Source organism: Cetorhinus maximus, chromosome 3 (genome assembly GCF_964194155.1).
Source record: "Cetorhinus maximus chromosome 3, sCetMax3.hap1.1, whole genome shotgun sequence".
Lineage (NCBI taxonomy): Eukaryota > Metazoa > Chordata > Chondrichthyes > Lamniformes > Cetorhinidae > Cetorhinus > Cetorhinus maximus.
Window position 1 is genome coordinate 176,408,530 of NC_135881.1, and position 71,915 is coordinate 176,480,444.

General features: G+C 42.3%; 2 protein-coding genes and 1 long non-coding RNA gene across 5 annotated transcripts; 1 reads left to right on the forward strand and 2 right to left on the reverse strand.

Moving 5' to 3' along the window:
• Positions 1-6,203: 6,203 nt before the first annotated feature.
• Positions 6,204-30,551, reverse strand: c3h6orf62 (chromosome 3 C6orf62 homolog). The gene is made up of 5 exons (XM_078539315.1): positions 29,147-30,551; positions 11,857-12,033; positions 10,376-10,501; positions 9,345-9,476; positions 6,204-7,591 (listed from the first exon to the last, which is right to left on the reverse strand). Exons 1-5 carry the CDS (start codon positions 29,273-29,275, stop codon positions 7,466-7,468), a joined length of 690 nt encoding a protein of 229 aa, XP_078395441.1. The 5' UTR covers positions 29,276-30,551; the 3' UTR covers positions 6,204-7,465.
• A 1,281-nt stretch (positions 30,552-31,832) lies between these two features.
• Positions 31,833-46,029, forward strand: gmnn (geminin DNA replication inhibitor). Of its 3 annotated transcripts, none has more exons than XM_078539319.1 (7): positions 31,833-32,006; positions 35,646-35,710; positions 38,774-38,878; positions 39,659-39,818; positions 39,932-40,014; positions 40,115-40,225; positions 45,505-46,029. In XM_078539319.1, the coding sequence occupies exons 2-7, from the start codon at positions 35,654-35,656 to the stop codon at positions 45,643-45,645; spliced, it is 657 nt and encodes a 218-aa protein (XP_078395445.1). In that variant the 5' UTR covers positions 31,833-32,006; positions 35,646-35,653; the 3' UTR covers positions 45,646-46,029. The 3 variants fall into 3 exon arrangements, with proteins under 3 accessions (XP_078395445.1, XP_078395444.1, XP_078395443.1); XM_078539318.1 differs by lacking the exon at positions 31,833-32,006 and adding an exon at positions 32,388-32,611; XM_078539317.1 differs by lacking the exon at positions 31,833-32,006 and adding an exon at positions 32,388-32,600.
• On the reverse strand, positions 39,126-42,664 carry LOC144679059 (uncharacterized). The gene is made up of 2 exons (XR_013576236.1): positions 42,103-42,664; positions 39,126-39,394 (listed from the first exon to the last, which is right to left on the reverse strand). It is a non-coding gene; the product is annotated as an uncharacterized LOC144679059 (long non-coding RNA).
• Positions 46,030-71,915: the final 25,886 nt, after the last annotated feature.

Sequence of the window (71,915 nt, forward strand, 5' to 3'; positions counted from 1 at the left end):
AGGGACAAGGGAGGGGGACAGGGAGAGGCCCCAAAAGGAACTCCCAGGTAAGGGACAAAGATAAGGGACAGAAACAGGTCCCAGTTAAATTCAGTTAAAAGAGATGAGCAGAGAAACAGGCTCCAAATTAGAGAAAAGGGCTGCAGGAAGCAGACTGTAAGTGAAGTGGGCTCAGGAGAAGCCCTAGCAATTCAAGAGGGCTCAGAAGACATCCTGAAGATCCAAGAAGGCAGCCGAAGGTTGGTGACTCCGTGCTGCAGGCTGTTGGGGCAAACGTACCCATGTGGAGCAGTAGTGTTCTGTTTGGCACGGTCGAAGAGCTGAAATTGTGTGTGTAAGTTGATGCTTGAGGAATGCTCAGGAATCCATGGGAATGGAATCTTAGGAGGCCAGGTTGAAAACCTGCGAGGTGGGCTGTCATTGAAGTTGTCTGAGTTAGAGCAACTTGTGGAGAGAATTCCAGGGCGAGACCTTCGAAGGTGAAGATGGGAAACCCACATGAGAGAAACAGAGTTTCAGTGAGATTGGTTGACTCGCAGTGTGACTAAAGTCTACATGGATTGTTAAGAAATCCATGGAATCTGTTTTGGTTGCATCTGTCATTTATTGTGTAGTGTGATGTGTCTGGCCATAGTTTGCCTGTTAATTCATATGTACTTTATACTTACCCTGAATTTTAAAAAAAATAATTCATGGGACATGGGCTTTGCTGGCTGGGCCAGCATTTATTGCCCATCCCTAGTTGCCCTTGAGAAGGTGGTAGTGAGCTGCCGCCTTGAATCGCTACAGTCCATGTGGTGTAGGTACACCCATCGTGCTGTTAGGGAGTTCCAGGATTTTGACCCATCGACAGTAAAGGAACGGTGATATATTTCCAAGTCAGGATGGTGAGTGACTTGGAGGGGAACTTCCAGGGGTGGTATTCCCATTTATCTGCTGCCCTTGTCCTTCAAAATGGTAGTGGTCATGGGTTTGAAAGGTGCTAAGGAGCCTTGGTGAATTCCTGCAATGCATCTTGTAGATGGTACACATTGCTGCTGCTGTGCGTTGGTGGTGGAGGGATTGAAAGTTTGTGGATGTGGTGCCAATCAAGCAGGCTGCTTTGTCCTGGATGGTGTCAAGCTTCTTGAGTGTTGTGGGAGCTGCACTCATCCAGGCAAGTGGGGAGTATTCCATCACACTCCTGACTTGTGCCTTGTAGACAGTGGACAGGCTTTGGGGAATCAGGAGGTGAGTTACTCGTTGCATGGTTCCTAGCCTCTGACCTGCTCTTGTAGCCACAGTATTTACATGGCTATGTTAAGAGTGTAAGACAGATATTGTAAATTGATTTATCCTTCTCACCTTGTAAAGTTTATTTTTGTTTGTTCAAAACTTGTGGCTTTCTTCACTGAGCAAGTGCTCTGAAACTTAAACATTGTCTACTTTAAACAAAACATTATTGGTCCATAATCGGAAATGTTACGACTTAGCGGTCTGGCCAAGGATCATAATATGGGGTAACATAATAGCATGGATAAAGGGTTGGTTAGCTAACAGGAAACAGAGTAGGCATACATGGATCATTTTCCGATTAGCAAGACGTGACGAGTGGAGTGCCGTAGGGATTAGTGCTTGGGCCTCAACTATTTGCAATTTATATCAATAACTTGGATGAAGGAACCAAATGTATGGCTGCTAAATTTGCTGATGACACAAAGATAGGTAGGAAAGCAAGTTTTGAAGAGGACCTAAGGAGCCTGCAAAGGGATATAGAAAGGTTAAATGAATGGGCAAAAATTTGGCAGATGGAGTATAATGTGGAAAAATGTGAACTTGTCCACTTTAATGGGAATAGAAAAGCAGCATATTAATTAAATGGAGAAGAGATTGCAGAACTCTGAGGTACAGAGGGATCTGGGTGTTCTGGTACATGAACCACAAAAGGTTAGTATGCAGGTACAGCAAATGATTAGGAAGGCAAATGGAATGCTGCAAGGTAAATGGAATATAAAAGTTGGGATGTTTTGCTACAGTTGTACAGGGCATTGGTGAGACCACATCTGGAGTACTGTGTACAATTTTGGTCTCCTTATTTAAAAAAGGATATAAATGCATTAGAAGCAGCTTAGAGAAGACTCACTTAACTGATACCTGGGATGGTGGGAAGAAGGTTACCTTATGAGAAAAGGTTGGTCAGGCTGCTTTATCCATTTTGAAGAATGAGAGGTGATCTTATTGAAACAAATAAGATCCTGAGGGGACTTGACAGCGTGGATGCTGAAAGTATATTTCCTCTTGTAGGAGAGACTAGAACTGGGGGACAATTTAAAAATAAGGGGTCTCCAATTTAAGTCAGAGATGAGAAATTCTTTCTCTCTTTGGGTTGAATGTGTTTGGAACTCTCTTTTCCAGAGACCGAGGGAGGCAGGGCATTGAATATTTTTATGGCAGAGGTAGACTCTTGACTAACAGGGGAGTCAAAAGTTATTGGGGCTGGGCGGAAATGTGGAGTTGTGGTCACAATCAGATCAGCCGTGATCTTATTGAATAATGGAGCAGGCTTGAAGGTCCGAATGGCCTACTCCTGCTCTTAATTTGTATGTTCGTATGAAACGAGTAGATGGAAATAGGACTAAACCCAACATGGAAGTCTTGGGCTATTGATTCATCATAAACCTGGTAGGGAAGCATTTTCTTTCTCTTTTGGTAACAGGCAGCTAGAAACAGGTACAAGAAAGGAAAGCCAGATTCATACAACAGAATGGTTATGTCATAAAAGGACACCATGCGGCCTGTGTCTGTGATGGCTCTCCGAAAGAACAATTCGCCTGTTGTCACTCCCCTGTCTTCTCCCTGTAGCCTGTACATTCTTTTTTAGATAATAATCAAATTCCCTCTTGAATTCCTCGATTGAACCTGCCTCCACTACACTCTCAGGCAGTGCATTCCAAATCCTAACCACTCGCTGCATGAAGACATTGCTTCTTTCGCCAATTACCTTAAATCTGTGCTCTCTGGTTTTTGATCCTTCCACCAATGGGAAGTTTCTCCCTATCTGCTCTGCCCAGACCCCTCATGATTTTGCATGCTTCTATCAAATCTCCCCTCAATCTTCTCTTCGCCAAGAACAGTCCCAACTTCTCCAATCTATCAATATAGCTGAAGTTCTTCATCCCTAGAACGATTCTCATGAATCTTTTCTGCACCCTCTCTAAGGCTTTCACATCCTTCCCAAAGTGTTGTACCCTGAACTGGATGCAATACTCCAGTTGAGGCCGAACCAGTGTTTCATACAGGTTTAACATAACTTCCTTGCTTTTGTATATGCCACTATTGATAAAGCCCAGGATGCCATATACTTTATTAGCCGCATTCTCAACCTGTCCTGCCACTTTCAGTGATTCATATATCCAACGCCTGCTCCTGCACCCCCTTAAAAATTGTACCTTCTACTTTATATTGTCTCTGCGTTCTTCCTACCAAGATGAATAAATTCATGCTTCTCTGCATTAAACTTAATTTGGCATTTGTCTGCCAATTCCACCAACATGTCTAGGTCATTTTGAAGTTCTACACTATCCTCCTCACAGTTCACAATACTTACAAGCTTTGTATTGTCTGCAAATTTTGAAATTCTGACCTATACACCAAGGTTTAGATCATTGATCTATATCAGGAGCAGGGGTCCTAACACCAACACCTGGGGACCTATACTATAAACCTTCCTCCGATCTGAAAAACCACTACTCTTTTTCCAGTCACTGTCAATTTTGTAACCATGTTGCTCCTCTCTTTTATTCCATGAGGTCTAACTTTGCTCACAAAACCCTGGATCTCCCTTCTGAACAGCACTGTAGGTGTACCGACACCAGATGGACTGCAGAAATTCAAGAAAGTAGCTCACCACCACCTTCTCAAAGGCAATTAGGAATGGGCAACAACTGCTGGCCTTTACAGCAATGCCAAAATCCCACCAAAGAATGGAGAAAATCGTCCCCTTCTAATCCCCTGTAAAAGTTTACAAAGACCATCACTGTCAGTTCAGGATAGAAATTTACAACATTCTCTCCTCCTCCCTCAAGATGTCTGTGCATATGCCCTGCTGCCCATTGTTCCCTATAAAGATAGTGGCCATTAATACAGGCCTGCCACCAGGAGAAGCCTTGAAGCTTTGGTAACCTGTCCCGATAACTCCTCCTCTGGCTTGGTGACAAAGGCTTGTATTACTAATTAAGCATCTTGGGATATTTTGATGTTACAGAGAGCAAGCTGTTAACATAGTTCTGAACATCTGGTGATATCTCAGAACACAAGTTGGAAAAGCAGTATACCAAAGGGCCCATTGTGCCTCCTGTGCCATTCAATACCATCATGGCTGATCTACAGCTTCAGCTCCACTTTCCTGCCCACTCCCTATATCTCTTGATTCTCCGAGACACCAAAAATCTGTCTGACCCAGTCTTAAACACATTCAATGATGAAGCATCCACAATCGTCCTGGGTAGAGAATTCCAAAGGTTCACAACCCTTTGAGTGAAGTAATTTCTCCTTAAATGATCAGCCCCTTATCCTGAACCTGTGTCCCTACATTTTAGATTCCTCAACCAGTGGAAATAATGTGTCAATCCTGTATAAAAGGGTATTTTTAATTTTAAATTATTTTAAATAAACTCAGTACTCTTCAGGATGGTGGTCCAAATTAACAGGGCATTTGCTAGTCATTTACATATCACTTAGCACTGATAAGACCTATTGGGGAACATTTTGTGGTGTTAAGATTATGAAGACTTAATTGAAGTCCACAAAACACAATCTTAAACAGATTTAGTGAGTGAAGGACTGCTGAAGGTATCTTCGTAGGGCGCAGACATCCAGTAGCTGAGGACAATGAATAAGAGATGTTTGAATTTCAGAAAAAGTTTATAGCTAGTCCATTTGCAATGGCATTTTAGCATTGGCAGGTTAAAAAAAGTCATCAATCTATTTTAAGTTAATTCAACCCACCTTAATTGTTATCCCTGGATAATGTACAATTTACAAAAAATAAAACTTGCCTGTTTCAACCATCTTTTAAAAAAGCATAATTATTTTAAAAGAATTTTAATGATCATGGGTGAAGATGCCACGTGCCAGGAATTGAAAAATGTTTGCACTTCTGACATTGTGTGCCAAAGTCAAGCATTCTCAGATCTTGAATACAATTTAGATTTAATCTAAGTCTGCTACCTAAAAATACATCAACACAAGTTTAGAAGAGCACTAACTACTGGACCAGCTACCATGCCAATACGTAAGTGTATTTCTTATCTCTTCATGTTGCATTCAGATGGTTGCTATACAGCCACTCTGACATTTGTCTACAGCCTGCTACACTGCTCCATTGAACCTCATGCAAGCTTGCAAACCTTATCTTTCGTCGTGGCATTCTACAGCCACCTGGACTTCAATGCTGAGTTCAATTTTAGATCATAACCTCAGCCTCCATCTTGTTGTACATGTTTTGTTTTTTCTTTATCCCTTCATGTTGCATATAGATGACTATATAGCCATCCACACCTCATCTGGACACAACCTTTACTATACAACCATTGCCACTTCCTGCCTTTTGCATCATTAAATCTTTTGTTCATTAATCTCTCCTGCTCTCCAACCTATCACAGACCTTTTTTTTCCTGCCCCTCTCACTTCTACTGGCTTTAAAACTCCTCTTCCTTGTTTTGATGAAAGGTTATCAACCTGAAACATTAACTCAGAGGCAGAGATAAGCAGAGTATTTCCAGCATTTTTTTGTTTTTATTTCAGATTTCCAGCATCTGCAGTATTTTGCTTTTGTACTTATGTATATTGATGGGCAGTTCTCTGCTGGGCTCCTGTATATTAAGAATCAGGTTATGAATGCCCACACTTTATTCATATCCTATGAGGCAGCAAATAGGGAAAACATTCATTCCATCAGTCTGAGACAGGCAACCTTGTAACCAGAGATCAAATCATCTTCAATTGCTGCCTACAACTTACCACCTTTAAATGTCATTTCTCGTGATGGGATGTTCCTGGATATCAGGTTCTTATTACATTTGTTAGTGTGAAATGACAGGATCATTTCTACTGAACCAACCAGTAACTGTAAAATATTAAAATGGTGTATATCTACCAACATTTGCCACAGTAGTTCAAAGGCTAATCAAAACCACTTTTCAAGAAACTCAGACAATTCTGAATATGGATTAAAGATTTATTTTCATTTTTCCAATTTCAACAGAAGGTGAGTACAAATTTGCTACTGGTTAGCGCTGTTCTTATCTGAAGTGGCAGGCATGCATAAATAACCTCAGAAAGCTCAGTCTTACAGCTCCACAGAAAAGCTTTTCCCCCTTCGATTCATCTCGACAGCCTGCCTCATGTTAATTGCACAAGCTCAAAATCAAGTCTTACAAACAATTCCCTTAATAACCAAATTGAAAGACTCTGGAAGATTTTTAAAGCAATTTTAGGTGCATTTTCTTGTATGCAAGCACTGGAAATTCTCCATTAGTTATTTTAACTTTTACACAGTGTGCTATCAGCAACCAGCATATTTTGCACCACTTTCTACCTTCATCTTATAGTCCCAACCTCACTTTCTAGGTAAATAAGCTGCTTCAGCTACAGGAAGGCTCTTATATTAAAAATTCCAGTAACATTGAACTTCAGTGACGATTTTGTAGCCGTTTTGCTACTTGAGACTCCAGTTCTGTTATCTGCAGAGTCTGTCCATTATTAACCCGCTAAAATCTCCCCAAAGAATAGAAGGAAAACTCCTTTGTACGTTTATATAGCAACTCAGGGAAAGAGATCCAAAAAGAACATGTTAGCAAACTCAAATGTAGGCCACACAAGGGCCTACATTACACAAGAGATCTTTAAAAGAGTACTTTAAGATTTCTTTCCCCACTTTCAGTTGCTTGTCATTATTAAATTATGACCAGTATGTGCCCAATATAAATGTATCTATCAGGACCGTAATGATAGTGCTATTCAGCTTTAAAGCCCTTCATCTGTACAACAAATCTAAGTTGTAACCTTTAGTTGCTGAAATCCTTGTCAAATGCACTTCCCACCCTAACATTACATCTTATAACATCTATAGTAATTGTTAGGGTACATAACCAGCACAAACGAGAAGACTAATATGTACATTTCTTGTATGTATGTGTCAATGTATAACAATCTCTTCAAATTTCACCTTTTTGTTTTCCATGTGGAGTTGACAATGCATTTTAACTGCAAAGCAGCCTATTACAGTGAGTGTGCAGATAATACATGAAAGAAAAAAAGTTCTGAGATATGCATGACTGGAAAAAAACTAAATTTCAAGATGAGTATGCTTTGTAACAGACTGTTCTTTTCATGAGTGGATCATCTTAAACTCAGAAATAAAGATGAAATGTGAGTTCACTGTTGTTGGCTCTTATGATCTTCCCTATTTTGCTGGCTGTTGCCCCTAATCTGGCATGTAGGGACGGAGGTGGTCCTCAATGGTTCCAACTCCCCAATGGGTAAGCTGATCCTGTGGCAGGTAAAGACAGACACTGCACAACTTGAAAATTATGGCCTTCGTTTTTGGAGTCTGCAAAACAAAACAAGTCAATCCAGTCACATAGAATAGACAATTTATTAACTTAAAATATAGCCACACCTTAAATGAAAACCAAAGCTAGATCATTGAAGTACTTGCATGCCCCTATTTCAAAAGTCAATATACAGAAATTGGAAGAAATACACTGACTTTCATTTTAAGAGCTTACAAATTATCTGGGTGTTCAAAGAACATGCAGGGGTCATTAGTTCCAATGTAATATATTCCACTCCTCTTCAATCTAATTAGTTTTTTTTAAAGCACAAAGTTTAACATTACTTTGCTCTACACAATCATTCTGATTTACAGGTTACCAAAATACATTTTTGTAGTTGTCAGCTTTGGGACTGATCATCAGAAGAGTCCACAAGAGACAAGTAAAAAATGGCTTGCTTTACTGTCTTGGGTGGCAAAGAAGACTTTGAGGGTGAAAAATGCATTGCCACCTCTGTATTGGAAAATGCTAAGCTTTTACTACATCAGGGAATCAGGGACCAGAAACTTAACTTCAGAATTCTGTTTGTGGAGGAATTTATTTTTTGACAGGTGAAGAAAAAATTCCAAGTAGTCTCTATCAAAATTAGATTATTTTTGTTTGAAAATACAGCCAGGACGATAGATTTCTAAATCGTATGATTTTGATGTGCCTATACCAATAAGCAAATAGGGCATCCTTACATACAAGGCACAAAGTCTAAGGTCTCTTTGCAGGAGGAAAAAAAAAATTGCAATTGGGCCACAAACCCCAAATTAAATTTTTCCTTTGCCTATCACATTTATGGTGGAATGCTAGAAACAATAAAAATCAATGCAATACTGTCCACTCAGTTCATGAGTCATTTATCAGTTATAAAATTGCTTCCAACTTGATTATTTCCTTCCCTCCAAAATTTCTCTCTACCCGAGGCCCCTTCACACAGAGATTTGATTCAACAGACTGATGTCATCCTGTGGTACTTTATCCAAGTTGCCATTCTTATTTAAGCTTTGACAGTCTGTGCCAGCAGGCTAACTGGGTATAGAGATTGCAACGCAGCCAATCGCATCTCGTCCAGTGTTCATACACTGCAAGCCCTTGCACAGTACAGTGATCACAGGAACCCTGGCTGATTTGCACACCCTCTCCCCCCACCCAGCCCAACCCAGACATTTTGGAGTCAACTGCAGCACTTAAGCGGAGAGTAGTTACTTCTGCACAGACTGAAGGTCTAATATGAGATGGAAACTTAACCAAAGTCATTAGGTAATCTCAAAATTAATTATATAAAATGTTGCATTTATCCTTCACTCTGAATGCGTGAAAATGGCATCCTGCTGAGTCAAAATAGCTGAACAGCTTCTTTTCACAGCAAGTATTTCTGCAAAGCAACAACAGCCCCATAAAATGTCAACAGGACAAGTCAACAAATGCACCCAAATTGGAATTGTTTCATACAGATTATGGAAAGTAAATTTAGCAGTAATTATATGTAATTGTGTAGAGAATGTCATACAGAATGGCAGCTAGAGTTAACAGCACAAGTCCACCAACAGGTCATTAAAATGCTGCTACATTAGTCCACAAATAAGTTAAAGAACGTGAAGCAGCATGAATGCAGAAGAATGAATCAGGTTATAAACACTGATGGCACTCAAAACAATTAAAACTAACGGCCATGCCACTATTTTCACATTCCTGTCGTGAAACAGTAGCTGGAACTGAATAGTTTTAGAAAAAGAACAAGGCAATCAGCATTATACTCACCTGCAAGTGCTGACGATCAATGAACATAAAGATGGACTGGTTTGGGTTGTTTATGATGAGTCCTGTCTTATCCTTCTGGCTAAAGTGCAGAAACTGTTTCTCATAATCACCATGATGAAACTCAAACTTGGCCTGTGTAAACAGAAAATATTTTAAAATAAAATGGCATTAAAAAATAAGACTTGTGGCTCAACAAGTAACCAGTGAATAGCTGAACAAAGAGATCAAGGCAGTCCCAGATACAATTCCAGCTCCATACAGAGTTAACTGATTTCAGCTAGAACTGATGTAGTGATGCTGCAATTGGATTCAGCGCCTCTACTCAGATTTGCCAGGACTCCTGCTCCCGATCTCTATCCAGTCACACTTGTTTAATGTGCATATATGTGGTACTCCAGATGAGGACAGGGTCAATAAAAGCAAAATATTGCAGATGCTGGAAATCTGAAGTAAAAACAGAAAATGCTGCAAGAACTCAGCAGGTCTGGCAGCATCTGTAGAGAGAAACAGAGTTAATATTGAGTCTATATGACTCTTCTTCAGAGAGGGTCAAGCCTGGCTGTGACGTCTCATTGTCAAATAACCTACATGCAGTCAGTCACGCTTCACAGATGAATAGTCTGTTTTAGCAAGGTGTCACATGGTGCCCATCACATAAAACTGTACATGGCAGGGAGACAACACTGCCAGAAGGAGAGGCAAAGCTGATGACAACAAAAATTAACTGCACAGTATCAGTCAAAACGACATTGCAAGTGAAAACAGGTAACAGAAAAACAAAACGCAGGTAACATTTGAGAGTAATGTTTGAAATGAATCCCATATACTCAGGCACAAAGAAACCATTTGCAACATCTATCCAATCTCGTACAAACATGCATTCTGTATAAAAGTTGTTAATCAATTAAACAAGAGCTAGCCACTATCAACAAGCTTGGAAAATTCATAGCCAGATCAATTTTGCCAAGAGAAAAAAAACATGAGCAGAATTCATTCATGTACTTATGTAACAATGAGTGGTGAAATTTTACCTGAACAGGCCTGAAAGGCTCACCATCTGTACCCTTCCACTTGGAGAACAGGAGACAGACCATCTTCTCTATATCATTCCGTGGCCAAAGGATAAAGTCCATCTCCTGTGTACAGCCAATTACGTCCTAACAGAGGGGGGAAATTCCCACAAGTATTAAATCGTGTTTGTGTCAGGAACAGCAACTACAAAGTTTCAGTAGTCTCAATCTGAGCCATTTTTTCTGGTCAAGTTTGATTACTTTGGTTGTAGCTCAGGTACAAAATAAGCTTGGGGTAAGAGGCATTATGTATTTCAAACTGCAATTTCCAGGATCTATAACTGTATCCCTTCTTTTGGTCCAAAAGGCTGGAAACATCTTGTACCTCAGTGCAGTCTACATGTACAACATAAGAATCCACAGGCATGTTTTTTGTGGAATAGTTAAGAATTTAACCTACATGAATAACAAAGTTAGATTCTTTGTCAGATTAAATTGCTCCCTGCAGATGATCATGTTGCCTTAGCCAAACTACATTCCAAGTTCCCATTGTGGTTATCCAGTACAAACTTTGCCAGTACAAACAAAATTTTCAGTGATTCCTCATAGGGTCAAAGGAATCCTGCCTCTCCAAATTAAGCAAGTTATTTGGATGGTTTAAATAGCCAATTTATAATGTAAAGCTTGCATCTATTTGAAATAAATTTTTTACAATTCACAACAATAATCCAAATCAAACAATCCAAGCATGAACTAATTTACTAGAAGTGATGTGATTTCTCCATCATACCAATATAGTATCTACTGTAACTCCAGTTTAAGGCAGCTCATCTTTCACATTAGATTTATTAGACCAAGATCAGCAGCATCCAGCAGATACTTAAATTTTCAGTTCTGATTTTTTTTCCAAAAGTTTCCTGGACTGCTTTAATTTTTTTATTAATCAAATCAATTTTGCCTGAGAAAAGTAGTATTGAGCCTGCAACATAACTTAGTACAGTTAGTTTGCACAACCGTCTGAGTATCAGTTTCAACAACCACAAGAATGTTGAATAACAGCCCAATTCAGAAGTAAATCTTTGGCCAAGTGGTAGAATTCCTCACTGAGTCAAAATGTGCTGTGCTCAAACCCTGCTGTGGCAGACTGGAACTCCAGCTCTGAATTCTGGGTTGACACCCAGCTGGATACTAGATTCCATATTGGTGCGATGCAGAAACATAAGGATAAAGTCTGCATTAGAACACATAAGTGGTCACACATATGCAAGAGTGTTAGCAGCTGTTTCGTCTGTTGATAAAGATCGTTACACAAAACATGAACCTATTTTTACTTTTAAGATAATGAAAGAGCTGCTGTGTTATTTCTCATTTCAAATTTTATTCCTTTTTAAGTGTCAACTGATGGCATGCTGCCAGATGTGAGACTATTATGTTCTAGTCTAAAACAAACAAACCACAAGCTTTTAATATTCTACTGAAACAAAAAGGTTCATCCTACTTACCCTGCGCATGGACTGGTAGCGAGGTGCATGAAGCTGCACTACATCCTTCTGCAGCAGCTCTATGGAACTGTCCAGGGAGTAGCTGGACTCCCGTACGCCTTTGAGGATATTTTCTTCATAGTTATTGGTCATAACTGGTACCACTTCAGCTACTTCAAATAGTGCCGGCTTTTTCTTCTTTAAAAAAACAGAAGCAGAATTTTTTAAATAAAAGAAACAATTTTTCTATCTACACCATTTAAAAATGTCTATTTTTAAAAACTATAAAGCTGAACATCTCAGACTGATATCGTAATAGTTGGATTCAGTGATAGTCTAATAGTTGGCCCTTCTTTAAAAAGGACACATCAAGAACAAAATCTCAATTCATAGGACCTTAGTTGTTTATTGAGCACAAGGATGATTTGCATGATTTGCACAAGAATTGCTCAAAAATGGTGGAACATAATCCTGAAGAAACAAAGCAAAACACTGTTTAAAGAAATTCTGGTATTATTTTCGTAAAATATTCTGAACAAAGCAAGGGGAAATTCACAAAAGCTAAATTATAATATTAATCCCTGTTAGTTTAGCAGACTTCATTTTCAAGCCTGAAGACCACAAAAGGTTCAAAATAAATCAACTGACAATTTAGTGCACATAATCATGAATTTTAAGGAATTATTTCCAATCAAACCAATTTAAAAGGAAATCAATAGCAATACATCATAGGGAGGAAAATGAAAGTCAGCATAGAAAGAAGAGCTGAAGAATTGACAGACTAATTTAATCCAGAAGCAAAAATTAATCAAATGGTGCTCACATGTGTGACAAGGGGGTGGGGAAAGAGGGAAAAACAGATTACACAGAATTAAATGGAAAGTGCAACATGGAAACAGGTCTCTCAACCCAACTGGGTCTGTGTTGTTTATCATCCTTACAAGCAGCAGTTCTACTTTCATGTGCCTGCTCTGATCCCATAACACTGTTCCCCTTTTCTTCAACCATCTGTTAATCCTGTTAAGCTAACATGGCCTCCATTCCAATCATTATCTTCAGTCATTCATTCCTCAGCTTCAAGACTGCATGGCCACCTGACACTTCAAACGTAGACAGTGCAAGTCCCATCTCCTCACCGCTAAATTCTGCACCCTCTTTTGAGGCAGATCACCATGTACGAGTGTCAACATTCGGTCCCAAACATTATTTTAAGATCAGTTCACTAAATAAAGAAATGTACATATGGGCAGAGTCACAGAACAGAAGCATCTCTAGCTGGCAGAAGCCTGCTTAACTGCAGTTGATCGTGACATGTATTGTGTGAACATGGTTTAACATTTTGGAATCTTATAAATTTTTAAAAATTAAAATACATATCACGATTGACCAATTGGGGCTCTTAACAGAATAAAGACTTTGAGAGGCCACATTTGAAATTAAAATTTGCACCATCATTGAGCTCAACAGTCAAATTTCAATAACCCTTGCAATATAGTCCTTGCTATATTCTTGTCCCAGCCAAACATTAAGAGGGGAAAAATGCACACTGTGATAATGCTCTTCCAACACTAACATTAATGACTTTGGAGTAAGTGCATTAATAAAAAAATATTCTCTCCTGTGATAATTTGAATAGACTGAAGGTCAAAAAGCAAACTTTCCCAATATGAATCATTGATAACTTAAATGATAATGTTGTCTTGTGTATGATGATTATGAATAACCTACTGGCAAACAAAAAAAAAATGAATTCCCTATATCCAATTCCCCCTAGTAGGCAAACACAATTTAAAGTGTTGATGCTGAAATCAACTGATAATAACAATCAAAAAACTGAAGTTTACAGCTTCCATAAGACTGCAAACCAAAGAACATCCTCAAGCTAATCATCAAACTTGGTCTTGAGGCCTGAGACTGATCAACGGCACAGCTCTTTCTGACCACTTTCTCATCTCGATTCGCCAACCCTACCTCAAAGTCCTCCATAGTAATTTTTTTTATACCTCCCACATAGAAGTAACCTCTCTATTACCCCCCCATCCTGAATGACATGGATACCTATAAAGCCTCTCTTACAGCAGCCTCACCTCCACTTCTGATACCCTCAATTTCCCTGAATTGCACCCACAGTACAGGAACCACTTCCTTGGGCTCAAACTCAAATGTATATAGTGAGTGACCAACCAGGCTGCCACTGCCAAATCTCGCTGAATCACCTGATGTTGCATTGTTGCTCCCTCTTCTAGCCCAAATAACTCCATGATGTATATGATAGGAAGAATGAGGGGAGACAATACAAACTACATGATCCAACATTGAGGAGGTGCAGGAACACAGGCAGGAGGTGTATCTACACAAGTTTTTGAATGTGGCAGGAAGTTCACTAATAGCTAGTGATACTTGTGAACCAAATTATTTTTTTTTGCATTATCTTGTCAGAGTTGAGAAGGCGGTTTAAAAAAAAGCATACATGTTCCTTGGCTTTATGAGGAGACAAAGAATACTAAAGCAAGGATATGAGAATGTAACCAGTCTCTACCCAGACAACTGAAAGCCCTCCATTGCTTATTTAGTGTTGTACCTATCAATCTTTGATTCCAATCCACCTGGGCCAGGTCCCTTCAGCTTACTGAAAGTAGACTTCCTACAGTTGACTATTTTCACATTTGATTGTTCTTTGCCCTTTTGCAAACTAACCATCCAAAATACCATACTCTCACATAGTGTTCCACAGAGTCATAAATGGCATAGATGGAAGCCGTTTGGCCTACTGAGTCTATGCCAGTTTTCCGTGAATCAATCCAGTCAGTCCAATTGCCCTGCTGTCCCTGTAGCCCTGCAAGTTTATTTCCATCAAATGTCCATCCAATTTCCTCTTGAAATCATTCACTGCCTCTGCTTCCACAACCCCTGTGTGCAGAGTATTCCAGGTCATTACCACTGGCTGCATAAAGAAGTTCTCTCACATTCCCCCAGCATCTTTTACACAAAACCTTAAATCTGTGTCCCTTAGTCCTTATACCATCAACTAATGGGAACAGTTTTTCCTTACCTACATTATCCAAACCTCTACCAAATCTCCCAATCTCCTTGCTCCAAGGAGAACAATCCCATCTTCTCCAACCTAACCTTATAGCTAAAATCCCCCATGCCTGAAACCATTCTGGAAAATCTCCTCTGCACACTCAAGCTTCCACACATCCTTCCTAATGTGTGGTGACCAAAACTGGATGCAATTCTCTAGTTGTGGCCTAATCAGAGCTTTATATAGGTTCAGAATAACTTCGTTGCTTTTGTACTCAATTGCTCTATTATGAAGCCCAAGATCCCACTTTCAAAGATCTATGTCCAAATTAAAACACAACATCAAAGGTAATCTCTGGATTGTTACCAGAGCCACATGTCAATCGGCATAGAGTTAAACAGATTAGAGAATTAAATGCGTGGTGTGGGAAGAAGGGATTTTGATTATGGGGCACTGGCATCAGTACTCAGGGAACAGTGAGCTATCCTGTTGGGATGTGCTCCATTTGAACTGGGCAGGGACCATTATCCTGGCCAATCTTATAACTAGGGCTGTGGACACGGCTTTAAACTAACGGTGGGTGATGAAAGGAGACTTAGAAATCCAAAGAGAAAGGAAAGACAAGCAGAGTGGAACAGCAAGGGACAGGGATTTGAATAAAAAATGTACATCAGTGAATAAGGTCAATGAAGGGAACAGAAGTAAAAAAAAATGAAGTTGTAGGTTTTTTAGCTGAATGCACAAAGCATCTGCAATAAGATAGAAAATTAGTGGCACAAATAGAGGTAAATGATTTAGATCTAATGAACATTACAGAAACATGGTTACAGGGTGATCAAAGTTGAGAAATAAATATTCCAGGGTGCATAATATTTCAGAAAGATAGACAAAACGACAAAGGAGGTGGGGTAGCCCTTACAGTAAAGGGTGACATAACAGCATTAGTAAGAAAGGATCTGGCCAGTGAAGGCCATTAAGTGGAATCAGTACGTGTGGAAATTAGGAATAGCAAGTGTCAGGAAACACTGGTGGGAGTAGTTTATAGGCCCCTAACGGTAGGTATACCATTGTGCAGAGAACTGAACAAGAAATTATTGGAGCCTATAACAAAGGCTAATTGTAGGGGACTTTAATCTTCATCTGGATTGGGAAATTGGCAAGAACGATTTAGAAGATCAGTTGGTAGAATGCTTTCATGACAGCTTCTTGGATCAGTATATTGTGGAACTGACTAGGGATAAAGCTATCTTAGATCTAGTATTGTATAATGAAGCAGGGTAATGTCATGGTAAAAGATCTACTGGGAAATAGTGAGCATAATACCAATCAATTCCATGTTAAGTTTGAAAGTGACACATTCCAACCGCAAACAAAAATCTTAAACAAAGCCAATTACATAGGTATGAGGGGCGAACTAGCTAAGACTAATAGTGCAAATAGGCTAAAAGGTATGGAGGCAAATGAACAGTGGGAAACATTTAAAGAAACAATTCAAAATATTCAACAAAAATACATTCCACTGAAGAACAAAAACTCAGCAAGAAGGACCCATCTATGGCTCACTCAGTAAGTTAAGGGTAGCATGAGATTAAAAGAAGAGGCTTATAACGTTGCAAAAACAGTAGCAAGTCTGAGGATTGGGAGTGTTTAAGGGACCAGCTAAAGGGCAGCTAAAAGTTGATAAAAAGGGAAAAAGTAAATATGAAAGTAAACTAGCTAGAAATATAAAAACAGATTGTAAGAGCTTTTATAAGTATATAAAAAGGAACAAAGTAGCTAAAGCGATCATCCCCGTTCCCTTCAAAGCAGAGACAGGAGAAATTATCATGGGAAACGAGGAAATGGCAGAGGCATTGAACAAATATTGTGTGTCCATTTTAACAGTAGAAGGCACACGTTCAATACCAGAAATAGTCAATAACCTAAGGGCTCAAAAGTGTGTGGAAATTAACATCAGCAGAGATAAATTATTAGAGAAACTCAAGGGACTAAAATCTGACAAATCCCTGGGACCTGATTACCTTTTTCCCGGGGTTCTAAAAGAGATAGCTACAGAGATAGTGGGTGTTCTATGATTTTCCAAAACTCCTTACATTCAGGAATGGTCCCACTGGATTAGAAGTTGGCAAATGTTACACCGCTTTTCAAGAAAGGAGGTAGAAAGAAAGCAGTGAACTACAGGCCAGTTAGCCCACCATCGGTTGCTGGGAAAAATGCTGGAATCTATTATTAAGGAAGTCTCAATAATGCACTTAGAAAAGCATAGCATGATTAGAACAAGTCAACATGGTTTACTGAAGGGAAATCCTGTTTGACAAATTTATTCGAGTTTTTTGGGGACGTAATTAGTAGGGCAGATAAAGAGGAACCAGTAGTTATAGAATACCCGGATTTCCAAAAGGCATGTGATAAGGTGCTGCACAAAAGGTTAATAGGCAAAATAAGGGCTAATGGAGTTTGGGGGGGTGGGGGGGGGGGTAATATATTAGTATGGATAGGGGATTGGTTAATGGATAGAAAACAGAGTGGGCATAAATGGGGGCTTTTTAAGTTGGCAGGCAGTGAATAGTGGAGTGCCGCAAGGGTCAGTGCTAGGGCCTCAGCTATTCACAATCTAAATTAATGACTTAGATGAAGAGACAGAGAGTAATGTATCTAGGTTTGCTGATGATACCAAACTAGGTGGAAAGGTAAGCTGTGAGGGCACAGAGGCTGCAAGAGACACAGGCAGGTTAGGTGAGTGGGTAGCAAGATGGCAGATGAAGTATAACGTAACATGTGAAGTTATTCACTTTGGTCGCAAGAATTAAAAAAGCAGAATTGCATTTTTAAAGGTGCGAAACTTTGTAAGTATTAATGTCCAGAGACTTAAGTGTGCTGGTACATGGAACAAAGTTAGCATGCAGGTGCAGTAAGCAATTAGGAAGGCAAATGGTATGTTGGCCATTACTGCAAGGGTGATTAGAGTACAAGAATAAAGTCTTGCTGCAGTTGCACAGGGTTTTGGTGAGACCTCATCTAGAGTAGTGTGCAGTTTTGTCTCCACACTTAAAAAAGGATTTTTTTCTTTTTTCTGGCAAATTCACAGCTCTTTGGTGTATTACTGCCACCTACTGTATTAGAGGAAAAAGTGCAATGCAATAAAAAACCCAAATTCTATGCGCTAATCCTGTGAAATAGAAAAAAAGACAACACAACTTGATAAATATCCCAATATCCAAATCTAACTGCTAAAATACTAGCCACTGTATCACACTGTATACCATTCTGATGAAAATTAAACTGCATAGTTCCTCTTTCAGCTGCAAAGTGTAATAAAATATACTCCACTGATTGCAGGAATCCTTCCCCACACTCCTGACACAAACCATCAACACGTTTCCCTATTAAATACAGAGACTTATATAAACTACAGTGCCCAATCCTAATCCTGCTCACAATCACCTCGTCCCTTCTACACTTCCCAGTAAATTTACTAGCTAACTTCACATTGTTTTGAATCCGACGTAAATGTCTTCTTTTCTCATCTATATCCCATTTTTGTTGCCATAATGCATTAGTTTATCCTTAACAATAGATTTAATTTCCGTCTTCCCTAATGAAATCTCTATATCTGGAATCAAGTGATTTATAGAACTTTTAGCCAATGAATCTGCTGCCTCATTTCCTACCACACCTTTATGTGCTGGCATCCATAAAAAATCCACAATACGCAACTGTTGTGTGTTATACAATAAATGAAAAATTTCAAAAATAAAATCCTGTCTGGATTCATAAATTAAGATTGGATAGAGAGCAAAGCCGATGATGAATCTGAACAAATGATGACTCTCAATGACTTTACCTCCACTACCCACTCAAAAGCCAACATAGTTGCCATCAACTCAACTGAAAATACTGATAAACTATCAGATAACCTTTTCACAATCCTAACATTAATTACAGGAATAAAAACTGCTGAACCTGTAATTCCCATCCCATGATCCTTAGAACCATCAGTGCAAAGCAAACTAATTTTCATTTATATAGTCTTTTAGAAAACTAGATAAAGGATATACTTGCATTGGAGGTGGTACAGCAGAGGTTCACTAAATTGGTCCCTGAGATGAGGCAGTTGTCCTATGATGGGGGGGCTAAGTAAATTGGGCTTATATTCTCTGGAGTTTAGAAGAATGAGGGGCGATCTCAATGAAACCTAAAAAATTCTTGAGGAGCTTGACAGGATGGACGCTGAGAGATTGTTTCCATTGGTCAGGGAATCTAAAACACAGCGGCACTGTGTCAGGATAAGGGGCTGATCATTTAGGACTGAGATGAAGAGAAATTTCTTCAAAGGGTTGTGAATCTTTAGAATTCTCTACCCCGGGGGTTGTGGATGCCTCATCGTGAATACATTTAAGGCTGGAATAGACAGATTTTTGATGTCTCAGGGAAATAAGGGAAATGGGGAGCGGGTGGGAAAATGGAGTTGAAGCCCAAGATCAGCCATGATCGTATTGAATGGCGAAGCAGGCTCAATGGGCCATGTGGCCTACTCCTGTTCCTATTTCTTATGTGATGTACATGCAACCTCAGGTCCTTCTGTCCCTGCACACTCTTTAGAACTGTGCCATTCAGTTTATATTGCCTCTCCTATCAGTTACACCAAATTTTCTCACATTTCTCTTAATTAAATTTCATCTGCCATTCTGCTAGCCTACCTATGTCCTATTGCAGTCAATTAGTATCACCTTATTGTTTGCCACTCCTCCAAGTTTAATTGGAAAACTTTGCAATTTTGCACTGGATTCCAATATCAAGTCATTTCAGCACTGACACTTGAGGAACACCACTGTCCACCATCGTCCAGTGAAAATAACCATTTAACGTGACCCGCTGTTTTCTGTCCTTAAGCCAATTTGTTTTTTTATCTAACGTGACACTGACCCTCCTAATCCATGAGCCACAATTTTGTTAACCAGCCTTTCATGTGGCACTTTGACGAATACTTTCTTAAAACCCCAAACCCATATAAGAGGTGGATTAATAGCTTGTGAACTAAATCTTTTTTTTTACATCTGTCAGAGTTCTGCTGATTTGGCTAGAAGATAAATTGAACAAAGAAACCACAGAATTCTCCACAGTTCTAATGATCCGTTGACAGAAGTCACAGTTGCGAAGAAATATTCGGCCATTAATGAACTAGAAAAAACTCAATTAGCAAGTTTTCTTAAAACTAGCTTACAATAAGAAAAGCAAATCATAGATGAGCACATTTAGATTGTATTGAATTAGCAAATGACAATCTTTGGCTTGATACACAAATGCAAAAAAGCACGCTACAAGAATAAAGAAAGCAACATCAGTGTTTTTTTTCCATTTATGCATGCTTTGTCATTTAGTTTTTAAGTTGTCTCTTCCCTCTTTAGTTGTCAATGGCTAACTTTTTTGGAACAGTAAACTCTTGCACCTTAGGGGTATAAACTGGTTCTGTATCACATTAAGTGCTCTTTTTAGCATCCCCCAACTGTTATTCTGTCATTTTATCCATTAACAGGTTTGCTCAGTTTACTCTGGACAGTCTTTGTCTCATCCCATTGTAGTCAGCCTTACCTAAACCTAGAAGAATATACGTATCTTTTTCACATTTCTCCCTTTCAAACACCATGCTGAACTTGTTGAAAAATAACAAAAACAGGACAGGTTGAATTCTTCTTTCTGGAATTGTAAACGAGCAGGCTGAAGAATACCACCAGTGGACGCATATACCCATGTTTGGTATGGTCAAGTACACAGATGCAATCCACTTAAAGTCACAATATGATTTGAGTTCAACGTAACATTTGAAACAGAGAAATGCAGAGCAGCTAAGTTTCTATATTTAGCCACTGAAGGCTGACTTCAGTGCGATGAGACAGACTGCTCACAGTAACCTCAGCAGGTGTTCAAAAATAAATATGATACAAAATCAGCTTGTACCCCTAAGTGGCAAGATCTCTGCTTGTCAAAAAAATCAACAAGCTACTAAAGAGGCAAGAGACAACATTAAACCAAAAGAAAAACCATACAAAAACACTACAGATCCTGGTGAATGGAAAATATACCGAGAATAGCCAAGTGTGACAAACCTGGTAAGAGTATGATAAGAAACTGGGAAGGGATATCAGAATCAGCCCAAAAAGCATATACAATTGTATTAGGAAAAAGAGGGTGGTCAGGTACAACGTGGGCCCCTTATTTTCATTGACAAATCACCAATATAAAGAAATGATGGATATGCTGAATAACTCCTTTGCATCAATACTAACAGAGGAAAAGATCAGCATGTAATATCTCTTACGGAAAGTAACATTGAATCAGAATTCACCAAAATTACCTTAAGCAAAAATAACAGTTATGATGACACTAGAGAGTAAATCTCCAGGACCATATGCGTTCCACCCCAGGATTTTAAAGGAAGTGGGTGAAAACGTTGCAGATGCCCCAACTATAATCTTCCAAAATTCTCTTTGTTTGAAACCATTCCTTTACATTGGAAAATTGTGCACGTCACTCTGCTTTTTAAGAAAGGTGAGAAGGGGAAACCAGGGAATTAAGGATCAGTTAACACAACATCTGTTTTTGAGAAATTACTAGAGTCTATAATTAAGGATAGGGTGACTGAACTCCTTGAAGATTTTCAGTTGAAACCCAGCATGGGCTTGTAAAGGATCATGTTGTATTCCTGATAGCCAGATGGTGAAGGAACACACCAAAGCCAGTCTTTACTTGGAATAGATTTATTCAGAGAGACATTAAAGGTATATATCTCCTGACCCCACTCAACTCGTGTCAATAAGTGTCTCTTTACATGCCCTTAAGTAACCATCCACGTGTATGCACGTAACCTCAACTGATACAATTAACAGGTCATACCTGACAAACATGACTGAATTTTTTGAAGAAATGACTAAAGTTGCAGTCAGGGGAATGTCTACAGATATTATTCAAGACGATGGTGTAGTGATACCGTCGCTGTTGAGTAATCCAGAGACCCAGGGTAATGCTCTGCCATGATGGAATTTGAATTCAATAAAAATCTGGAATTAAAAATCTAATGATGACCAGGAATAAAAGTTCTAAACTGGGGAAAGGCTGATTATACACGATTTGGCCCAAATGGACTGGGAGCAGCTACTTGCAGATAAAACTGTCAGTGAGAGGCATTCAAGGAGGAAATAGCAAGAGTACAGGGCAAATGTGTTCCTGTAAAGACAGGGAGGAGGGGGGGGGGGGCACCAAGTCCAGAGAACCTTGCATTCACCAGGATCAAGGGAGATAAAGGTTAGGATTAAGAAAAAAAAAGATGCTTATGGCAGATACAGAGGGCTCACTACAGCAGAGTCCTTAGAGGAATATAAAAAATGCAGAGGGAACTCTAGGAAAGCAAGAAAGTGCATGAGAAAGCATTGGTGGGTAGAATAAAGGAAAACCCAAGGCAGTTTAAATATATAAAGAGAAAGAGAATAACTAAGGAAAGAGGAGGAGTAATCTGTGTGTGAACCCAGAAGGCATGGGCACAATCCTCAATGAATATTTTGCGTAGGTCTTCACAATGGAAAAGAGTGATGCAGGGAAGGACTGTGAAATATTAGAGGAAATTGAGAGAGAGAGAGAGAGAGAGAGAAGGCACTAGTGGGTTTAGCGGCCTTAAAAGTGGATAAATCTGCAGGCTCGGAAGAGACATATCTCAGGCTGTTAAGCAAGGCGACGGAAGAGATATTGGGGCAAAAACAAAAATAGCTGGAAAAACTCAGCAGGTCTGACAGCATCTCTGGAGAGGAAGACAGAGTTAACATTTCGAGTCCAGATGACTCTTCATCAGAACTGAAGAAAAATAGAAATTAGGTAAAATATAAGCTGTTTAAAGGGGGGTGGGACAGGTCCCTGGCAGTAATTATCTCTGGCCACAGGTGAGGTGCCAGAGGACTGGAGGGCCACTAATGTTGTCCAATTATTAAAAAAGGGAGAAAGGGGTAGACCAGGAAATTACAGGCCAGTCAGTCTAACCTTGGTGGTGGGGAAGATACTATAAAGAATTCTGAGGAACCGAATATATCTGCACTTGGAGAGACACTGATTAATCAGCGATAGTCAGCATTGATTTGTTAAGGGAAGGTCGTGTTCGACAAATTTGATCAGATTTTTTTGAGGAGGTAACCAGGAGTGTTGATAAGGGTAATGCATTTGATGTGGTCTACATGGATTTTAGCAAGGCTTTTGATAATGGCCCTCATGGCAGACTGGTCAAGAAAATAAGAGCCCATGGGATCCAAGGCAAAGTGGCACATTGGACCTAAAATTGGCTGAGAGGCAGGAAGCAGAGGGTGATGGTAGAGGGGTGTTTCTGCGACTGGAAGTCTGTTTCCAGTGGGGTTCCGCAGGGCTCGGTGTTGGGGCCCTTGCTGTTTGTGGTGTGCATAAATGATTTGGACATAAAATGTAGAGGGTATGATCAAGAAGTTCGTGGATGACATGAAAATTGGTAGGGTGGTGAATAGTGAGGAGGATAGCCGTAAACTGCATGAGGATATCAATGGACTGGTCAGGTGGCAGAGCAGTGGAAAGTGGAATTCAACTCGGAAAAGTGTGAGGTAATGCACTTGGGAGGGCTAACAAGGCAAGGGATTACACTATGAATGGTAGGACCCTGGAAAGTGCTGAAGATCAGAAGGGCTTTGGCGTGCATATCCATAGATCCCTGAAGATAGCAGGGCAGGTGGATAAGGTGGTTAAGAAGGCGCAAATACAAGAGCAGGGAGGTTGTGCTGGAACTGTATAAAACGCTGGTTAGGCCACAACTGGAGTGCTGCATGCAGTTCTGGTCACCACATTATAGGAAGGATGTGATTGCACTGGAGAGGGTGCAGAGGAGATTTACTAGGATGCTGCCTGGGCTGGAGGGTATGAGCCATGAGGAAAGATTAGATAGGCTGGGGTTGTTTTCCTTGGGAGCAACGAAGGTTGAGAAGGGTGTATAGAGGTGTATAAGATTATGAGGGGCATAGATAGGAAGGCACTTTTTCCATTAGTAGAGGGGTCAATAAACAGGGGACATAGACTTAAGGTAAGAGTCAGAAGGCTAAGAAGGGAGTTGAGGAGAAATATTTTCACCCGGAGTCTGGAACTCACTGCCTGAAAGGGTGGTTGAGTCACAAACTCTCGTAACAATTAAGAAGTATTTAGATATTCACTTGCGTTGCCATAGCCTCCAATGCTATGGGCCAAGCACTGGAAAATGGGATTAGTGTAGTTAGATCTTCGTTGACCGGCACGGACATCATGGGCTGAATGGCCTCCTTCTGTGCTGTAGACGTCTATGAGTCTATTTATATGGACTTCCAGAAGTCATTTGATATGGTCCTTCATAGCTAAAGCTGAAACTCATGAAACTGAAGGCAAATTATTGACCTGGTTGGGAAACTGGTTGAGCAGCAGGAGACGAAGTAGGGGTAATAGGCAGGTACTCTAATTGTCAGTCAGTGTAACCACCGCACAGTCCCTGGCACATTGAGGAAATCCCCCCATTGTGGTGTGTAGCACTACTAACATGCTAAATGGGATAGATTTTGAACAAATCTAACAACTCGAAACTGGGCAGCTATGAGACGCTGTAGGGGAGCAGAATTGTGCTTAACCACAATTGTAACCTCATGGCTTGATGTATCTCCCACTCTTCCTTTACCATGAAGTCAGAGGAACAACCCTGGTTTAAAGAAGAATGCAGGAGGAAATGCCAAGAGCAGCACCAGGCACACCTAAAAATGATGTGTCAACTTGGTGAAGCTACAACACAGGACTACTTGCACACCAAACAGCAGAAGCAGCAAGTGAAAGACAAGGCTGAGCGATCCCACAGCCAATGTATTAGATCTAAGCTCTGCAGTCCTGTCACATCCAGTCATGAATGGTGGTGGACAATTAAACAACTCACTGGAGGAGGAGGCAGCTCCACAAATGTTCCCATCCTCAAGGATGGGGAGCCTAGCAGAGATTTGCAAAAGACTAGGTTGAAGAATCTGCAACCATCTTCAGCAAGAAGTGCCAAGTGGATGATCCATCTCGGCCTCCTCCTGAGGTCTCCCAGCATCACTAATGGCAGTCTTCAACTAATCTGATTCACTCTGGATATTGCAAAGCTTAAATGCCCTGACAACATTCCAGCAATAGTATTGTAGATATGTGCTCCAGAACTAGCACTGTCCCTAGCCAAAATTATCCAGTATAGGTAGAACACTGGCATCTACCCAGCAATGTGGAAAATTGCCTGAGTATATCCTGTTCACAAAAAGCAGGACAAAACCAACCCGGCCAATTACTGCCCCATCAGTCTACACTCAGGTGATGGAAGGGGTCGTCAATAGTGCTAGCAAGCAGCACTTATTCAACAATAACTTGCTCACTAATGCTCAGTTTGGGTTCCACCAGGGCCACTTAGCTCCTAACTCATTACTGCCTTGGTTCAAACATGGACAAAAGAGCTGAACTCTAGAGGTGAGGTGAGGTGAGTGACTGTTCTTGACATCAAGGCAGCATTTGACCCAACATGGCATCAAGGAGTGCTGGCAAAACTGTATCAAAGAGAATCGGGGGGAAATTCTCCACTGATTAAAGTCAAACAAGACAAAAGAATATGCTTGTTTGCGACAGCTGGAGGTCAATCATCTCAGTCCTGGGATATCGATGCAGGTGTTCCTCAGGGTAATCTCCAAAGCCCAACCATATTCAGCTGCTTCATCAACAACCTTCCCTCCATCATAAGGTCAGAGGTGGGGATGTTCGCTGATGATTGCGCATTCAGCAGCATTCACAACTCCCCTGATACTGAAGCAGTCCATGTCCATATGCAGCAAGACCTGGGCAACATTCAGGCAAGGCTAATAAGTGGCAAGTAACATTTGTCCCACACAAGTACCAGGCAATGACCATCGCGAAGAGAGAATCTAACCATCACCCCTTGACATTCAATGGCATTACCATCACTGAATCCCCATTATCAACATCCTGGGCGTTACCATTGAACAGAAACGGAACTGGGCCAGCCATATAAATACCATAGCTACTAGAGCAGGTGAGAGGTTGGGAATTCTGCAGCAAGTAACTCATCTCCCGACTGTCCAGTTTGCCCACCATTTACAAGGCACAAGTGAGGAGTGTGGTGGAATACCCTCCATTTGCCTGGACAAGGGGAGCTCCAGCAACACTCAAGAAGCGCAACACCATCCATGTCAAAACAGCCCTCCTGATTGGCACCCTATCCACCACCTTAAACATTCACTCCCTCTATCACTGACGCAATGTATACCAACTACAAGATACACTACAGCAACTCACCAAGGTTCGCTCCTTCAACAGCATCTTCCAAACCGTGACATCATCCTTCCAGAAGGATAATGACAGCAGATGCAAGCCACACACCATTCTGACTTGGAACTATATTGCCATTCCATCACTGTCACTGGATTAATATTCCTGGTAATCCCTTCCTAGCAGCACTGTCAGTGTACCAACACCTCGCAGACTGCAGCGATTTAAGGTGGCAGTTCACCACCACCTTCTCAAGGGCAATTAGGGATGGGCAATAAATGCTAGCCTAGCCAGTGACTCAAATATCCCGTGAAAAAAAATTAAAAACTTGCTTCACAGGAGCATCTAACCTTACAAGGAGATATTAGGGCAGGTGACTAAAAGTTTGGTCAAAGCAGTAGGTTTGAAAAGCATCTTAGAGGAGGAAAGTGAGGTAGAGCCACAAAGAGATGAAATTCCAGAGTTTAGGTACATTCCCAATAATGCAGTGATTAAAATCTGGGATGCTGAAGAGGCCAGAATTAGAGGAGTGTAGATATCTGTGTTTTGTGGGGCTGGAGGAGATTAGAGATTGGGAGGGGTGAGAGATTTGGAAACAAGAATAGGAATTTTCAAAATTAAGCCCTAGCTTAACCCATGGCCAGTGTAGGTAAATGAGTACAAGGAAGCTGAGTGAGTGGGACTCGGTGTGATTTAGGACATGGGCAGAGTTTTGGATGAGCTCAAGTTTACAGAGGGTAGAATGTGGAAGACTGTCCAAGAGTGCAGAAGATTATTCAAGTCTACAGATAACAAAGGGATGGATAAGGGTTTCAGTAGTAGAGGAGCTGAGGCAGGAGTGGACTCAGATGATGTTACAGAAGTGGAAATAGGTAGCCTTAGTGGTGGTGTGAATATGTGATCAGATACTCATTTCCACATCAAATATGATGCCATGATTGCCAACAGACAGTTGCCAAGAAGTGGGGTGAAGTCAGCGGCTAGGGAACAGAGTTGTGGCAGGGCGCAAAACAATTGCTTCTGTCTTCTCAATATTTAATCGGAAGAAATTTCTGCTTGTCTGGCGTCCAGTAATGGATGAGCAATCTGACAATTTAGAGGTAGTGGAGGACTCATGAGAGGTGGCCATGAAGTCGAGCTGGGTGTCATCAGAGTACATGTGAGAAAGGATAGCAGGGTACTTTCTGAATGGTGAAAAGCCAGAAACAGTGGATGTTCAAAAAAAGACTTGGGTGTCCAGGTAGATAGTTTTCTGTGCCTGTTCATGATATTTTAATCTATCAAAAAGGCTGGCATGCTGGCCTTTATATCTAATGGATTGGAATACAGGCGGTTGAGGAGAACTTTTTTCTCTCAGAGGGTCTTGAGTCTTTGGAATTCCCTTCCTCAAAAGGCAGTGGAAGCAGGATCTTTGAATATTTTTAAGGCAGAGCTAGATACATTTTTGATTAACAAGGAGGTGAAAGGTTATCAGGGGTAGGCATGAGGTTACAATCAGATCAACCATGATCTTATTGAATGGTGAAGCAGGCTTGAAGCAGAGTAGCCTACTCCTGCTCCTCGTTTGTATGATGTTATGCTACAGTCATACAAAGCTGTGATCTGACTGCATTCAGAGTACTGTGCTCAGATCTGGGCAGCACAACTTAGGAAGGATATACTGCCCTTGGAGGGAGTGCAGTGTAGATTTACCAGAATGATAGCTGGATTCCAAGGGTTAAATTACAAGAAGAGATTACACAAACTAGTGGAATTCAGAGACAAAGGGATGATTTAGTCAAAGCTTTCAAGATAAAGGGTAACAGATAGGATGAAGAGAAATTATTTTTGCTGGTTGGGGAGTCTAGAGCAAGGGGGCATAGCCTAAGAATCACAGCCAGTCCTTTCAGAAGTGAAATTAGGAGAAATTTGTACATACAAAGGGTGGTAGAAATTTGGAACTCTTTTGCAAATGGCAACTGATGCTAGATCAATTGTTAATTTAAGTCAGAGTTTGATAGATTTTTGCTAAGCAAAGGTATTAAGCGATGTGAGCAAATGGCAGTTATGTGGAGTTAGGTTGCAGATTAGCAACAATTTCACTGAATGCTGGAACAGGCTTGGGGGGCAAGATGGCCTACCTGCCGATGGCCTGCATGTTGATGAAAGCAGTGCAAGCTATCTTGAGTGGTTTCAGGTATGTACTTTGGTCTGCACAATATGGGATGGCTCTCAAGTAAGACAAGTACATTAGAAGCATATTGCCAGAAATGCAATGTAGACATTCTCAAACTTTGGTTGTCAAACTGCCAAACGAACATTGGAATTAAGGACTACAAAGTGTGTAATGTGGAGCTAGGAAGGGGATAGTGGGATAAGTCAAGAAAGGGCAGGAAAAAGAGGGCTAGATCATTTAAATGAAATCCATTCCATCTCTGAGCAAGTTTTTTTTTTCATACAATTAAGTTACCCCTCAGCTTGTGCATGAACAGTGAAACAGTTTAAGCTCTATATCCCAGCTAAATGAAGCGTAATTTCAGAATTAGGGTCCAAACTAATTTTGGAGTGAGACAGAGCGACAATCTGGGACATTCACATGCTGCCCAGAGTGCAAATTCAGTGCTTGAAGTGTCTATCAAAATGCATAGCATTTTTATAAACCAATCTAATAGCATGAATTATTTCCTCCTGGTTCTCTGGAGTGACCTGGTGACATCTAGATAAAGATGTGCCAGAGGTCTCTCTTTAACATATAACTGGTACAATTTCAGCCAATGTGAACATAGCTCTGCCTGGCTGGAACTAGCAATACAGCTGTTCTGACAGCGGTAACTTCAGGTTAAGTGTAATCTAATATTACATCCTTTAGATAAAAATTCCAACTATTACTCATTCCACATGTGTAACAGCTCCATGGCTGCTGGGTACAAACTATATTAAATTTTAGAGCTGCCACATGTTAAGACAAGGTAAAATACCTACCTTATCTTTGAATACAAAGGCAATGTACATCTTGAAGTCAAACTGATCTGCCAGAGATTCCTTCTTCTTTCTAAGTTGAGCACGCAGTCGATTCAAAGTCTGGTTCTTCCGAGAGTTTGGGTCACCCATTTTGTTTGGATAAGTGGCAACCCTGTTTCTAGCTTATCAGAAATTGACAAAACCAACAAGGGCAATTTCTCACAAAAGAAAACAGCGCAACAGAACAAACAAGTCTGGTAGTGCTAACTGAAAAAAAATTCTACCACAACTACTAGACCAGAAAGTCTAAAACTGTGTTGTGCAAAAACTTAGGATAAATGTAGGCCAGAGTCCAATCATGATAACAGTCCCTATATATACATGGTTTCATGGGAGTGCAGGGAATTAGACTTTGTTTTTAATTCACATTAACAAAACCTACAAACCAAAGCAATCCGAATTATGCTAGATTTTAACCCGTTGAACTAAAACTAGTTTACAATGATGGATGCCAATGAATCTAACCAACAAATTAAACACCTAACTGTAAATCTAACTGTGTGCCCAAAGATGACACACAAGTGATGCAGCCAGATCCCATGTTTACATACAAGCCAGGATTTTGCCTTCTTACACAAAAATCAGCCTGAAAACTCTACCTACAGCCTCCGACATGGCTGTCTTCAAACATATTGGACTTTTTTGTTGTTTTAAGGACAGATAGTGAAAGGGAAAGAGGAGGATTGCGCTGGCACATCAACTACATGGCGCTGCTCATTGGCACCTGGGCAGAAACAAACAAAAATCCGAGAAAAAGGCATTTCTAACTTTATCAAAGAGACGAGTTCAATCAACACCATGGTGGCAAACTTTTACCCCGTTTCTTGACATTTCCCTGCACTGAAAAACAAAGCAAAAAAAATTAAATCATTTATCATTTTTGTTCCTTCAGATCCTCTCACTCAGATGTTGAGTTTCTGCTGCTTCCTTTTTTTTGTTTTGGTTTTCTCTCTTTCCTCCTTTCCTAAGCTGTTTATGTTTAACATATATATAATATATATATTGCAAACCAACGTTCAATGTCACTCCCCGCCCATGTCAAGAAGAGACCACGAACCCGGTCAAACCCGTCAGTGTGAGCGAATCGCGCTCTCTGCGCTCTCGGTCACCCATAGTCTTAAAAAAGTGGGCTATTGGTTTGAGAAAACCGCACAAAGAAGCGGCCTGGCCCTCGGCTACTTCAGCCCGAGGCGGGCTAGATTTCTCTCTCCCTCCCTCTCAAAGTTTAGCAATGGAGGGCTGACCTGCTCCCTCTCTCTATTTATTTATCTATCTATCTATCAGCCTTTTTCCCCCCCAATCTCTGGCTCTCGCTCGCAGCTCGGGACTGCCACACTCGCTCGTTCCCCTCCCGCCCGCTGGCTCCGGCGCCTCTCCAGACAAGATGGCCGCACTGACGTCACAACCCACTCAACCAACCCCCAAACATGATTATTTTTTAAAAAATTATATTTTTAAACTTAACACGTTCTGTTCGCACACCAATGCCAACGCCTTGTGTTGTTATTATATTATTTTAAAATCCTGCTTCAATTTCAATCGATGTAAACATATCTCACTACGTCACGCCATGTCACGTGTTGCCTTGCTTATCACCCCCGAGCCGTGACCTTTCCTGCTTTCCACTTCCTGGCTTTGCTGAACTTTCAGGCTGCTGAAATTCACGTCACTCCGTGGGACTGGGGTGATTGAGCGCTGCTGTGCTCTCAAAGCATGCATTTTATGTTTGTGCTATCATTCCGGAAAATAAATCCTGTCTCGCATCCAATCATTTCACTATAGGTTGCAGGATCGAACCAGCTGAAGCTTGATAAAGTTCGGGGGGGGGGGGTGGGGGAGTTGGAGGACTAGGCAGTGAAATATTTCAGGAGGAGAGGAGGACGGAGGAAAGGTTTTTCTTCAGAGGGAGTTAGGGAATGAAGGGTTATATGTGGGTGTCAAGGAGTGGAGGGATTTGTTTGTGGGGATAACAGTTGGATAGAGTTTTACTGTGAGCGGGGGTGACGGGCTGTTGAGAAAGTAAGACTCGTAATATAGCGCTTTTAATACCCTAGTAAGTTCCAAACTGTTTTGCAGTCATTCAGTTACTTTATGAAGCATCAGAGGAGTGTGTTTGTAGGAATAGAGGGCTTCTGTATGAGGTGGAATAAAGAGAATAGGGAATATGAATGGACCCGGGGGGGTCAGGGAACAGGTTATGAATGTGGACGGGATTCAGGGAACTGAGGGATGATGTGGATGACAGTAAGGGAATTGAGGTGTGGTTTGGGGTCAGGGAACTAAGGTTATGGATGCGGGTGACAGTGAAAGAATTGAGGGTGTGAATATGGGTGGGGCAAGGGAATTCGGTATTTAGGCGTAAGTGAATTTAGGGTTTGGTGCGGTTGGGGTATAAGGGAAATGTGTGTTTGGATGCAGGAGTTGAGGTTACAAAGGCTGGGGTCAGGGAATTGGGGTTAAAAATCAGTCAGTTAATAACGCGGAAGGTTGATTTAGATACTGTATCTTGTAAGAGTCTTGCCAGGTTTTATCAAGTGCTCTATCCTGAACCCCACCACCCCCTCCCAGTTTTTTGTTAAAAGTTCCTTAAAACGCGAGCGTGGCTGGCAAGGCCAACATTTATTGCTCACATCTAATTGCCATTTAGGTAGGCGGTGGTGAGCCGCCTTCATGAACCGCTGCAGTCCATGAGGTGTCAGCATACCACAGTGCGGTTAGGGAGGGAGTTCCAGGATTGTGACGCAGTGGAGGCTGTCACCCCGGGGAGCGGCGAGACTGTGGATTTTGGCGAACAGTGTAGATGCATTTCAGGGAAGGCTGGGTAAGCACACGAGGGAGATGAGAATAGAGGGTTGTGCTGATTAGACTTAAATGAGGAAGGACGGGAGGTGGCTCCAATGGACTGAATGGCCCGGATTCTGGGTGTATTTTCTATGCAAATGTATTTTGTTGTCAGCTCGAGCATGTGTGGGACCCACTCGATTAAAACTGAAGGGAGGAGGAGGCGGTGGCTTATTGTCACGTGACCGAGGCGCATCCGTCCATCGTCAACGAGTTAACCTTAATTGTTTTATTGTCGCACAGTTTACGTATCCCAACGCTAGAATTGTTCAGGGTTTTTAAAATAAAAATGTGGGTGTTTTTTGTGTGCATTGTCGACCTCCCGCGCCCACAATGCCTTTCGCGCTGCCCGCCCACTGTCACGTGACCCGGGGGGTTATTTTAACCTCGAGCCAAAGGCGGCAAAAAAAAGTACCCGGAGGAAGAGAGTGCGATCGTGGCTGGCTGGCCGGTGGTTAGTGTCCGGCCCAGTGAGAGTTTGGGTGGGAGGGGAGAGGAGGGGGAAACCTCTGTCCGTACTACAGCATTCCCCCCACCCGGGGAGGGGGAAACACAGAGTGGGGGGAGTCTGGCGGTGAGTCATCGGTAACTGCTTTTTAATTTTTTTGCATATAAATCGAGCCCCCCCCCGGTCCCGGCTGTGAAGGAGCCCATGTGTGTGGAATAGGGGTGTAGGGGTGACTCCTGAGGGGAGATGGGGAAATTCTTCCTCCCCCCCCCCCCCTCCTCCATCTCCTTCGGGGTCCTGGATTGAAATCTGCCTGTACTGTACTTTTTTTGTTAAAAAAAAAATTTCTTTCGGGAGTTTTCCTATTAGTTGAAGCGGCGGTAAAGCCCTGGTGGGATGGGTGAGGGGTCGAACCTGCTTAATAACCCGCCCGGCTGCTCTAGGTGGTACTTCATGATCTGAGAGGGCATGGGGGAAAGAGGGGTTGTCATCTCCAGCTGAGCGCTGTGGGGATTCCTCCTCATAACATGGACGGAAACTTATTCCTCTCCCTCCTGACATGTGGGTCCTTTACTGACTCTGCTATTGATCCCTTCTGCCCACCCAGCCAGCTGGATGCGAGCACCTTTTCTCAGGCTCATGTTTGCACGTTAGGTGGTGGCACCTGTGCTCACAGAGCGCTGCACTCCAAGGCAGGATGTTGTCGTCTTGAATGCAGTGGGTTATATTGTAAAGCATTCTTGTATCCGCGAATAATGCATCTCTGAATTATTTAAACGGCAGTTTATCTGCGCCAAAGGTTTTTTTCGTTGCTGGCTGCAGCTGGAGCAAACACCGCGAGCATTTAGTTTTTATTTGAATTAGCACGAAACCATCCCGCCAAACAACGTGGACCTGGACGGGAAGTAGGCAGATGTGATTTGAGGGGTACATGATGTTGGAATAAGATGGGTTATAAAATTTTCTCTGGCGTATTCTTTGGAACGTTGCTTCTGGCAGTTGAAAGAAACATTTGGTCAGTCGTCAGCTCTCGTACATCACGCACGTTTAATGTAAATATTAAATCAACTGACCTACTGAGACCAAACTAGCTTTTTTGGGGGAAGTGTAAATATTCTCCCAGCTGATTGCATTGTAGCAAACCTACCAGTTGAGAACTGTTGCTCTTCCTGATTTCCCTTTTTGAGGTGAGGAAGGCTCTTTTATCCAAATAGTGAGTTTTCCATGGGAGACTATTTAGAATTGTGTGAAATATATTATGCAGGTTCTGGCATATCACTAATGCAAAACATTGGTCTGCTGACTTTTTAAAAAAAACCTGAACCGCCTTTCTGAATTTTCATCCTCGGAAAGTGATGTGAAATAGAATATCTTCCAACCCTGTCCATCAAGTACCAGACAGTAGAGTGATGTGGGGACAAAGCTGCTGTTATTTTTGACTAAACAATATGCAGTCACCTCAACATCAGCACTTAATTTCCTTGACCCATGTGACATTTCAGCTCTTGTCAGCCATTCTAGTAAGCTCTGAAAAGCTGAGCAATTAGTGTCAAATTGCAGTACATTAGACCTGTGCTTCGAACTTCAGTTGCTGCCACCTGGTATGAGATTGCCCAAGGTAGTTTTGCGTCCCTTCCGTTCATTAGCCTAAGCTGACTTCAAACCCAGGTCTGAGCAGTGAAAAGATGATGTTCCAACTCACTACTGTCACCTTAAAATGGTGCATTGAGCCTTGAAAACCTGGGGGGGGTGATTGCATAAGTGTGCTTGAAATGAATGGCCATTCCTCAACTCCAAGTGTTGCTTGTTTAGTTTTGTAAATTCTGTTCCTCCTGAACAGATAAGCCACCTGTGAGGAGTCCATACAATGGGCATCAGCATAGCCTTGCAAAAAGATATAGAAATATAATAAGCATACCTCCTATATCTGGCTATTATGACTCATTTAATGGTAAGAGAAGTTCTAAATGGACCCTGTTTAATGTGGCTATGTGAGTGAATATCCTTCAAAAACTTTTCAGTTTTAGAAAGCTTGCTCCTGTTTTTGTAATCATTGCAATTTTAGTGATTTTGATTATGATGTACTGCTCTCAATTTGTCTAGAATTTTGCCATAAAATTAAATTTCAGACTTTACAGTAAAAAAGGGTTGAGTTAATGTGGCTGCTGATTGTTAGCTAGCATAATGTTTATAAGATGAGAAACCAGATTGAAATGCGCTTTTAAGATTATGGACAAACTAGAAGGAATACTCTAATGCAGGATCCCTAAGGCTTTTTTTTTTAAGCAGGAGGAAGCCGGAGCTCTTAATTTCACTTATAAATCTTAAACCTTGTACTTCTCAAATGTAGTCATTTCTAGGTTTCTCTTCAGATCAGAAATCTTCAAGATGTTAACCATGGCTTAGTTAGAACTTTTGCCTCTGGATCAGAAGGTTGTCAGTTCAAACCCTACTTCAGAGAGAACGAATATCAAGACTGATAACTGGGAATACTGCACTGTCAGAGATACTGTCTTTCAGATGAGATGTTAAACTGAGGCCCTGTCTGTCCTCTTGGGTGTATGTAAAAGGTTCCATGGCATTATTTCAAAGAAGAGCAGGGGAGTTATCCTTAGTATCCCGGGCCATATTTATCCCTCAGCGTTAAAACGGATGATCTGGTCATTGTCACATTGTTGTATATGATGATCATGTCTGCAGAAGCTTCTCCCTCTCTTCCTCCTGTACATGTGGGTTTTTTGCTAACTGTCATTGATCCTTTGTGTGACAGTAACTATCCTTCAAAAGTACAAAAGCATTTTGAAATGTCTGGTGTTTGTGAAACACGCTCTTTAAATGCACATCTTTTTTGTCTTATTTTAATGTCACTGAACCTTAGTGTTGAAATGCATTGTCTTTGTTTGGCCTCATCTATTCCAACCTGCCTTGCTCTACTGAGAGTGGATGTTAGTTCTAGGATCTGAGGCTCAATGCAAAAGTATTTTGGCATCTGACTGGAAATGTTCCAATAAAACAAAACCTTTGCCAAGGGTGTAGGAAATAAGATGTTTTTTAAAAATGGAAGACAATGGCATTTGGAACCTTTCCTGGACTGTTTTTAAAGTTGCTGCTTTTGACTGAATTGTTTTCATCTTACTTTCTTCTTCCTCTCCACCCCTGCCCCCCCCCCAGTTCTAACAATGACCACCAATATGAAGCACAGATTTGATGCCAATAAACCTGCACCAACTATAAAGGTAAATTCAGAATTCTTCAGGATTTGGATCAATTTATGTAAGACAGACTGGCTTTTGGGAATGAAAAACGTAATGAAAATGGTAACTTATCTGTTTCTGAACAGCAAACCAATGCTCAATCAATACTAATGAGCTCCATTTCAATTCACCTGAAAAGTTGCCCTAGTTAAATTTAGATCGTACAATAAAGGGCTGAAGTTAAATGCAACCTCTTCAAAAAGTCAACCTAGCATAACATGTACAAGACTTACAAAATATGTACTACAAGGTTATTGTACTCCAGGTACTGTTTTATAAGTGATGGGTTAACTGCTGAAACAGCATTTTTTGGCATATATTCACCTTGTGAGAAATAACTAATCTGTATGGTTTAATCTTTAATGATGTCTGCAACCTATTGTGTAGCACTTTCCCACGCTTGGTAAGGTGTGCCCACCACAGGAGTCATAATCTGTAGTGAAATAACTTTACTGTGGGAATTCTATTGCTACACGTACACAGTACAGTATAAATTATTTTCCCACGCTTGCAGTGTAATGCATGAATACAACTTGCATCAATGCTAATCATGCCTTTAATCTACCTTTGTTAGCTGGTTTTTAAGGTGGAAGTTTAATTAATTATTAGGGAAGATGAATGGATTCCAACTTTATTAAATAAAAGCCATTTGTACTAGGGTCAGGTAAAGTGATAACCTCAGTGCAGCAGCCCAGAGCACAATAGCTTGGTAGGCCCTCTTCAACTGTTAAGCCAAATTGTTGAAGTGTGTATCTCAGATGAGTAAAATCAGGTTTTGTGTTCTGCTGATCTGAAGATTGGTGGAGTATAGGTAGTTGAGTGAAGGGTTCTTATTCCTATAGTGTATTAAAACCATTTGGTGCTCTGACCTTTAAGTCAAAGGTTTGTGGTTCTAATACTTGGTCAGTGGTCTCTGTTGGATCAAAGGTTGATAATTATTGCTATTTATAGCAATTCTTCTTGCCATGAACCAAAATTACCCAATGGAAGGAACTGGTTTTTATATTTAAGGGAACATTAAATGTAAGGGAGAAAATATTAGAAAGGTGAGATGAAGTAGGTAGAAGGAGGCTCATGTGGAACATAACCAAAGGATAGACCTGATGGGCTAAATGCCCTGTTAATTATACATTGTGTTTACAGTACATTAAAGGGCTCAATGCCCACCATTTTGTGGTGCATTCTTTTTAGGTTTAAATCCACTTGAATCACTGCAATTTCCATTTTGCTAAGTGTTTATGAATTTATGGTGTAAGTAGTAGTGCAGTGCATACTCATATATGAGTGGATTAGATCTATCCTAATTGCTTTTAGAATGATTTGAATGTGTTTTTGGTGCTTTGAAATTTTATTGAAAAATTAGTTTACTATTTGAAAACGATGTGTCGAGTAGGACCTTTATACCTACCAAAGGCGCTACCTAGTGTCTCTTGGTATATCGTAGATGAATGTTAAAAATGAATTATTAAGAGCATAAGAAATAGGAGCAGTAGTAGGCCATTCAGCCCCCAAGCCTGCCCACTATTCAATAAGCTCATGGCTGACCTGATTGTGGCCTTAACCCAACTTTCCTACCTGCCTCCCATAACTCTCGAGTCCCTTGTCAATTAAAAATCTGTCTAACTCATCCTTGAATATATTCAATGACCCAACCTCCCCTACTCTGGAAGAGAATTCCAAAGACTAATGATCCTTTGAGAGAAGAAATTCCTCCTCATCTCCATCTTAAGTGAGAGACCCCCTTACCTTTTAAACTGTGCCTGGATTCCCCTGTGAGGTGAAACATCCTCTCAGCACTTACTTTGTTAAGCCCCCTCAGAATCTTTTATGCTTCAATAAAGTGAAATTTACTAAATGAGTTTTCTTTCAAAAATGAAATGCAGACCAAGGTCCTCATTTAAAAAGATATATTTATGTTCAATATAATTTCAGCATTAATTATCTGAACTACTTGAACAATCTGCTGCAAGAAAGGGGGACGGTGAGTGAGAAAGGAAAAGAGAGATGGAGGGACAGAGGGGAAAAAGAGGAGGGGAGAGAGAAAATATGTAATCTATAGTGGGTTTTGGATAGTAATCCAAAGTAGATCTTTTTGTGAGGTCTGTGTACCCAGCTCCCAAACCCTTCACAGGAGCATTCCTTGACTAAGTTTGAATAACAGCATTGCCCCATATCTGGCTTGGTTCCTTTCATTCTGTTCTTTGCTTTCATGCTATGGCTGAACCAGAACTCTTGTGGCATGAATGATTGAGTTGAGGTACCTTCAGTGCTGTAGTTGGCTTCTAATATTTCTCATTTTGAGAGTAAAGGTCATACATATGATGGTCACTAATAAATCCAATCGGGAATTCAGGAGAAACCTTTCTTCCCCAGAGCAGTAAGAGTATTTATTTTGCCTCAACTACTTGCAATAGCACACAGAATAGTTGCACTTAAGGAGAAGCTAGATAACTGCCAGAGGGAGAAAGAAATCATAGGATATAAAGATAGGGTTAGATAAAGGAGGGTAGGAGGAGGCTTGTGTGGGATATAAATGCCAGCATAGACCACTTGGCCTGTTCTGTATATTTGATGTGCTGATCTCTTGAAGCAAAGCACCAGTACTGTGATACCTGGCCTTCATCATTATCTGTTTATGGGATCTCATGTCTGCAAATTGCTTGTCCCATTGGCTTACAAAAATTTGGCTCTGCAGCACTTCCTGAGATGGAAACAGTTCCCAAAAGATGGAAGTTTTTGTTCTTGTTGAAATGTTGAGCAATTTTCACAGATATTGGGTGGAGATTTAAGTGTCTGTTTTCCGTTTCCTTGGGTTGGGAAGCAGGCGTTTTGTGAATGTTAAGCAGCAACAACAAAATTGTACTTTAATGATCATTGAGGCTTGCCAGTGCCTGGCAAGAAGTGGGAGAAATTTTGCAAATTGGCATGGTTGCACTTGTCTGAGCCCTGCAAAAGTTGCCTTCTGTATTCAAAAGACTAATATGCAATCTTATCGAGCTTAAATGTTAATAAAATTTCCATTTCTCCCTTCCCATCTCCGCTTAGAGTTTATTTACTAGTGGAGCTACGAGTAGCACCACGTCGAGACGAACTTTACAAGTGATTCAACCGCTTGCTACTTCAGATCAACTTGTTGGCAGGCTTAATGAGGTAAGTCATATGTAAATTTCTCCTCTTGATGGTTCCAGTTTGGCCGATTTAACTGCTGGGTTGGTTTAGGATTTGAAGAGCATTTTTTAAAAGAAAATGATCTGAAGCGGAATCTTTGAAATACAAAACCTCTAATCACCTGTGTTTGTTTTGGGGTTGCCCAGATCGAAAGGGATGGTGCACAATAAGCTTTTAAAACCTGATAGCAATTTAGTTTGCATTGTGCATAAAAGACAAAATGTCACAATCCATTTACACATTTTTATTTTAAAATTCTTTGCCAATCCTTTCCTTGATGGCACTGATTCATGCTAGCTGTGGCTCCACTGTCAATGACCTTCCAGTAATTTATCTAAAGGACTGAGTGCGGGTAGATAGCCCATAGTAACAGTTCAATCTTGAAGGGTGTCCAAGACCATTTTTGTCCTCATCCAGTACTCAGGTGTGCTTTCAGCAGGGACTGTTGCAGAAGGAGCTGTTCAGCAAGCCTGGTTGTTGAAGTGTGAGATGTTATTTCTGAAAATACAAAGCTTCATTGAGGTGTTTGTCTTTTTACTAGAGCATTTTATGCTGCTTTAAAAATCATCAATGTATATTTGTTAATTACATACTACCAAAAATTAGTATATGGCAGAGGGTGAGAATTTTTTCAACACTGATTTTTTTGACCACCCCTACCCTGAAAGACTTTCTTTAAAATGTGGTGCAAATGGTTTTTGTTACTGTAATGTATGGAAAAAGTGCCAGATGCAAGATTTTTGGTTTGCATTCTTTTTGCAGCCCAACAAGCAGTCTCCCAAAAGAAAACACTGGAATGATGATCAGCCAAAGATCTGCAAGAAATCACGCACACAGATTGCTCAAGACACCACAGAAGGCAGCGATGAGAATTCGGAAAGTCAAGCCATTACAAGAGAAGCTTATCAACTTCTGGTTAAAGGTAAGTCCTGTTTTTTTAATATAGCTTTGCAAAATTCAAATTTATTAAATTTAAATGTTGCATTGTAAACTAAATTCTAGTTTTAACCGTGTGAGGTTTGGTAATCTTTATAGCTAATCCAAGTTCCACATACTGGAAGGAGTTGGCAGAAGAGCGAAGAAAAGCCTTGTTCAAGGTTCTACAAGAAAATGAAAGAGTGGGTACTCTTAATTACTCTTTTTTTTGTGTGTGGCCAGTCATTTCAAATTAACACTAAATTTGGTTTGAAATGTGACCTTTTGAATTTTCCCTTCCAGCTACACAAAGAAATTGAACATAAAGATGAAGACATTTTGAAGTTACAGAAAGAGAACCAAGAGCTTGCAGAGTTAGCAGAGCATGTGCAGTACATGGCTGATCTGATTGAGGTGAGAAGACTTCCTGTGTGGGAAAGGTGGGTCTCGATGGCCAAGGGTATTCCATAATTCGCTTTGTGATGAGAAGAATTTGTAACTTGTTTTATAGTCCTTGCCACTTCCTACCTGAAGTTCATGTGTAAGCATGGTCACAGTTGAGACTGAACTTAAAACTACTAAACTATTTTACCTCTAACTTGTTTCAAATATATTTTGATATAATGCAGAGTGTTGATAGTTATTCACGTTCTTTTCAAAACTTTAGTTGAGTCAATTTTATATTGAGAAGACTTTTTTGTGAAGCGGTGAGTACTTCCATTGCGTGTACCCTAATATTTAGAGTAAGTACTATGAGGTCAGATATAGCATGGTGCGAAATACAGTGCTCTCTTCTGCATGGGGTGACATTTTTCCACTTGCCACTCCAGCCATTCTGTGGCCTCCTGGATCAATGAAAGAAGCACTTGCATTTATATCATTCGTTGTAGTCACTGTTGTAATGTTGGAAATTAAGTTGATAAATGAGTTCCACCTACAACTAGATGAAAACTGTCCATAGTGAGCAAAATGGGATTCACATATGACCAGAAAACCTAACATGGGAGATTTTAATTTACATTGATGTAATCAATACATTCATCCTGAGACCTCCGTTCCAATGTCTGCACCACCCAGTACCTACTTATTAAAAATTCATTCACTGGATATGGGTGTTACTGGCAAGGCCGACATTAATTGCTAATCTTAATTGCTCTTGAAGTTTATGGCGAGCTGTTGTCTTGAACTGTTGCAGCCTGTGTGTAGGTACACCCACAGTGCTATTAAGGTAGGAGTTCCAGGATTTTGACTCTACGATAATGAAGAATGGAGGTCCAAATCAGGATGATGTGTGACTTGGAGGGGAACTTGCAGTTGGTGGTGTTCTCATACACCTGCTGCTTCTCTCCTGGATGATAATGATCACAGATTGGGTGATGCTGCAGTGTATTTGTCAATGGTACACACTACAGACATTGTGCCAAGGTGAAGGGAGTGATAATTTAAGGTAGTGGAGGATGAGTTGCTGATCAAGCACCCTGCTTTACCTCAAATGGTGTCAAGCTTGTGTTGGAACTGTCCTCATCCAGGCAAGTAGAGAGCATTCCCTCATACCTGTTTTGTGCCTTATATGAAGGAACAGGAGAAGGCCATTTAACCTCTTGAGCCTGTTCCAACATTCAGTAAAATCATGGCTGATCTGTGACAACACCATATACCTGACTTTGCCCCACCCTTGGTTAACAAAAGTTTGTCGACCTCATTTAAAATTAACAGTTGGTCTAGAATCAAATGCTGCTTGTAGAGGACTTCCAAATTTTTCCCTAATGTTTATCTACAAAAGGATTTCCTGATTTTACTCCTGAAGGGTGTGGCTCTAATTTTTTGCTTGTGTTCCCTAGTCCCAACTTCCCAACCAGTGAAAATATTTTCTCTCTAACTACCCTATCTGTTGCCCTAAATTGCCCCTTAACTTTCTGGGGAACGCAACCGAGTTTTTGTGTAACTCCCTGTAATTTGATCATTATGGTAAATCTGGACCAAATTTCCTACTGGCCCAGTATCACTTTGAGGTGTGCTCAAGGCTGTCCTCAGTATTGCAGGCATGGACTAACTAAGGCTTTGTTTCTGTATGATAACTTCTACCCTCTGGAAAACCTGCAGAATTCCCAACTCTGACCTGTGTAGCAACAATATTTGTGGTTTGTCCAGTTAATTTTCTGGTCGGTTGTGACCCCCGGGATGTTGTTAGTGGGGAATTCAACAATGATAATGCCATCAAGGGGAGCTGGTTACACAGTCTTGTTGATTGTTGTGACATTTATGTTGTGTAAATGTTGTTTGCCACTTACCAGCTCAGCCTAAATGTTCAGGTCTAGCAGCATGCAGGCACAGACTGCTTCAATATCTGACAAGTTGCAAATGATATTGAACATAGTGAAACCATCAGCGAATCGACCCACTTCTGATCTCATTATTGAGGGAAGGTCATTGATGTAGCTGAAGAAGGTTGGGCCCAGGATGCTACCCTTGGGAACTCCTGCAGTGATGTCTGAGGGCTGAGAGGATTGGCCTTCAGCAGCCACAAACATTTTCTTTGTGTTGGGTAAGATTACGGTCTGATGAGTTGTCTAGTAAAATTGAAGTCAGTGTGAATTGGGAGGACTCCTTGATGTCGCAACCTGTCAAATGCTGTCTTGATGCCGAGGGCAGTAATTCTCAACTCTCCTCTAGAATTCTGCTCTTTTGTCTATTAGGAGCAATGCTTTAATGAGATACAAAAAGCAAATAGCCCTCATGAAATCCAAAGTGAGCATTGGCGAGCAGATTGTTGATGAGTAAGTGTCACTTGTTAGCATTGTTGACAGCATCTTCCATCGCCTTGAGAGTAGAGAAGTGGAGTAGTAATTGGTCAGATTGAATTTGTCCTGTCTTTTGTGGGAAGTTCTCAACATTGTCTGATAAATGCCACTGTTGATGCTGTACTGGAACAGTTTGGCTAGAGGCACAGCTAGTTCAACAGCATAAGTCTTCAGTGCTACAGCCAGGTTATTGTCAGAACCCATAACATTTGCAGTATCCAGTGTGTTCAGCCATTTTTTGATGGCACATGGAGTGCATTGAATTGGTTGAAGATTGCACTTGTACAATGGTGAGGATCTTGATGAGATGGATGATTCATTCGGCACTTGTGGCTGAAGAGATTGTAAACGCTACAGTTGTGTATTGTGCTGAACTTTGCCATTGTTGCGGTTGGGGATGTAAACAAAACCACTTCATGCTGGTTGTTTAATTCTCCACTTCCATTCACAACTGAATGTGGCAGGATTGCAGAGTTTTGATCTGGTCTGTTGGTTATGTGATCATATTGTATAGCTCCTATTGCTGCCTACTTCTGCTTAGAATGCATGGTGTCCTGTGTTGTAGCTTTGCCAGGTTTACACCTGATCTTTATGTATGCCTTATGCTGTTACTGACATATTCATGTGCACTCCTCATTGAACCAGTGTTTATCCTGCTGGCTTGATGGTAATGGTAGAGTGAGGAATATTTTGTGTCATGAGGTTATAGTTTGCGCTGTTGCTTATGGCCTATAATGCCTTCTAGCAGCTCAAAACTGGGCATCTATGTCTGTTCTGAATCTATCCCACTTAGCACATTGGTAGTGCCTCACAACAATGCTTTCCAGTGTGAAGATAAGATTTTGTCTCCACAAGGGCTGTGGTAATCACTACCAATACAGCGTGGGCAGATGCATCTAAAACAAGTAAACTGAGTTTAATGAGATCAGCAAGTTTTTTTCTTGTGTTGGTGTTTTCACCACCTGTTGCAGATCCACCCTGGCAGTTATGCACTTCAGAGCTTTGCCAGTCCAAACAGTAGTGAAGGACATTGAAGTCCACACCAAGAGTGCATTTTGACCCCTTGTGGTCCTCAGTGCTTCATCAACTGAGGAAGGGTGTTGGGTGATGATCAGGAGGTTTCCTTGCCCATGTTTCACTTTGATTCTTTGAGACTTCAATTGGTTCAACATTGACCCATGCCTATTCTCCCTGCCCTATATATTACTGTCACCACTCGTGGGTTTGCCCTGCTGATGGGATGAGACATAACTAGGGATGGTGGTGGAGGAGTCTGGGGTTTTGGCTAAAAAGTGACAATGATACACTCTAATCAAGCAACAGTCCAATTCACTGTCAGACAGTTCCTCAATTTTGGCACAAGATTGCCAAATATTAACAGAGGACTTTGTAGTTGAACTGAGCTGAGTGTGCCTTTCTATCTGAATCTGATGCCGGTTTGCTAGGCAAGTTCAGAGGGCAGTTAGGTGTTGGCCACAAGGAGTATGATATAGGTCTGACTGGATAAGAATGGCAGATTTCCTTCTCTAAAGAACATTAGTGAACCGGATGGGGTTTTGCAGTTTCATGGGCACTATTACTGTATTGGCTTATCCCAGATTTATTTTCCTAACTGAATTCTCCAACTGTTGTGGTAGGATTTGAACATTTTTTGTCATTAGATTACTTGTCTAGTAACACATTGATGGAATACTCTCCACTTGCCTGGGTGAGTGCAGCTTTCACTTGCCTGGGTGAGTGCAGCTTTCACTTGCCTGGAAGAGTGCACCTCCCACAACACTTGGGAAGCTAGACACCATCCAGGACAAAGCAGCCCGCTTGATTGGCACCCTGTCCACCATCTTAAACACCCACTCCATCTGGCACCCAGCAGCAACAGTGTGCACCATCTACAAGATGCACTGCAGCAACTAGTCAAGACTCCTTCCGAACCAGATACCTCTACCACCTAGAAGGACGAGGGCAGCAGATGCATGGGTACATCACCACCTGCAAGTTCCCTACCAAGCCCCACACTATCCTGACTTGTAACTATATCGACATTCCTTCACAGTCGCTGGGTCAAAATCCTGGAACTCCCTTCCTAACAACACAATTGGTGTTACCCAACTCACCTACATGGACTGCAGTAGTTCTAGAAGGTGGCTCAACACCATCTTAAGGGCAACTAGGAGTGGGCAATAAATGCTGGCTTAGCCAGTAGCATCCAAATCCTGTGAATGAATGGAAAAAAAATCCATTGTTACTGTACCTGTACTGATATTTGTTCCTTAGTTTGGCATCCTGTAATTTCAGATTGTGTATTTACAGACAATGGACTATGGTAAACTTTATTATCCGGCACTCTACCAACCAGAATTCTCTACTAACCGGAATTTCTGATGTTCCCCCTAATATGAATCCCACTTAACTTTGTAATTGCTCCTGGTTGGTAATCTGGAACCCCTACATGTGTACTGTATTGTTTTGATGTATTGTTGAAGATTAGAAGTAAAAAGAATAATTATTTGCTTCCTAAGTACTTGCATATTACTTTATGCTGCAAGTACAGCACTGTATTCCGTTGGTAAATGGAACTTTGTTAACTGGCGTTTTTGATTAACTGGCACCGCCCATTCCTGTGTATGCCAGATAGTAAAAATGTTAACTCTATTGAGTTTGTACACATCCCAATAAGTGCACAGTTGTGTGCAATTGCTCTGGAATGTCACTGCATTTGTGCTAGAATTGACTCTGTCCTGGATGTTTGTCAGCAAGTTTCTGTACCTAAATTACGATGGCCCACTATATTTTATTGAAAGTGCAAATATAATATATGCATTGCTTTTTAATAAATAGAAGTGAATGCTCATTTATTCCAGCTAACCTTTTTCCCCCTATAATTTCAAACAGAAGCTAACTGCACAGAGTGCTGATGAGCAGGAAGCTGAGTCGGAACAGGAAGCTGAGTCGGAGCAGGAAGCTGAGTCCAATGTGGCTACAGAAGAACCTCTTGAGAGTTCTGAGTTAGGGTCTGATAAGGAAGAAGATTAGGTACATTATATTCTAGACTGCCTAATAAAAAGCTGCTGACACCAAAGGGGAGGGAGACTTATTTCCCCTGCATAGTTTTCTGAAAGAACTTCAGTGCTGCAACAATGACTGCCAGTTATATGAACTGCCATCCTCGTCATCTCTAATATGAGTGGTCTTGTGTAATTTTGTTCCATGCATAAGTTGATAATTGCATGTTTAAAATATTCCTTTTTATGTAAGGAACTGTAATAGGTAGCAAATAAACTTAATGGACAAGATTACTAAATCTGTCCTTAATTGATATGTAAATGCATTCCAGGAAAATGTACATTTAAGAATTTATGCTTTTAGCTGACATTTTAGTGTATACACCATTTTGTGTAATAAATTTTTGTAAAGTTCTTTTACTTTTCAATTTGGTATTTGATATTAAATGGCTTTCTATTTGGCAGACATAAAATAGTCATTTGCTACATACCATATCATATGATCACTGGTTCTCTAGTTAAACAGAAACCTTTAGAGCAGATAAGTTCTCAGCTATGAAAATACATTTGAGGAAATGCTTCTATTTAGAGGTGTTAATCTGATGAACCAATTGCAGTGATGAATTAACCATACTCAGCACAGTGAGATTTAACTTGGCTGTGTTGTAAAGGTAATTGGGACAAATGGCTTTCTACTGTACATGAAGGGAGGGGAGCAAATCCGGATGTAGCATTCATGTGATAAATGACTTTCAAATTGCTTAAACTGTCAGATGACAGAAGATAGGTAGCAGGACAATGGAGAGATGCTAAAAGCAAAAAATGAATGTGCAAATACTGTTTGGAGAGGGGTGGTGGAGAAATGGGGGGAGACCCAACAATTAAAAATGTAATGAAATAGGAAGGTGGAAACTGGGCTGCAAATATAGCACAATTATCAGTGTATTTCCAGCATTTCCTACTTTCATTTTGAGCTTCTAAATGTATGTGACTCTTATTCAAAATTACATGACGCGCTTGATATCCTCAATTCATTACTTAGTTTCTTTTTAAACGGTTACAAGGAATTTTGTGTTTTGTTCCTCAGTTTTAAATATTTGTTTGGTTGCCACTGTCTTTGAAGGGATGGTTTAGAGGAATGGTTGTGTTGGTCAGCTTGGCTCAGTTGGTAACAGTTGAGTCTGAAAGTTGTTGTAAGCCCAGTGTAGGTGCCCAAATTTGACATATTTCCAGTTTTATAACCAGAAGTGCTGCTTCGTCAGAAATGTCTTCCTTTGGGATTTAATTGAGATTTCCCTGCATAATATGTAGGTTCTTCATGTTTCAGTATCTACAGTTTTGCATGTACTGCAAAGTACAGTAATCCATTTAAGTTTGTTGAATGTGACAAAGTGTTCAATTACTTCATGTCCAATAGTGGGAAAGCTGTTTTTTATTTTCTATGGGATGTGGGTATTGCTACTTAGGCCAGTATTTATTGCCCAGCTCTAACTGCACTTGAAGATGGTGGTGAGCTGCTGCCTTGAACCGTCGCATTCCATGTGGTGTGGGCACACTGTGTTGTTAGAAAGGGAGTTCCAGGAAAATGGAATAAAATCCACCTATCTATAGAAAGAAATGTGGGTATATTGAAAAAAGCAGGCATAGCTTCATAAATGTTAACTTTCCAATAGGCAGACTAAAAGCTTTCTCTGATATAATTGTGCACTACAATACATATCACTCAATAACAACTTGCACTTTTACCTGTATAAATATGTTTTAGTGTATCAATATGTTTTAGTGCCTAAAGGCATTTTACAGGAGTGCAATCGGGGGCAAAAAAAAGACATTTTAAGCCCAAAGGAGACATTAAGACAAGAGACCTAAAGATTGTTCAGCGGTTGGTTTTACAAAGCATCTTGAAGGGGAGTATTACGACCAGGTGAGAAGGGGTGAACTGGCTCTCTTCTTCAACCTCCTCGAGTCAAAGGAGGGACAAATTTTTAATCACTAAACCAGAGGGAAAAAATAATAAAGCGACGTCATACACAGACATTAGAAATAAGGGAAGTTAAAGTACAATTTAAAGAAAAAAAGCTAAATGAAGATATGCGTGTGTCCTTTGTCCTTACATAGATTTTTAAACATTGCGGCTGAGTTTAGATTAGTTGGTTTTGAGGATGCGGTCAACGTAGAAGATGGTGCAATTATTACGAGATTTCTAGTAAAGTTGGCTTCCAAACCAGCTAATACACTTGCTCCAAAAGAGAGAGGAAGAGCCCAGCTTTCAGCCTGAAAACTTTCTTCCAATCTTGCCACAGTGGCTGCAGCCTGGCCTTGAAATATTTCACCCGTTGTGTATTTCCAAGGGGTTTTGGGTGGGTTTGTCTGTGGCAGCCATTGTTTCGATATAGAGCATTTTGCATTTTAATGTCTCTTCCTTAGTTATGAGTTTCGATGGGTGGCTGGATTATAGGAAATATCTCTCCTCTCTCCCACACACACTGATTTGTTTGTTTCTCACCTTCACCTTGGACGGTAACCTTGTATTTTTAAGTAGTTCTGTCTCATTTTAATTTCCAATCAGTTGAAAATAAAGGGGCATAACTTCTGTGACAAGAGGCAAAGGGATGTGGGGTGGGGGAATTGCAGAGTTTTGAGCTTAGGTTGAAGATATGGTTACCAATGGAGAGGCAACAGGAATGGAGGCTGCATTAGAGATCAGAACTGGAGGGATAGAGTTTTTGGAAGGTTGTATGGCTGAAGGCAGTTATAGATATGCTCAGGATGATACTGCTTTAAGAGTTTGAAATCTCTCATCATTAATCATCACCCATAAGAACATAGTCCTTAGTTCAGCAGATAAATATGCCTCTCAATATGGTAAGCCAGAGTGATCTCTTGATTTGTCAATTTCATCTAGGGCTGTGATGGGGTGTCACGGTTGCCTCTCTCTTTTCAGCAAGGGAAAGAAAATCCAGTTGGCTTTTCCATTCTCAATCTTTGCTGGAAGTATGTGCGTGAGCAGGTTAAAGCCTATCATAAGGATCACAAGTGTTCATTGTTCCTGAGCTTGAAATTTTTTTGATTTGTGTATGGCAACTTTTGGCTTTAAATTCTGTTGACTGTCAAAGCTTTCTGCTGAATTGCAAAGTGCACCAGATGTTAGTGATTCTTAGACTAATGGGTCAAATGACCACATGTAAATATGCAGAACCACTAACCTTTATAGGACTTACTCATGTCGATACACCCAATGAAATATTGGTTTGCACTACTTGCAGTATTTGAGTTTTACAATCACTAGCAATGGAATGTATTTGGTGGAAATATAGGATAATATCATTGAAAATTAAATTAGTGTTCTAAATCTCAAGGCTAATAGACATTAGGCCATTCACCATTTCTAATATTTTGCCAAAGATTATAATGGAATCACAGTGATGGGGAGATGGTGGTGTAATGGTAATGTCACTGGACTAGTAATACATTGTGGGCGTGGTTTTAAATCTCACCATGGCAGCTAGTGGAATTTGAATTCAATTCATGAAATCTGGATTTGAAAGCTAGTTTCAGTAATGGTGATCATGAAATTATCATTGATCATTAAAAACCCACCTGGTTCACTAATGTCCTTTTGGGAAGGAAATCTGCTGTCCTTACCTGGCCTTCCCTACGTGTGATTCCACAGAATGTGGTTGACTATCTGAACTGCTGTCTGAAATGGCCACTTAGTTTAAGGGCAATTAGGGATGGTCAACAAACGCTGGCCTTGACACCCTCAATCAATGAAAGGAAAAAAAAATACAAAAAAGTGGAACCCTAAGTGTAACATAACCTACTGCTTGCAACAAAATAAACTTGGGACCTCTGCTTCCTTAAAGTTTGAGCAAAGTATTTGGCTATTTATGTTTCAATATAGTTTAAAAATGAGCAATGCTGCGATCGTGGCCTAATTTGGTCAGGGGACCTGTTGGCAGCTGGCTAGTGACAGTATTTGGTTTTCATTTCCAGAAAATGTCCAGTTTGGACACCAAGTCATATATATGCACGTACTTATGTTTATTTGATGCAGCATCTGCAATATAACTGCAGCGTGCAATTCAACAGAAGAGAGTCCACCAAGGTGATAGTCCAGTGCCACTTTCAGCTTGTAGCCCATATTAAGCCAAAATTAATTAATTAGCAACAAATAGCTTGCATTTTATAGTTTCCGCAAAGAATGGATTGTTGGTTCTTCAGTAACGTTGGTAATTTTACTTGGCTTTGGTATCAATGAGCGGAGTACTTTAAACTTGAGTGCACACGCACAGATCTGCATATTATTTGGCTTTAGAAAGATGTGGATACATCATAGTTCAGTACTTGCACTGATGTCAAACCAATAACCAAAATATACTGAATCAACAAACATATCCTGTCCTTATCTGCTTAGTCTTTTTCTGCACTGTTGTTTGTTAGTTTTCCTGCCAATTGCCATGCACACTGCCAGACATCCATTGCTCCTTTCTGCCAGGTCCAGATGATAACACACAAACATTTGCAGTAGAAGGTATATAAGTATATACTTCAAAACAATCTTAACTACTTTGCAAAGGAAATAAGAACTCGGGCTGACAGGAAAAAAACCTGATGAAATTTCAGAATGTTGTAGGCAAAATCAATTTGAAATAACTTTTATTTGAATAAATGGTTTGAATTTTATCTCTGTTTAACCAGTGGAATTGGCGTGCTGGTTTTCTGTAATGCAGACCAGTATAGTTCATGGTCTACCCCCTGTCTGTCTGCCCTGTACAGCATAAAATAGATATAGCTAGGCTGTCATTCTCTTATAAGCTGGGTAGTTAGTTATTTGCCAAAAGGGAAATCTGAGGGGAATTTATTTCCTACGTTTTTTTTATTTCCCTACTGCTTGCCTGACAAATGACCTGTTTGTACCTCTTTGCTATTCATGCTCCTTTCCTTTCGCAATATTGGGAACAAGAGGAGGGCCATTGTGCCTGTCCCACCAATCAATTATATTGTGGCTGATCTGTATCTTACTTCATCCAGCTTGGTTCTGTAACTGTTAATACCACTTCTCAACTAAAATCTCTCAAGTTCAGTTTTGCAATTGTCAGTCGACCTAGCCTCATTTAGCTTTTCGGTGGGACAGGTTTCCAGATTTCCACAAAGATAAAAACAAAAAGCTACTGCGGATGCTGGAAATCCAAAACAAAAAGAGAATTACCTGGAAAAACTCAGCAGGTCTGGCAGCATCGGCGGAGAAGAAATCAGTCAACGTTTCGAGCCTTCATGGCCCTTCGGCAGAACTGAAGCATAGTTAGAAGAAGGGAGAAATATAAACTGGTTTAAGGTGGTGGGGGGTGGGGGGGGTGGGGAGAGACGTTGAGGGTGTGGTGATTGTGGAGATGAGCAGATAATCAAAAGATGTCACAGACAAAAGGGTCAAAGAGGTGTTGAAGGTGGTGATATTTGTCTAAGAAAAGTGCTAATTAAGAATGGAAGACAGGATATTCAAAGTACAGCTCTAGTGGGGGTGGGGTGGAAAGACTAACAAGGTTTTAGTTTTAGATTTAAAAATAATGGAAATAGGCGGGGAAAGAAGAGCTTTTGTTTTTATCTTTGTGTTTAATTGACTGCCACCTCTCTTCAAGAAATGCCCTCTTTGGAGAAGTACGGTTCTGTCCTCCGACAGGATTTCCGACTGTCTCTTCTGCCCTGCTCACCTTAATTGCTTTCCATTTCTCTCCTGGTGTTTGACAAGGTGTTTACTAAAACCCGCTTTCACAGCCATATCTCCTTTCTCAGTGACTGTCTCCGACTCACCCCACGTGGATTTCAACTGAAATTCCATCCCTCTTGTTTCGAACCCACCCAGGATTACAGGTATCTCCGGGACATAAAACGTTTCTCGGACTGCTGTTCCCGTCGCATTCTGAGATCCACACTCAGTGCCATGCGCCGCCATATGAACACACTCGACCTCTCCCTCCAGCAGCACCGCCGCACCCTTTTTCAAAGCTGTGCGGGCCCCCAGTTTCATTTTATTCTTCGCCTCATCCGTCGCCTCAACAAGAAACTTTTTCTCTTTCTCTCAAGTGCTAAGGAACGCAAGCTCCAACAACTCATCGACTCCAACACCCATCTGGGACCCTCCACCCCTGCTTGTCCCTCCGTCCTCACCCCATCTTCCAATCCCAGCCCCAGCCGCGTATTCACTGTACCCCCTGACCTTCCCCTCTCCGATGCTGAACGTTCAGTGCTCAGCAAAGGACTTAGTTTCATACCCTTACGCCCTCATCTCAATGAATTTCGGGCTCGGCATGATGCTGAACTCTTCTTCCGCCGTCTTCGTCTCCGTGCTCACTTCTTTGGGCAGGAGTCCTCTCCCTGTTCAACGGATCCTTTTACCCACCTCCAATATTCTCCCTCCACTTGGACCCCTCCCTCTGGATTCTTACCTTCTCTTGATCTTTTCATTGAGAACTGTCGGCGTGACATTAGCCGTCTCAATTTCTCTGCTCCTCTCACCCATTCTAATCTGTCTCTCTCTGAACTCACTGCACTCCGTTCTCTCAGGTCCAACCCCAACATTGTCATCAAACCCGCTGACAAGGGTGGTACTGTTGTTGTATGGCGCATTGACCTCTACCTCACGGAGGCTGAGCGTCAACTCGCAGACATTTCCTCCTACCTCTCCCTGGACCATGACCCCACCACAGAACATCAAGCCATTGTTTCCAGGACTGTCACTGACCTCATCTCCTCTGGAGATCTTCCTCCCACAGCTTCCAACTTGATAGTCGCCCAACCTCGGACGGCCCGCTTCTACCTCCTACCCAAAATCCACAAACAGAACTGTCCTGGCAGACCGATCGTGTCAGCCTGTTCCTGCCCCACGGAACTCATTTCTCGTTATCTTGACTCCCTTCTCCCTCCCCTTGTCCAGTCCCTTCCCACCTACATCCGTGATTCCTCTGACACCTTACGTCACATCAACAATTTCCAGTTCCCTGGCCCCAACTGCTTCCTCTTCACCATGGATGTCCAATCCCTCTACACCTCCATCCCCCACCAGGATGGTCTGAGGGCCCTTAGCTTCTTCCTTGAACAGAGGCCCCAACAATCCCCATCCACCACTACTCTCCTCCGTCTGGCTGAACTTGTTCTCACACTGAACAATTTCTCCTTTAACTCCTCTCACTTCCTCCAAATAAAAGGTGTGGCTATGGGTACCTGCATGGGCCCCAGCGCTGCCTGTCTCTTTATGGGGTATGTGGAACATTCCTTGTTCCAGTCCTACTCCGGCCCCCTCCCACAACTCTTTCTCCGGTACATCGATGATTACTTCGGTGCTGCTTCATGCTCTCGTCGGGACCTGGAAAAATTTATTAATTTTGCTTCCAATCTCCACCCCTCCACCATCTTCACATGGTCCATCTCTGACACTTCTCTTCCCTTCCTTGACCTCTCTGTCTCAATTTCTGATGATAGACTGTCCACCAATATCCATTACAAGCCTACCGACTCCCACAGCTACCTCGACTACAGCTCCTCACACCCCGCTTCTTGTAAAGACTCCATCCCATTCTCTCAGTTCCTTCGCCTCCGTCGCATCTGTTCTGATGATGCTACCTTCAAAAACAGCTCCTCTGACATGACCTCCTTCTTCCTTAACCGAGGTTTTCCATCCACGGTCGTTGACAGGGCCCTCAACCGTGTCCGGCCCATATCCCGCGCATCCTCCCTCACGCCTTCTCCTCCTTCCCAGAAACATGATAGGGTCCCCCTTGTCCTCACTTATCACCCCACCAGCCTCCGCATTCAAAGGATCATCCTCCGCCATTTCTGCCAACTCCAGCATGATGCCACCACCAAACACATCTTCCCTTCACCCCCCCTGACGGCATTCCGTAGGGATCGTTCCCTCCGGGACACCCTGGTCCACTCCTCCATCACCCCCTACTCCTCAACCCCCACTTATGGCACCTCCCCATGCCCACGCAGAAGATGCAACACCTGCCCCTTCACTTCCTCTCTCCTCACCGTCCAAGGGCCCAAACACTCCTTTCAAGTGAAGCAGCATTTCACTTGCGTTTGCCCTAACTTAGTCTACTGCATTCGTTGCTCCCAATGCGGTCTCCTCTACATTGGAGAGACCAAACGCAAACTGGGCGACCGTTTTGCGGAACACCTGTGGTCTGTCCGCAAGAAAGACCCAAACCTCCCTGTCGCTTGCCATTTTAACACTCCACCCTGTTCACTTGCCCACATGTCTGTCCTTGGCTTGCTGCATTGTTCCAGTGAAGCCCAACGCAAACTGGAGGAACAGCACCTCATCTTCCGACTAGGCACTTTACAGCCTTCCGGGCTGAATACTGAATTCAACAACTTTAGATCTTAAACTCCCCCTCCCCCATCCCCACCCCGTTTCTCCACCCCCCCCCCCCCCCCGCTTTTTTTTCAATAATTTATATAGATTCTTCTTTCCCCACCTATTTCCATTATTTTTAAATCTAAAACTAAAACCTTGTTAGTCTTTCCACCCCACCCCCACTAGAGCTGTACTTTGAATATCCTGTCTTCCATTCTTAATTAGCACTTTTCTTAGACAAATATCACCACCTTCAACACCTCTTTGACCCTTTTGTCTGTGACATCTTTTGATTATCTGCTCATCTCCACAATCACCACACCCTCAACGTCTCTCCCCCACCCCCCCCCACCCCCACCTTAAACCAGTTTATATTTCTCCCTTCTTCTAACTATGCTTCAGTTCTGCCGAAGGGCCATGAAGGCTCGAAACGTTGACTGATTTCTTCTCCACTGATGCTGCCAGACCTGCTGAGTTTTTCCAGGTAATTCTGTTTTTGTTCCAGATTTCCACTACCCTTTGTGTGAAGAAGTGTTTCCTGACATCACCCCAAACATTTTGAGGCATTTGCCTAATATCTGATGATCCCATCTACCTCTTCTATTATCTATACCTAAGGTTGATGGCAATCATCTGTAGCTCACTGTTACGACCAGATGAGAAGGGTGAACTGGCTCTTCCTTGTTCAACTACCTTGGTGGTCATAACAAAGGTTTAAGTTTCTTTTTCACGAGGATATGCCTTTTCCAAATCCGAATGTATTTAACTGTTTAAACAGTGAGCAATAAGGAACCAATCAAACAATGTTTTCTTGAGTCAAAGAAATTTAATAACCACTAAACCAGAGAAGAAAAATAACACAATGTCAAACATTCGGCCCCCCGCCACACACGCAGGTATCAGAAATAAGGGGAGTTAGAGTCCAATTTTTTTAAAAAAGTTAAGAATGTACAGTTAAGTGTCCTTTGATTATCCTTGAGTAGATTTTAAATGCTACGGCCGATTTAGGTTAGCTGATTTATTGGATGAGGTCAGATATGGAAGATGTTGCAATTATGAGATCTGCGTTCGCTGGTAGGTTTTTGGTAGAGTTGGCTTCTCAAACTGGGTGACATACTTGTTCTAAAAGAGAGAGGGCAGTTATCAGCCTATTTCCTCTGCTGAAGACTTTCGTGACACCATCTGTGTCACTTGCAATCTCTGAAGTGGCTGGGAAGCCTTGCCTTAAAATACTTCGCCCATTGTGTATTTCCAATAGGTTTGGTGTATCTCTGTCTGGCTGCCATTGTTTTCATATCCAGTACTTTGCATTTTTAACACCTCTTCCTTAGTTACGAGTTTCAATGGGTGTCTGGATTATAGGAAATGTTTCTCCCTTCAAAATCCCGAGGGTGATTTGTTTGTTTCTCTCCTTCACCCTGGAATGTAGCCTTGGACGTTTAAGTGGTTTGCTCCATCTCTGTTCAAATTGCAAAATTTCAAGTCAGTTGAAAGTTGAAAAATCATATTTTCAAAAATAAGGGGGCATGGCCTCATGCCACTCATAGAACTGATGCTTTTTAGCAGCCACTCAAAGGGACAATTCACTTACATCAGGGCTTATATATACATTTCCAAGACATGGGCTTCATGGATGTCAAGAGTCAGCTCTCCTGAAGTACATAAGCATATATAGACTGGCCATGGTGTTCTGCCCTAGGACAGGTCCTAATTCATTTCTCTCGCACAGGATTCTTCAGCTACCTACTAGAGAAGAGCGGTTCAATTGCTTCCCTGTTGCCTTCCTCAAGGTTAATTGTTGGCGTACCTTCTCCTAGATAGACTGTAGCCAAGCCTAAGCCTCTGGAACCTCTAGCTTTACTTACCCTTTATTATGGGGACTGGGCATTCCACCAACACCCATCAGAGCAAGTACTTTTGTTGGATATCAAAATTTAGAGCTCTATTAAGATATCACCTCGAACTTGCAAAACTCATTCATGGCACTAGTAACAATCTAAATAATGTGCTGAAGTATGAGCAGATAGGAAAAGACAAAGTGATCAAAATATATACTTAATCCATCTGAAAGTATGTGAAGAGTTAATGGATTTTTTAAGGACAAATTGTGCTTGACGAACTTGAGCTTTTTGATACCATAGAGGGTGGATGAGGGCAGTGCATTTGATGATGTGCATATGGACTTTCTAAAGGTGTTTGGTAAAGTACCACATATTATCCATGTAAGCAAAATTGAAGCCCATAGTGTAAACGTTGCAATAGTAGCATGAATACTAAGTTAGGGAATTCAAAGAGAATTGGATATATATTGCAGGAGAAAAAAATTGCAGGGTTATGGAAAAAGATCATGGGAGTGGAATTAACTGGATTGCTGTTCTTGCTGATGGTAGCTTAGTGCAAGTTTGCACATCGTTAAAGAAGTGGCAACCAATGAGATCAAATCAGTGAGATATCTGTCTTTGCAGTTCATTCAGTTATACCTTATCGTTACAATGCAAAACAAAACTCTGAGGAAACTAAATTAGTTAATTTTATTTTCAATGGGAACATAGTTCTGGACTCCCTTATTAATTTTCAAATAACTATTACCAAGAGGCAGGAATGGCTGCCAAGTGAAATATTGGCATTAAGTCTGAACATACTCAGTTACCATTGAAGTGACAACATAAATAATTCAGATGAAGGTCTGTAAAATCACTGACCCATCTCCTAAATTTTCTTTTTTAAAATGCCAACCACAATAAAGCCAAGTCCCTTATCCTTAGTGATGTATGACTCCAATTGTACTTCAAAATGCACTCCGAAGTTGCAACAAGAGAAATCTCAACCTGCATAGAATCTTACTGCACAGAAGGTGACTATTCAGCCCATTGTGCTTATGCATCTGCCTAATATTTTTCAGGTAGATCATGCTATTCTGTCTCTATCATCAATGAAAGCTTGTCTTACTAGAACAGTACCTAGGCAGTCATTTCAGTACTTAAAATATGGTGAGTAAATTACCAGGTGATATCTAGATGGTGTGAGCCATAGGTCAGTGAGTAACACTCTAATTTCTGAGTCAGAAGGTGATAGGTTCGAGCCCTAATCCAGAGATTCAGCACATAATCTAGACTGTCTCTTCAGTGTAGCACTGAGGAAGTGCTGCTGGGTTGGCGGTGCTGTCTTTCAGATGAGATGTTAAACCAAGATCCTGACTGCTTACTCTTGTAAAGAAGAGCAGAAGAGTTCCCCCAAAATCCTAGTCAAGGTTTACCTATAAACCAAGATCACTAAAACAGATAATCCGATCATCATCTAATGTTTGTGATGGATGTCCTGAGGATCATTTACCAATCCTCGCTAGATACAGGTGGGGTCCCAGAGGATTGGAGGTCTGCGAATGTTGTACCATTATTTAAAAAGGGTGTGAGGGATAGGCCAGAAAATTATAAGCCGGTCAGTCTGACTTCAGTGGTGGGCAAATTATTGGAAACAATTCTGAGAGACAGGATAAACTCACTTAGAAAGGCACGGATTGATCAGGGATATTCAGCATAGGTTTCTTAGGCGGAAGATCATGTCTTACTAACTTAGAATTTTTTGATGAAGTAACAAGGAGGATTGATGAAGGTAGTGCAGTCAACGTTGTCTACATGGATTTCAGTAAAGAATTTGACAAGATCCCACATGGCAGACTGGTCAGGAAAGTGAGATCTCATTGGATAAAGGGGAAGGTGACAGGTTGAATCCAAAATTAACTCAGTGACAGGAAACAAAGGGTAATGGTCGATGGAAGTTTTTGCAAATGGAAAACGGTTTCCGGTGATGTTCCACAGGGCTCAGTATTGAGGCCCATGCTGTTTGGTGTATATATATATATATATTAATGATTTTGACTTAAATGTGGGAGGCATAATTGGAAAATTTGCAGATGACGTAAAAATTGGCCGTGTAGTCGATAGTGAAGACAATAGCTGTCGACTCCAGAATGATGTCAATGGTTTCACTGAGTGGGCGGAGAAGTGGCAAATGGAATACAATCCAGAAAAGTGAGGTAATGCATTTGGGGAGGGCAAACAAAGCAAGGGAATACTCAATAAATGGGAAGTTATTGAGAGGGGTTGAGGAAGTGAGTGATCTTGGAGTGCACGTCCACAGGTCCTTGAAGGTGGCAGGACAGGTGGACAAGGTGGTCAAGAAAGCATATGGAATGCTTTCCTTTATTGGGCAAGGTGTTGAATACAAAAGCAGGGATGTAATGATGGAACTGTATAAAACACTGGTTAGGCCACAGCTGAAATTTTGTGTATATCTCTGGTCACCACATTACAGGAAGGACATAATTGCTCTGGAGAGAGTGCAGAGGAGATTTACAAGAATGTTTCCAGGACTTGAAAATTGCTGCTATGAGGAGAAATTGAATAGGCTAGGGTTGTTTTCTTTCAAACAGAGGAGGCTAGGGGTGACCTAATTGAGGTGCACAAAATTACGAGGGGCCTAGATTGGTAGACAGACTAGCTGAGGAGTAAATTACCAGGGGGCATAGATTTAAAGTGATTGGTAGAAGGATTAGAGGGAACATGAGGAAAAACTTTCTCACCCAGAGGGTGGTGGGCATCTGGAATTCAAAGCCTAAGTTGATGGTTGAGGCTGAAACGCTCAACTCATTTAAAAGGTACCTGGATCTGCACCTGAAGTGCTGTAACCTGCAAGGCTACGGACCAGGTTTTTTATTTATTCATTCACGAGATGTGGGCTTCACTGGCTGGGCCAGCATTTATTGCCCATCCCTTGTTGCCCTTGAGAAGGTGGTGGTGAGCTGCCTTCTTGAACTGCTGCAGTCCATGTGGTGTCAGTACACCCACAGTGCTGTTAGAAAGGGAGTTTCAGGATTTTGACCCAGCGATAGTGAAGGAACAGTGATATATTTCCAAGTCAGGATGGTGAGTGACTTGGAGGGGAACTTTCAGATGGTGATGTTCCCATCTACCTGCTGCCCTTGTCCTTCTAGGTGGTAATGGTCGTGGGTTTGGAAGGTGCTGTCTAAGGAGCCTTGGTGAATTCCTACAATGCAACTTGTAGATGGTACACACTGCTGATACTGTGCAACGGTGGTGGAGGGAGTGAATGTTTGTGGATGTGGTGCCAATCAAGTGGACTGCTTTGTCCTAGAAGATGTCCAGCTCCTTCAGTGTTGTGGGAGCTGCACTCATCCAGGCAAGTGGAGAGTATTCCATCACACTCCTGACTTGTGCCTTGTAAATGGTGGACAGGCTTTGGGGAGTCAGGAGGTGAGTTACTCGTCGCATGATTCCTAGCCTCTGATCTGCTCTTGTAGTATTTATTTGGCTAGTCCAGTTCAGTTTCTGATCAATGGTAACCCCCAGGATGTTGATAGTGGGGGATTCAGTGATGGTAATACCATTGAACATCAAGGGGCAATGGTTGGATTCTCTCTTGTTGGAGATGGTAATTGCCTGACACTTGTGTGGCGCAAATGTTACTTGCCACTTGTTAGCCCAAGCCTGGATATTGTCGAGGTCTTGCTGCATTTGGACATGGACTACTTCAGTATCTGAGGAGTCGCAAATGATGCTGAACATTGTGCAATCATCAACGAACATCCCCACTTCTGATCTTATGATGGAAGGAACGTCACTGATGGAGCAGCTGAAGATGGTTGGGCCCAGGACACTACCCTGAGGAACTCCTGCAGTGATGTCATGGAGCTGAGATGACTGACCTCCAACAACCACAACCACCTTCCTTTGTGTTATGTATAACTCCAACCAGTGGAGAGTTCCCCCCTGATTCCCATTGACTCCAGTTTTGCTAGGGTTCCTTGATGCCACACTCGGTCAAATGCTGCCTTGATATCAAGGGCAGTCACTCTCACCTCACGCTGGAAAGTGGGATTAAAATGAGCGGCTAAGTTTCTTTTTTCTCCTTTAGGCCGGCATAGACATGATGGTCTGAATGGCCTCTTTCTGCACCATAACTTTTCTATGGGTCTATGCCTTGCTGTGTTCAAATTACCTGTCAGGTTTCTTACATTACCTCAGTGAATACACTTCAGAACTTTGACTGTAAAGCAGTATGTGATGTTCTGAGGTTGTGAAAGCACTATCTAAATTGAAGTCTCTCTTTTATTGTAGCGCCCATCTGAGAGAAAGATTTAGGTCCAAAACTAATAACCCCAAGTGTTTCAGCTTCCAGCACGAATATTACCATTGTTTTCATAAAAACGCGGAAGCACAAACAGAAATAAGTTAAGGTTAATTACATGTTTTAGAAAGGGTTCACTTTGAGACTTATTCTCAAACTACTGCAGTTTCCTTTTATTTAGGACAATTAAATACTAATCTGTATGCTGAACATCAAAGGATTGATCAGTGTTTACTGATTGTCACTTGAACTGCATTATATACATTAAAGTCCCCCACATAGATTTAGGTCTTTATTTTTCAGCGGTCTGAGTTGTACACAATTTTCGCAACATCATTTTAACATGCCAGATTTCCTGATATGCTTAATCATTTTAGAACAACAGATCAAAGGCACCAACGAAATTAAAATCTTAGATTAATTTGTAGACTTCTAGCCCAGAATGAAGATGATAGAGATCTTTCCATAGTAATATCCTCAACAATTACAGAGATCTTTGGCAAACATATTTTGGTGGAATAAACAAAGACTAGCAATTTGAACCATGAAAGACACAAGTGAATTACAAGAGCATGAAACGATACATGGTTAGGCAAAAATGAGGAGCACTACTTTAAAATGTGCCATGAAGCTAGGTCAAAAAGGCACATTCAAACTGGTGCAAGTCAAATTTAGGACTAGCATCAGGAAACTCTTCATACAACAAATAGAAGAAACAAAACTTAAATTTATAAAATGTTTTTAATGTAGTAGAATGTCCTAAAACAATTCACAGGTGCATTATTAAACAATATTTGACATTGTACCACAAAAAGAGATATTAGGGCAGATGACTAAATCAGGTAGATCTTAAAGTATGTTTTAAAGGAGCAAAGAAAAGTACAGAGGCAAAGAGGTTAGGGGGTTGGGGAGTAATTCCAGAGCTCAGAGCCTTGACAGTTGACATCTGGTGCGATTAAAATTGGGGCTGCACAAGAAATCAGAATTGAAGACCGTAAATATCTCACAGGGTTGGAGGAGAGATACTGAGGGACAAGGCTGTAGAGAGATTGAAAACCAAGATGAGATTTTTAACATTAGGTTGTTGCTCAACCAAGAGCACAGCTTTGATGGGTGAACAGGATTTGGCACCAGATAGGATTTGTGCAGCAGAGCTTTAGATAAGCTTAAGTTTTTGGACGGTGGAAGATGAGAGGCCAGCAAGAAATGCAATAGAATAGTCAAGTCCAGGGGTAACAAAAGCACGGTTGAGGGTTTCAGCAGCAGGTGAGTTGTGGCAGGCGCAGGGTCAGGCAAAACCATGGAGATAGAAGTTGGCAGTCTTAGGCATGGATATGTGGTCGGAAGATCATTTCATGGTCAGACACGACACTAAGGTTACTCACAGTTTGGTTCAGCCTCTAACTGTTTCCAAGGAGAGATATGAAGTCAGGTTTGTAGCAGAGACAAGACAATGACTTCTTCGCAATATTTAGTTGGAAGAAATTTCTGCTATCCAGTACTGGATGACGGACAAACAATCTGACAAATTACCTACAGCAGATGGCCGAGAGAGGTGGTGGTAAGGTAAAACTAGGTGTCATCAGCGTACTACAAAACCTTATTTTATTATGCTCCTGTAAGGGACCATTAACATTTTAAAAAGAAATCCGAACACCCAGCAATTAACCGATAGAACTAAGCCACAAGCTTTCAAGTTTTTAAACAAAAACAAACTTTATTATATATAAAGATAAATTTAACAAAACAAGCACCCTAATTTAACACTGAAGAACAATCAGAAATAAGTTAAGGTTAATTACATGTTTACAAATTTAACAAAATAAGCAACCTAATTAAATGCTTATAAAGACTCATGCTATAAACTCAATTCTACTTTCTACTTCTCCTCAAGAGTTCCCTTGTCTTATGAAATCTTGAAAATTCATTCACTTTTCCTGGGACCAACTCAAAGTTATGCCACAGCTCTCACAAATTCACTTTAGTCCTCCTCAGTGTTCCAGCTATCCGCTGAGCTAAGATTCTATATGGGTCCTTCCATTAGTTTTTTGACTATGTAACTCTCCAACTTTTCTTTGCAGACCTCAAGACTGTGGATGCCTCAGCTCTTTGTTCAGAGTGCTGGCAGATACCCAGCTACCTTCCCACAGCTTTCCAAGCTAACTCTATTGACTGCTTTCTGTCACAAGGCTCTGTGATTACCACTGTATATTTAATTGTTTAGTAGTATAGAACTTGAGTATTGCTGAAGAAAGAGACATGCTATCTAAGTTTTTTGTCTTGTACTCATCAGAATAGATCGCATGAAATTACCAAACTGTAATGAGGGAAACAACAATTTATACTGCATGAGAAGAGAGTGCTGATTGTTGGCAAGCAATTGGTGGAGGCATTGCTATGGTGAATGCAGCACGCATTGCTGCCCAGCTTTGTTCAAATTCAAACTGAGCAGATCGACCCTGATTGATCAAGGCAATGCCCTGGGGAATGCACCAAGGAATGTCTGTTCCTTAAGCTTTTGTTTAGATGAAAAAGGTGCAAAGTGTGCACATATTCCTCCTGTCTGCAAAGGACAGGGCCCTGTGAACATATGTGGCCTCTACTTTGTACCTTTGACTAATTCTCCATGACAAAGCCTCCACCAATCAGTCTGCTTGCCAACCAATCCACACTCTCTTCTCATGCAGTATAAATTGTTATTCCGTTTACAGTTTGGCAATTTCTTGCGAGCTATTCTGATGAGTACAAGAAGAAAAGCTTAGATGGCCTATCTCTTTTATTCTGCAACACTGTAGATTTCTTCCACTAGCTGCAAGCTCGAGCAAACCTTCCAGCTGCTTTTTCCCTCATGAAATCTAAACTGAGATAGAGCCCAACCACATTTCATGTGGTGAACGATGAAGTTAGTATTTTCTCTGCTTGAAGTGCAGGCCTAACTGACTTCATCTCCTGTTGGCTTTCTCAAACTGGTGAGATACAGTCTACATCAAAGCAAAGCTGCAGATGCCTCTGTCTGTTCCCCAAACTGAACAGCTTGCTTCTGTCAGCAAACACACAGATAAATTAAGCAAAAGAACCTTCTACCCCGCATCCCATTTCCATGACAACATGGCACGCTCTTGGATATTCTCAAATAGAAATGTAAACAAATCATTTTATATTCCATGTTATTCTTTGATTCTGTAACCCATATGAATAATTTATATTGCTAATGGAGTTTTACTGTCCTTTCTTCAGACTTCCTGTGTCCACGAAGAAACCCCATGTTTACAAAGCTGCTTTCAGTTTCCTTTCATTGAAAACTATATACATTATTTATATCTTATATTGAAGTAAGGGTAGACTTTCAGGCTTTATTATGCTAAGATAGAAGATCCCTATTGTTTATGGCTTTCATACTGTTAACTCTGACCTGGAAGATAAACATAAGTTAACTTTTGTGTGTAATCAACTCCAAACTTGTTTGAATTGCATTTACATCAGGGTTACTACCAGTTCCTCAATCAGGATTTTCCATTTATCTTACATTTAACACTTTCATTCCTAAAAGCTATTTTCTAAAACATATAAACCATGAACCAGATTCTCACAACAATGTGTTTTCAGATAATGCAACTGAGGGCAGCAAGTAGATGAGATATAGGAGGGGGACAAGGATAGATCCTTGGGGGCATCAGGGGTGATGGCTGCCAATACCCATCTTCGCATGTACAGAAAATTAATAATGTCATTCTGCTGTGCCCCAGCCTGCCAGAAAATTTTACATAGAAATTTAACACCACATGCTTATGCTCATTGTCTCTCCCATGTGTTTAAAACCAGTTTGGATTGTGTGATTGTTTTACCTTTTAAGATCTCGTTACTCGAAGAGTTTATGGATTTGATTTATTTAACCATGGTAAGTCAGTGATGTTGCGCAGATTGATAACAATGGGATCCTCAGAGAAGCAGCAACTGGGAATTATTCTCTTAAAGATGCTGCCCTAGACACAGGGGGTTATTCGCATATCCACCCCCATTCATTGCCTGTGTTTACGCAGCTTCTGATAGTCTGTGACCTTAACTGCAGAGCTGATAATGACCTGGTAATGAATGTGTTGTCCTGCTGCCAATCCAGTTTTTATGATCATGGAGAGAACTCTGGATTGTGCACTTACATCCATACACACATCTCTCCTTTCTGCGATCAGATTTTAAATGTTTTGAGAGCACCACTAATGGGCTAGCAAAACATTTTATGTAACTCTGGGTAAGTTTCTAAATTGTCCAGCAGAACCTGAGGATGAGGAATAGTGGTTAAAGAAGCAGGTGTTGTAAAATACTGCCCTGCAACCCCAATATCTCTTTGCTAAGCATCTCTGCTCCTGGCCGCTGCCTACTCTGTCGCTCGCAACGACGTTAAAGGAGTAAAACACTAGAACTGCACTTGTACGGCGTTGGTTGCCTTATTCAAGGCAGTGTTAGACAGGTTTTTGATAGGCAAGGGAGTCAAGAGTTATGGGGGCCAATGGCAAAGTAGAGTTGAGACCACAACCAGATCAGCCATGATCTTATTGAATGGCGGAGCAGGCTCGAAGGGCTGAATAGCCTAATACTACTCCTAAATCCTATGTTCCTATGTAATGGTGCAGGAGTGGGAAGAGAATCCATTGCGGGTGACTCACTGACTATGACAGGATAGATAAAAATGGAAGCAGACGAGTGCAGTCCTACTCAGCTGGAAAATAGAGAAGTATAGGAGGAGGATATTGTGGTCTACCAAGTCAAAGGCTGCAGACTGGTCAAAAAGGATGAGGAGGGATAGTTTACTATGGTCACAGACACAGAAGATGCCATTTGTGACTTTCATAAGAGCCATTTTGATACTGTGGCAGGGCCTGAAACCTGCATAGAAGGATTAAAACATGGAGTTCCTGGAAAGATTGACACAAAAATTGATCAACATTTGCAATGGATTTCAAGGTGGTGCAGGGAATGCATGTTTAAGGTGGTGACTGGGGTGCAGGTCAAGCGGGCTGCTTTGTCCTGGATTATGTTGAGCTTATTAAGTGTTGTTGGAGCTGTACTCATCCAGGCAAGTGGAGAGTATTCCATCACTCTCCTGACTTGTGCCTTGTAGACGGTGGATAGGCTTTGGGGAGTCAGGAGGTGAGTTACTCGCCATAGAATTCCTAGCCTCTGACCTGCTCTTGTAGCCAAAGTATTTATATGGATGGTCCAGTTCAGTTTCTGATCAGTGGTACCCCCCTGGATGTTGATAGTAGGGAATTCAGTGATGGTAATGCCAGTGAATGTCAAGGAGAGATGGTTAGATTCTCTTTTGCTGGAAATGGTCATTGCCTGGCAATTTGTGCGGCACTAATGTTATTTGCTGCTTATCAGCCCAAGCCTGAATGTTGTCCAGGTCTTGTTGCATATGGATACAGACTTCTTCAGTATCCGATGAATACTGAGTGGTACTGGACACTATGCAATCATCAGTGAATTTCCCCACTTCTGGCCTTATGCTGGAGGGAAAATACTTGCTGAAGCAGCTGAAGATGGTTGGGCCTAGGACCTTAGGAATCTTAGGAACTCCTGCAGCAATGTCCAGGGGTTGAGGCAATTGACTTCCGACAGCCACAACCTTCTTCCTTTGTGCTAGGTATGACTAAAACTAAATTTCCACCGGTTCCCATTTACTTCAATTTTTCTAGGGCCCCTTGATGCCACACTCAGACAAATGTTACCTTAGTGGTAAGGACCCTTAACACTCTAGCCTCACCTCTTGAGTTCAGCTATTTTGTCCATGTTTGGACCAAAGCTGTAATGAGGTCAGGAGCTAAGTGGCACTGGCAAAACCCAAACTGAGCATGGTTGAACAGGTTATTGCTGTATATGTGCGACAACACTTTAAGTCACTTTGCTGATGATCGAGAGTAGACCGATTGAGTGGAGACTGACTGGATTGGATTTCTTATTTTTGTGGACAGTACATACCTGGGCAATCTTCCACATTTTCAGGCAGATGCCAATGTTGTGGCTGTACTGGAACAGCTTGGCTTGGGGCATGGCTAATTCTGCAGCATAAGTCTTCAGTACTACTGCCGGAATGTTGTCAGGGCCCATAGTCTTTGCAGTATCCAGTGCCTTTAGCTGGTTCTTGATATCACATGAAGTGAATAGAATTGGCTGAAGACTAGCATCTGTGATGCTGGAGACCTCAGGAGGAGGCCGAGAGGGGTCATCCAGTTGGCACTTCTGGTATAGGTGGTTACAAATGCTTAAACTTTGTCATTTGCACTAATGTGCTGGGCTCTCCCTTCATTGAGGATGGGAGCCTCCTCCACCTCAGGTTAGTTGTTTGATTGTCCACCTACATTCATGACTGGATGTGACAGGACTGCAGAGCTTTAGTCTGATCCATTGGTTGTAGGATTGCTTAGCTCTGTCTATTGTATGCTGCTTCCGCTGTTTGGGATGCATGTAGTCCTGTGTTGTGGCTTCACCAGGTCAGCACTTCATTTTAGGTAAGTCTGGTGCTACTCCTGCCATACTGTCCTGCACTCTTAATTGAACCTTGGTCAATCCCCTGGCTTGATGATTGGGATATGCAGGCCATGAGACTGCAGATTGTGGTTAAATACGATTCTGCTGTTGCTAATGGCCCGCTGCGCCTCATGGATGCCCAGTTTGAGCTGCTAGATCTGGTCAATACTGATTGTCAGGCAGAGGTTAAGTAGCCCAGCCACCTGCAGAAAGTGTCCATGAACTTCGGGCGAGTGAGTGGTTGGAGGAGGGGAAAGAAACGTTGAAAGAAATGTCACCAAAAGGTGGATGAGCAAATCCTTGAATTACCCAACGGTACCCTTAACCGACAAGTTGTGTTGCAGCTGAAGTACAGAACAAGTAAATGAAAAAGCAACCATGGACACTCTGAAAAACACACCAGGTTCCAAGCTCCTGTCATAAACAGCACAGTCAAGGGCCTCCGACAACAGTTGACTGATGAACATTATAACGAAATGAGCTCCAGTTTCTCTAATCTCCTTCATTTCTTCAGCATTTCATCCTTGTTATCACCTTAATTAAACTCATCTGCACCTTCCTAAAGCACACAGAACACAATGGGGGAAATTTTAGTTTCTCAATGGCCCACTTTTAGTTGGGAATGGGGTTGTAGTGGGTCAAAATTGTAATGGAAAATTTACTGTGTGATGAATATGTAATTTTATGATTCATATGATTTAGGAATATAACTTTTAATTTGGGGATGGAAATTTTTAAATGTAAGATAAGTGAAAACTCCCTGTTTGAGAAGCTGGTAAACAGGCCTAAAGTAATTCGAAATCAAGGAGTGGTCTGTGTTTATTTTATAAGGTTAGAGTTGGAACTGTGAAAATGCTAAACAATGGGTGACCCCTCTCTGAGCTTTTTGGTGGAGACAGGATGTCTAGAGCTGTCTCAGAAAGAGCTTTGGATTATTCATATGGGGCAGAATTTTCTGCCTATAGGGTGGGCATTGCGGAAGCAGGTGCAGGCGGGCGTGGACCTGATTGCCGCCCATGATTGGGTCCGCACCGCCATTTTACGCGGGCGGGCCAATTAAGGCCTGCCCAGCGTGAATGGCGGCTCCCGAGGACAGCGGGAGTGGGCGGGCGGCGGCGGGACTGCAATGACCACCAGGTCCAATGACGACCCCGCGGCCTGTTTTAAAAACTGCTGCAGTCTTTCCAAGGCTGCGAATCATGGCCAGTGGAAGGGCTCCCCAGAGCACTGCTGGTGAGCAGGCCAGGCAGGAGGGTAGGGCAAGAGGGCACTGTGCCCTTATTTTTTGGATGATTGCCTTGCTGCCCTCCTGGAGGAGGTGGCAGTATGGCGGGAGGTCCTCGTGCCCCAGGATGGGAGGAGGAGGCCCCCTCACATGACCAAACATGCCTGGGAGGAGGTGGTGGAGGTGTGAGCTCCCGTGACGGGGTGCAGCGCACCTGGATCCAGCGTCGCAAGCGCTTCAACGACCTGTTGCGCTCAGGAAGGGTGAGTACCATGTTGGCATTGGTCACTTAACCCAGCAGGTGGGCTTTCCCCCCTGGTGCCCCCCACAAGTCTGAGTGCAGTTACTGCATTGAGTCATTGACAGCACGTGTCCTTCGCTGGGTGGGCCAGCAGATATTGCCCATGCCGAGGTCACCCTGAGAGGGTGGTGAAGAGATGGGTTCTGCACCCACAGCATATGGTGCACTGAGATTCACATGACTGTTTTGGGGGCAACCTGGAGGAGCTGCACCTAGGCACAGTGCTGGAACTCCAGGACAAGTCAAAGTCAGGGTGATGACATGCTGGGCGGTGAGCTTCAAGATGGCGTGGCACCGATTGATCTGCTGCCCTCTGTGCTCCACGTGCTTGCGCCTCCTTGCTTTGGAAGGTTAGACTGTGTGGTGCCTAATGTGATGTAGGCAGCATTTGGCCAAGGGGGCGGTGGGGGGGTGGGGGCTGGGGAACAGGCCTAGCATCTTTGTGTGAGTGTTCGGCAGCAGCGGGATGAGAAGACACTGGAGCCCTGCAATGTCCCACTCTGGTTGGGGTGGGCCATCCGTGAAGAGAGTCCAGGTACAATTAGCACTAATCAATGCTCTTCTCTCCTTTTCAGGAGAAGAATGCACATAATGCCGCCGAGCGGGTGAGGACTGGTAGCGACCCGGCACAGTTAGCGTGTCTCAGCTGCTTTGAGCAGAAGGCCCTAGATTTGGCGAGGCGCCATGAGCCCAGGTCCATCGGTGTCGGTGAGGCTGGGGTGCCACGGGCAGGTATGTTTGCCCAGCAGTGCGGTCACCATTGTTCTCCCAACAGCTATGGCAGTGCTGAATGTTCAGTGATTGAAGTTTGCAACATGGCTTGACCATTGCTTATGGAATGATGAGCACATAATGATCCGGGGGATGCACATTGACATTGTCTCCACATTAACTGATCCACTGTCCTTGTTCTTCCTTTCAGCATCAGCGAAGCAGGGCCGGGAGGAGGAGCAGCAGAGGCTCCCTCTCACACCTGAGGGCCCTGAAGTATCATCAGCATCACACCATCTCTGCCAGGCAGGCACCAGCACAGATGCTAGCACCTCGGGGGGAATTAGGACATCGGCTAGTGTCCCGGGGCACAGTGGTGAGCGTACTTCATAGTCGCTGGAAGAGCTGGCAGAGACAGAGAGTGCCCATGGTGCCAGCAGTCGGTGTCTGATGATGTGTCCTCTGGAGTCGTCCGTGATGCAGCAGGGGCAGGAAATGCGGCCGAGTGTGCGGGAACATCTGGGGGAGATACATGAGGCTATGCTTGGCTTGGTGTCCGTGGTGGAGGTGTCTATGTGGACTATCACCGAACCAATGAGCCTCATGTCCGACCGCCATGCATCCTCCATGGAGAGAGTGGCGACTCTCGTGGACAGGCTCCTCCAGGAGACCCGTCAGGGCTTCCTGGGGATGCGCTCGGACCAGCAAGCCCACACATCGGCATTGACCTCAGCTGGTCATTGCCAATGTGGGAGATGGTCTGGGCACCAAGTTTCCCAGCTCGGTGCCCATCCATCCATGGTGAGCAGGGAGGTCCGAAGTGACCTCACGTTGGCGCAGCAGCTGCCTGTCGTCTCTGCGGGCTCCTCTCAGGGCGCTCCAGATAAGGGTGGCAGCTCCTCCACCCCTCTGCCAGTGACCGTTGCGACACGTTGCCGGTGAGGCTGTGATGACTGGGGAGATGCCAGCTGTGGAACTGGCAGCTCCCTCCCAGGCGAGGCCAGCACAGGCTCCACGGGCCAGAGGACGGCTGCCAAGGTCATCAAGGCCAACAGGACAGCAGAGTCAGCAGGCTGTCTCAGATGCCACTCCCAGCGAGGGGTCAGCACCAAGACGTAGCACCTGAAAATGTAAACATAAGGCACCTTAGGCACATCACGGGTTTATCACTGGTGCTTTTGTGTTGGCCCGCAATAAGATCTTAATGAGTTGTGTGATTTTTAACACCTTTGTCATTTTGTTTCCTTAAGTTTCTTCGGTCGCAATATTAAATTCAGACATGTCACCATGGGTGAGGATGCCTCTTTTCTTCTGCAGGTGGATGGTTTCCAAAAATGTTATGAGTGTTTTGTGGGACATTCGGCTTTATTAACAAGGCCCTTAGTTAATGTTCCTAACCAGGCAGATTTTGCACTTGGGTATCGAGTATGGAGCCTACAGCCCAGACTTGTCCTCGTGGTCCATATGTGGTGAGCTAGCTGAAGGTTCATTGGATTAAAGCCTCCCGGATGTCCCTGCCTCCCTGGAGTATGCTCCCAGGTCAGCATCTACCCCCTCAGCATTTCCCTGTGCTTGCTCATCCTTGGACTCACTGCTGGACTCATCGTGTGCAGCCACAGCCACTGCGTCCACGTCTTCATCATCCACTGCGTCCCCCCCTTTCCAGCGCAAGATTGTGGAAAGCGCAGCATGCAACCACTATCAGCGACACACGATCTGGGGGGGGTACTAGAATGCGCCCCCTGAGTGGTCCAGGCATCCGAAGCACATCTTGAGACGACCGATGGTTCTCTCCATCACAGCCCTTGTGGAGCCATGGCTCCTATTGTATCACTGCTCAGCCTCTGTTCTTGGATGGCGGAGAGGCGTCATGAGTCACCTTCTGAGGGGAAAGCCCTTGTCACCCAGCAGCCATCCATCAAGCCGGGCTGGAGCACTGAAGAGCCCCGGCACCTTGGAGTGTCTGAGGATGTAGGCGTTGTGGGAGCTACCTGGGTACCTTGCACAGACTTGTAGAATCAGCATCCTGTAATCACACACTATCTGCACGTTCATGGAGTGGAAGCCCTTCCTGTTGGCGAAGGCACCGGGCTCACCTGCTGGCGTCTTGATGGCCACATGTGTACAGTCTATTGCACCCTGGACGCAGGGGAAGCCAGCAATCGATGCGAAGCCTCTGGCTCGCTGTGTCTGGCCTGACTGGTCCCAACAGTAATGGATGAAGGTCAATACATGCCTGAATAGAGCATCTGTAACCTGCTTGACACAAGTGTGGACAGCTGATTGGGAGACACCACAAAGATCACCCTCCGAGCCCTGGAAGGAGCCAAAGGCATAGAAGTTGAGGGCAGCTGTGACCTTCAGAGCCACTGGCATGGGGTGTCCGCCCACACAGCGGAGATCTCAGGCCCAAACACTTGACGGATATAGTTGACTGTCTCCCTTGAGAGATGGAGCCTCCTTCGGCACTGCACCTCAGACATATTGAGGTAGCTGCTTCGCCGCCTGTAAACCCTGGCAGCAGGATAATGGCATCTTCTGCGTCCCCTTCCGCCTTGGACTACCTCTTGACCCTTTACCCCTTTTGCTTGTGCCTGACCTCCCAAAAGTGGCTCCCCTGGAGGCTGAATGTGCATTCCTGGCCTCCTCCCCATTCTAGCCCTCCCTTCCTCCTCAGAGGAGGTGCCTCCAGTGGAGAGCTCAGCTCCCATTCCCAGGCTAAGGGAAAGCTTCCAGAAACATCCAGGCCCAAAAAAGATTCCTCACTGCAGTGTGCTGACCTGAAGGTTGTGAGTCCAGACCAAGCAGTTGGTGTGCGTTTTGAAGTATTGCAGATCACACAAGTATCAGTAACTTTGAAAAATCAATATTTGACAGAGCACACTCCCGACCCCACTGAGCCCTCTTATGCCGCCTGTGGATGAGGTTTATACAAATGTGTCCTAGCCTCCTGCCCGTTGTGCCTGTGCGCTGACCCAAAAATTGCACAGGCGCCGAACAATCGCTGTTGATTGGCGCCTCAAAGGCTTT

Excerpts from the sequence above, each read along its gene's own strand:
- c3h6orf62 (XM_078539315.1), bottom strand. The coding sequence starts at position 29,275 with ATGGGTGACCCAAACTCTCGGAAGAACCAGACTTTGAATCGACTGCGT. Across the intron at positions 12,034-29,146 it reads CCTTTGTATTCAAAGATAAG|AAGAAAAAGCCGGCACTATT; the intron begins GTAGGTATTTTA and ends GTTTTTTTAAAG. Across the intron at positions 10,502-11,856 it reads GCTACCAGTCCATGCGCAGG|GACGTAATTGGCTGTACACA; the intron begins GTAAGTAGGATG and ends CCCCTCTGTTAG.
- gmnn (XM_078539319.1), top strand. The coding sequence starts at position 35,654 with ATGACCACCAATATGAAGCACAGATTTGATGCCAATAAACCTGCACCA. Across the intron at positions 39,819-39,931 it reads TTATCAACTTCTGGTTAAAG|CTAATCCAAGTTCCACATAC; the intron begins GTAAGTCCTGTT and ends TAATCTTTATAG. Across the intron at positions 40,226-45,504 it reads ACATGGCTGATCTGATTGAG|AAGCTAACTGCACAGAGTGC; the intron begins GTGAGAAGACTT and ends AATTTCAAACAG.